The sequence below is a fragment of the Leptosomus discolor genome, chromosome 3, assembly GCF_034619465.1.
Source record: "Leptosomus discolor isolate bLepDis1 chromosome 3, bLepDis1.hap2, whole genome shotgun sequence".
Lineage (NCBI taxonomy): Eukaryota > Metazoa > Chordata > Aves > Leptosomiformes > Leptosomidae > Leptosomus > Leptosomus discolor.
The window spans coordinates 52,422,683-52,484,546 of record NC_141393.1 but is presented as its reverse complement, the minus strand read 5'-3'; the positions used below and the strand labels follow the sequence as shown (position 1 = coordinate 52,484,546).

At 44.2% G+C, this 61,864-nt stretch overlaps 4 protein-coding genes across 12 annotated transcripts in view; 1 reads left to right on the top strand and 3 right to left on the bottom strand.

The window, feature by feature from the left end:
- Nucleotides 1-4,580: 4,580 nt before the first annotated feature.
- NASP (nuclear autoantigenic sperm protein) lies at nt 4,581-16,553 on the bottom strand. Of its 2 annotated transcripts, none has more exons than XM_086462048.1 (15): nt 16,461-16,553; nt 15,248-15,298; nt 14,332-14,442; nt 13,840-13,920; nt 13,558-13,655; nt 11,970-12,866; nt 10,004-10,086; nt 8,994-9,070; nt 8,801-8,874; nt 7,486-7,674; nt 7,058-7,224; nt 6,541-6,594; nt 6,376-6,447; nt 5,261-5,392; nt 4,581-4,741 (listed from the first exon to the last, which is right to left on the bottom strand). In XM_086462048.1, the coding sequence occupies exons 1-15, from the start codon at nt 16,520-16,522 to the stop codon at nt 4,688-4,690; spliced, it is 2,202 nt and encodes a 733-aa protein (XP_086318174.1). In that variant the 5' UTR covers nt 16,523-16,553; the 3' UTR covers nt 4,581-4,687. The 2 variants fall into 2 exon arrangements, with proteins under 2 accessions (XP_086318174.1, XP_086318175.1); XM_086462049.1 differs by having other exon boundaries at nt 8,994-9,080; nt 10,005-10,086.
- Nucleotides 16,554-18,982: 2,429 nt separating this feature from the next.
- AKR1A1 (aldo-keto reductase family 1 member A1) lies at nt 18,983-44,752 on the bottom strand. 8 transcript variants are annotated; one of them, XM_086463084.1, is made up of 10 exons: nt 44,709-44,752; nt 41,380-42,472; nt 37,288-37,383; nt 31,662-31,781; nt 29,817-29,968; nt 27,016-27,211; nt 26,230-26,429; nt 25,131-25,203; nt 23,358-23,444; nt 18,983-19,674 (listed from the first exon to the last, which is right to left on the bottom strand). In XM_086463084.1, exons 3-10 carry the CDS (start codon nt 37,375-37,377, stop codon nt 19,609-19,611), a joined length of 984 nt encoding a protein of 327 aa, XP_086319210.1. In that variant the 5' UTR covers nt 37,378-37,383; nt 41,380-42,472; nt 44,709-44,752; the 3' UTR covers nt 18,983-19,608. The 8 variants fall into 8 exon arrangements, with proteins under 8 accessions (XP_086319210.1, XP_086319211.1, XP_086319208.1 ...); XM_086463085.1 differs by lacking the exon at nt 44,709-44,752 and adding an exon at nt 44,499-44,688; XM_086463082.1 differs by lacking the exon at nt 44,709-44,752 and having other exon boundaries at nt 41,380-41,469; nt 41,572-43,147.
- A 259-nt stretch (nt 44,753-45,011) lies between these two features.
- On the top strand, nt 45,012-52,546 carry PRDX1 (peroxiredoxin 1). The gene is made up of 6 exons (XM_086463078.1): nt 45,012-45,067; nt 48,088-48,204; nt 49,217-49,370; nt 49,657-49,779; nt 50,645-50,775; nt 52,438-52,546. The coding sequence occupies exons 2-6, from the start codon at nt 48,099-48,101 to the stop codon at nt 52,521-52,523; spliced, it is 600 nt and encodes a 199-aa protein (XP_086319204.1). The 5' UTR covers nt 45,012-45,067; nt 48,088-48,098; the 3' UTR covers nt 52,524-52,546.
- Nucleotides 52,547-61,064: 8,518 nt separating this feature from the next.
- The window catches only part of MMACHC (metabolism of cobalamin associated C), an 8,014-nt gene continuing 7,214 nt past the window's right edge, over nt 61,065-61,864 (bottom strand). Inside the window, exon 4 of the mRNA XM_086463076.1 lies at nt 61,065-61,864. This exon is cut by the window's right edge and continues 1,496 nt beyond it. The gene's annotated coding sequence lies outside the window, so the exon portion shown is untranslated.

Genomic DNA, 61,864 nt, shown 5'->3' with positions numbered 1-61,864 from the left:
GCAGTAAGGTTAAAAAAAGTCTTCCACATCAAAGCGATGCCCATAGCCACTTGTAATGGGCAAAGCAGTCTGCCAGCCTGTTCCTCTCTCATAAGAGGAACCTCTCTCGTGGGGGGCAGCAAAGCCCAGTGCATGTGTGCCAAGAGCTCTGTGTTTTGTGCCGAACTCTCCTTCAGCTTCTGTGCCCCAACCCTCTGAGGGGGTGTAAAGGGTTTAAACATCAATGAAACTTTTAAGTGTTACTCACTGCCTCTGGGAGAGCCAAATCGAGCAAATGCCCTTAACTGCAACAGCAGGGGTTTTTCCAAGCAAATCATTTTTCTGTGGCTGGTGTCGCTAGCAGTGAAGGGGGAGGGTGACCCTCAACACCCTGAGAAGAGCCTGTGGAAGCTCGGCAAGCAGAGATGGAGGCAAGGAGGGAAGGAAAGGGAAGCTTATTTTGGGGACGAGGGTAGGGCCATGGACCTCTGGCAATGCAAAAGGGGCAGAAGGAGCTGTTTCACCTCTGTGAGGATGTTGCTCATCAGCTTAAAGGCTGCGGTGCACAGATGTGAGCTGCTGGAAGGAGGAACAGGGGCACCCCCGGGCCCCTCGGGGCTGGCACTGCCGAGAGCGGGTGCTTTGTAACCACGAAAGGGGAGCACTGCGGGGGACGGGGCAGCCTTTCGCTGCCCATCGCTGCCGGCGAGGCCGCCCCCATCTTCTTTCCTGTGGATTGCTCAGGTGGCCAAGCGACAGTTTTTTTCTCCTTTCCCGCTGCCCGTGGCCAACAGTGGGAATCGCCAGGCTCGGGGGTGCGGCCGCCCTCCCTCGCCCGTCCCAGCGTAGCAACGGCGGCTTCAAACACCGCAGCCACCGAGCAGGTCTGTGCGTGCGTCCCAGGGTGCGGTCCCGGGAGGACCCTTCTCCCCCGGCAGGGTGGCACCCTGAAGCGCCCCCTGCCCCGCGGTGCTTCCCAGGGTGCCGCATGCCGGGCACCGGGGGCTTCCCCTGCCCCCGCTGCCGCATGGCTTTCGGCTCCCGGACGCTGCGGCGGGCGCATGAGGAGAAGCTGTGCCTCGGGGCGCCGGCAGCCGGCAGCTCGTGCCTCCCGGGGGGAGACCCACCGCCCGTGGAGGGGGCTCCGGGCACGGCGGGGAGGCCGCAGGACACCTCGGTAGTGTGGAGCTGCGTCTGGCACCGGACGTGTGGGGATGGGGTGGTTAGCGGGGACGGGTGCAGGGACGGGTGCTGGGCTGGGACACGCCGCAGGCGACGGAACGGGGCGTCACAGCCACCGCAGCCAGCTCCTGCCCAGCCTGAACCAGGGGGACCCTCCGTCCTGCCCCGCTGCACCACACGGGCAGCCCTCAGAGCCCGTTCTGCCGATGCCAGAAAAGTTTGTATTATTAAGCTTTTATGTTTTTTTCCCCGCTTTTCTTCCCATTTGCCTCTGTGAGGTCGGGACGTCCCAGCGTGGGGACCGCGCTGAGCCACATCACCTCCGTGCGCTTCCCGGGCTCCCCCCGGCGGTGCAGGGACCGGGGCGAGCACGGGGGGCTCCCCTGGGGGACGTGCTCACCCCCCGCGAGCGGGCCCTGCTCCGCACGGCCGAACCCGCTTCCAGGAGGCTGACAGGGGAGGTATGTATGGCAAACCCCACACTCCTGGGGTGGGCATCAGCACCCCGACGGCTGCCGACACCCCAAGCCCCATGGCCGGTGGAGCCAACCCCTCCTGCCCGATGCAACGCCCCCCCCCCGCCGTGTAGCAGGGAGACCCCAGCCTGCGGCTGGCCCCACCGCCGGGACGCGGGCAGCAGGCGCAGGAGTTGCTGCAGGCCCATAAGCACCATGTGGCCGAAATCCGGGCCAGGACCCAGCAACTGGAGCAGCAGAGAGAGGGTAGGTGCTAGCATGGGGAGGCACCTGTGGGCTACAGTAATCACCCTACCCCCCACCCCCCCACCCCACCCCCACCCCCCCCCCACCCCCTCCACCCCACCCCCCCCATCCCAATCCTGGAGAGCAGGGCTGTGCTGAGCCCCCATGGCCCCTCACCAACCCACAGAGCTGTGCCGGCGGCTGGCGGTGCTGGGGACTGGGGTGGCTGCAACCCCCCATCCTGAGCAGGAGGAACCGGAGCTGAGCCGGGCCCCGGAGGTGCTGCGGGATCATGTCGGATGGTTATCGCATGGCGGGTGAGACCTGGCTAGGGACGCAGGGCTCTGCACCCCTCCAGGGCAGCACCCCAGGGTGAGGGGTGCTCCACATCAAGGGGCCCTCAGCCCCTCACCCTGCCCACCCCCCCATCCCCAGGGCTGCTCTCTACCTCGACGCCCTCCTGCCAGCCAGCGGGCCACTCGCCGCCGAGGCCAGGTGAGGGTCTGTGGGTGATGGTGGAGCCGAGCTGAGCGTCCTGCTGCCCCCCCCAGCAATGGCTGACGCCAGGGCTGCGGCAGGGCACTGCGACGGTCCTACCTGCACGCCGGAGGGCACAACCCGGCCATCCTGGCCCAGCTCCTCCATGTCCAGGCAGAGGCCACGGCGCTGGAGAAAGGAACCACGGGGCTGCACGGGGGCAGGAGGATGGGTAAGCCCCAACCCCAGCCCCGGGCCCATCCCCCGGCAGGGCCCTGTCTCCACAGCCGGCAGCTGAGGCACCCACGGCTGTGCCGACAGAGCCCCCCAGCGCTGGGGCACGGGGCCCGGACGCGGCACTGCTGGCCGTGGAGCTGGAGAACCGGCGGCTGGAAGACCAGCTCTTGGCCCTGAAGGTCAGGAGGGAGAGGCGAGCTGATGCCGGTAGGTGACGGGTCCGAAGGGCGGGGACAGCCCCCATCTTCAGCCCCTCGGGGTTGCAGCATCAGAGCTACTGAGCTGCCACCGGCTGGTGCAAATATGGGCGGGGGGGGGGGGGGGCGGGGGGGGGGGGGGGGGGGGGGGGGTTGCTGCACGCAATTGCAGCGACAGCACTGAGGCAGGGGACAATGTTGCCTTAGACATTGAGAGGAAATGCGAGGGGGGGAGGTGGGAGGGTCACAAATGGCTCCCCCAGTGACCCCAAGCACCAGCCCGGAGGGATGCCAGGGGAACGGGTTGCTGGGGCGAGTGTAAACCCACAGTGACGAGTTCCTATCCCCAGGCTTGTGGGCGGTCCAGCGGCACGCTGAGGAGCTGGCCCAGCTCCGGGCAGAAGTGGGGATGCTGCGATGCCACGCAGAGTGGACAGGGCCACGGCTGTCGCCCCCCATCCTCCCGCCCCCCGTGGCCCCCCCAGTCCTGCCAGCCCTGGCTGCACCAGAGCTTTTTACAGTAAGAGCCTAGTCCTGGGGTGACTTCCAGGTCTCAAGGGAGGGGAGGGAAGATGGGGTTGGGCTGCTGACCCAGGCAAGATGATGGATGTGAAGGGATGAGCCTGGGCAGACCATCCTTGGCTGCAGCTGGCAACACGGGAGCCCCACAGAGCCAGGGCCACCAGGGCAGGAGGTCCCCCCACCAGGTGCCAAACCATGGGTGCAATTTTCTCTGCACACCCAATACCCTGTGAGGCAAGGGCTGCCAGTGCTGGGACCCCCCTCCTGTTAACACCACTCTTCTCCTTTCCCAGGAGTCCTCCAGGCCAGTGCTTGGGGCAGGCAGCCCCACAGCCCCCAGCCACCCCCATGTCTCTCCCCTCCTCCCCTTTGCAGCCCTGGAAGACCCTCCTCCTGCTCAGGAGCCCCCAGTGTAGCACAAATCTCCTTGAAGGTGAGCCACGTATGCTCCATGCCCCTGTAGCACTGCCCCAGCCTCAACTCACTAAGCTAGAGCCAGAATATTAACCAGAAGTGTGATGAAGGGATGGCAAAATTTACCTTATAGCTGCAGGTAGGGGGGCTTGGGACCACAGTGCTGGGGCAGGGGGAAGCATACAGGGTCCCTCTTGGGGCAGGAGACACCCCAAGCATTCTGGCATCAGCAAGAGGCCCAGAGAGGACAGGCAGCATCAGGCAGACCCCAAAGCCAGCAGCCACAGAGCCCTTCCTCAGGCTGCTCCTCACCCCAGGACCATGCCCACATGCAGATGAGTTGTTTCATCCTGTTCACCAGGGTGGTTTGGGGACTGGCAGAGGGCATGGAGGCGCACAGTCACTTTCCCTCCCCCCCCCCCCCCCCCCCCATCAGGCACATTCCCACCCCCAAGCCCTTTCTAGGGGAAGCCTGACAAGAGGCACACACAGCTCAGTGCTGGGAACCAGCAAAACCCCTGGTGAGACTCCCAGCCCTGTGCTGGAGGCCACATGCTACATGTTTAATAAATGGCTTCAGCCTGGTGCTCTTCACTTCTTGGACTTTGTTTCTTACACACACACACACACTTGGCTGAGAGCAGCCTCCCATCCCAACCTGGGCACAGCCAGGGACTCAGCACCCCCTGCTCCCACACCTTGTCCCCAAGCTCTCAGTGCATGAACAAAGGGAGATAAAGGGATAAAGTAGAGTTTGAGCAGTGCCAACACCACATCTCAGCAGTTGCAGTCATGAAGAGTTCAGGGGCCAGACAAGCTCTCATCAGCCTTCCCCAGGGGGTTTAGGAGGGTCAGGACAAGAACATTTGCTTACAACCTTTATTGAAGTCATACAAAAGTTGCGAAAAAGTGAAAAAATACACTATATACAAAACCATTTTCCTTGTAAGGAGAGGAGTGTCCAAGGTTAAAGAATTATCATACTGTGCTTTCAACTGCAGCCCCTGATTCTGCTTGTGGCCTTTTCTCTGTCTGAAAGAAAAGAAAAGGTTTTGGTTTTAATAATTAAAAAAAACAAACCACACTGCCTTACAGAACCAATTCATGCAGCAGTTCAATGTTTCTGTTGTTTAAAGACTTAACTGACTACTTGTGCTTTGCTGGTCTTCAGAGCCCAACACTACTCTAAAATACTGAAGTTAACAACTGTAGTGCAAGTGATAAATAATAAAATCCAGGAATATTAGAAATACTTTGCAGAAAGGCCCTGTGCTGTAGTTCAGCCTGACACAATCACCCAGAACACATTTCTGTCCCACACCACAGGTTCCAAGTCTCCACCGCTGGTGCCCTTCCAGCCCACATAGCATCAGACACCATGGTACAACATGCATCCTGCCAACTGGGGGGCATTCCCCATCTCATCTGGGAAGCCTTGTTAAGACCAGCAGGCAGTAAATCCAGTACATCTACCAGGCACAAAATCATGCCTGAACAGAGGGAGGGAAAATAAAAATAAGCACAGCACAAGCTCCTGACTCAGCTGCCCACCTCCTCTTCCATTTTTTCTGCAACCTCATTTCCACTGGGAGCAGCATCACCACCACCACCATTGACAGCCGGTTCTGGTTTAGATTTCTTAGCTTCATTGTCTCCCTGTTGCGTTTCCTCCTCTGGTTTCCTCTGAAGACAAAATTGTTTATAGTCTTCACTATGCACAAATCAGAAGTATTTTTTAGAAAGCTGGCATCTAGATGTCATTGCACATTATCTATTCAACCTCTACTTGCCAGGTTCAAGACAGGTACTTCAGTATTAAGGTTTAACCAAAACTCTTTGGTACAGGGGCCTCAACCACAAAGGATTTCCAGTAAGACATTATTTAGGTGCTAGTACCTGTAGCAGTGAATTATCCTTATAGTTTGGCAAGGAAACATGCAACTGCTGAGGCAGGTAACCATTAAGGGGGTAGATTTAGGGCATCTAGGACACTTACAGTCACCAGTGTAAAGCAGATCAAAATTGCTCCAGGCAAACCTGAACTGGAAGAGGCTACTATAACACAGGCCAGGCTGGGCCACAGCAGCATACAAAATAAAAACTAAGACCTTATAGGGGACAGTTTTACTTATATTGGCAAACAGTTCTAGAACAAACATATAACTTTAAGGAACCTAGTGGCTCAATATATCCTCTTTTTAAGAGGCAGTTTATCATTACTATCATTAGACTGGCTTTGCTAATTTTTTTTTTTTTTAAGTCCAATTCTCCATTTCCACTTGGAAAGAAGGGAACCCAACTCAGCCTGGTCGCTTGCCCTTTTCTTAAAATCTGTAGGCCACCCTGCTCTTCCTGCAGGTCCTCAGCAGAGGAGGGCACTTGTTCAGAGAACACCTGCAGAGGCCACACAACTCTGCTCTGAGGTTAACCAGTATGGGTCAGGCAGGGTAAGAACCATCAAGAGTAGTCTCCTGGAGGCTGGATGGTTCCCAGACTGATTGGCTCCCAGTGGAAAGGAGTTTCATGCACTATTTCTGGTTTTACTTTTAAAGTGGTTTTTTTTTCCATTACAGAACTAAGTTAAAAAAAGCTTTAAGAAATCAAATTATACAGAGCAAGCCAGCAGTACTTTAACAAACTGTTCAACTGGTCATTTCTGGACTCACCTTTTTCCTGACTAGGTGAGAGATGTCTGTAACACACTGAGATGCACCATCAGCTGCTTTTCTTACTGGAATCTATTACAAGACAGACATTGACACATGAGTAACAGCAAACAATAATCCTTGGAGTGGACAGGAACTATCAACATCTATCTTAAGTTAACTTACTGTGGAAACAGAACCACTGTCTTCACTTTGTGCAAAGCCAGATGTAGTTCCAACCTTAAACACAGAAGGAAAACAGTGGAGTTAAGTTCTGACCATCTATTCACACAAGGCCATCCACGCAAGTTTAAAAAGAGACAGAAAACCCAACTCTACATCTCGACACTGCAATCTGCTCCTGCACTTCCGGACAGGACAGATGGACAAAAAACTCAGTGATGCAACATTCAGTCCATTCTCACATTGGGCTGCAGTTCCCAGCCCTGACACATTAACCTGCTATAGAAGCCTATAAAATGCCAGTTTAGTTTGGAACCATTCATGTCAGTGCACTTACTACTATCCTCTCTTCAGGTGTCAGCGACTTCAGTTTCCTTCTCACAATCACAGCCCATAACATTTGTGAGCAGCCATGAGCCCCCAATGCGTACGATCAAGTCTGAGCTCCTCCCATTGCTGGTTCACTTCAAGTTTCACTAGAAGAATGTTTGGTTAAAAGGAAACAACAGGACACACTAACCAGAGTTGCTTTCAGTGCCAGCTCAGCTACTCTTGCACTCTTTTGAGACTCCTTTGAATCTTCTATCTTTTCTTTAATTTCAGGGAGCAGTCCCTTCAGCTCTTCTATCTCCTTCTCATCTTCAGGGGACGCACTGTCTGTCTTCTTTATTCGCTCAGTAAGCATTGCTAGAATGAAACAGTTGTCATGGCAAAAACCCTCAAGACAAAGTAGCTGCCCAGTTACCAACATCCAGAGGCAAGTACCTGCTGACTCACACTGCTTCCACAATTCTGGTATCGGTATAGCCCGTTACCACATACAGATCAGCAAACATTTGCACAGCTAGGTAGTGAGCACATCTAACTACTTTTAGGGCAGTTAATCAAAGTCTGCTTTGACTTGTGAAAGCTCTCATATTCACGAGGCAGTTCTAGAAATCCACTTACCCATTCTCTTGTCAATGACTTCTACAGATTTACCAAACTGCAAAACCGCCTCATCGAACTGGCTGTTGTAGTGGTACGCCAGCGCCAGCTGGTAGTGACTCTCAGCTAGCAAGCGGTCATGAGCCTCCAGGTACTTCTGCTGCAGGGCCAGGCAGGCCTGGAACTCTTCTATAGCCTGCGCGTAGTTTTCTGTGGGAGAAAGCCATAAGGTCTTCACAAACCACACTTGTTTATCCAAACAAGCAAGATCTAAATTCTTATTCAGTTACCCCGTATTTCATCACACTTCGTACAGTCTGAAAACAGAACCACCACTGAACACAGCAGCTGAGTTCAGTGACAGGCTGCTTTTGGATTATCAAGTGACAACACTGCCCCCCCCCCCCCCCCCCAAGACTGCTAAAGAGCCCAGCTCCTCTAGTTCTCTCAACAGTGCTTTGTCTCCTTACAGCCACATGGTCAACTAAGCAACCAAGTCAAAACCAGGCACACAAATCCTGCTGTTTTACCTGCCACCATGAATTGAGTGTAACTGCTCACAATTGGAACTTAATCTAGAGGTAAGGGCAATCGCCAGCTACCTTCCAGCCAAGTTCTCCACTGAATGTGTTCTACTGACATAAAACACAACCCTCATTTCGTATCCCTGGTCCAGAAACCCGATAGACAGTTTCCAGTGCTTGCCAGAGAGAAAGATTACATCCTACTTGGATTCAACAACATTAAACCACCTTTTTTTGTTTGGGGTTTTTTTGGGTTGTGTTTTTTTTTTTTTTTTAAAAAAAAGAAGGGCAAGTAAGACACATTAGAAAGCACAAACCTGGGGCTTGCTTCCCACTCCTTTTTCTGCTGCATAGCAGTCTTCCCTGACTGTACCCTAGTATTTTGTTAAGTCTAAGAGAGTCAACGATTTTTTCATTTGCCATCTTTCCATTCTGGAAGTAGCACAGTACTGACACCTCCTATTGCGCGCAGCGACTCGCTACTTCAATAAGGAAAGTCTCTTCCAAGTTTCTGAAGCTAACCAAACCTTGCCGGTAAGGCAGAGCACAAGGCTGGTTTTGAACTGGTAACACACTACTTCTCAAAGCTTTCTTTCACTCTTCTGGAAAAGCATGGACTATCTTGGTTTAAGGCATGAACTTGTTCATCCATTGATTCCAAAGCTTCTCACATGGCTGCACTATCCTAATCAGACAAATTCTATTTTGTTTCATCTTAACAGCCTTACCTCACCTCCATTCCTGTTAAAGTTTGAAGAGAGTGACAGAAAGTGGAACTGAACACTCTGTACACAAGAATTAATATTACTTACCAGATTCAATGCTAACTTCTCCTAGCTTTAGATGAGCTTGAGCTGCATGGAGCTGAGCTTCTTTTGTTTCTTGTCTAAATCAAGGGGAAAAAAAGTAGTTTTGAAATCCTGATCAGAATATGCCACATTCAGTAACTGCCAATTTACAGTGGGTTTCTCTAGCACATATCTAAGTTAGGACTTAAGTCTTTACCTCTTGTAGATCACTTTTGCTAACTCCAGCATGTCCCAGGCTAGCTCAAGATTTCCAATTTCATCCTCCTCACTTTCCTGTAAAGACCAGAAATGCGTTAAGTGACTTGGTTACATATCACATCAAACAACAACACTAAGTTTCTAAGCAGCATTGTCAAGGAACAAGTTTCTTCAAGAGGTAAACAGCATACCACTAGAAGGACAAAAAAAAGGAACATGGTTATTGAATCAACCAAGACTTTGCCTGCAGTGAAGATGTTTTAAGTGGAACATAAGCTTACACCGTTGGTTGATATGGCCTTAATTTTTTTTTTCCAGAAATATCAGCGCACAAAGCACCAATATTATCCTAATAAGATTTTGTTTAAGGTGCTATTTAGATTAACCAAAAGCTAAATAAAGGAGTTGATGTTCCACTTTTTTTAAAAAAAATGATATTTTGAACTTCATTAGAATAGTCCGAGGAACAGACAGATATTCTATTTGAGACTGTTGTTTAGCACACTTAGTACTACACTAACAAACTTCAGATTTTTCCAGATGTTTTGACTGCTACATCAACTAACACCTCAGATCTGAGCTGCACTATACCTCCCACCAAATTCCCATCCTAATCACAGCTTACTGGACTGGGTACCCTCAATGCACATAGTGAGACAATAACAAAACAAGCAGAGACTGTTACAGGTAACTAACTTTAACGACAAGCTAAAGCAACTCTCCCTGCCTGCCCCTGCATTTACCAGGCTGCATTACTCATCAGTAGCCTGCAAACATTTGTTTTAGCACAGCTCAACAAGCCCAAGCTCACAGACACGAGCTGAGCAAGATCCTACAACGTGGACTATGCATAACCCTGCCCCTTCCTTAGGCACTATCGGTTTTCAGAAGTTGCTTCCTCCACAGGACTAAATGAAATACAACGGAGCTTTTGTAAAGACATTAACATGACATTTAGACAAATATCACACTCTTCCACGAGCACCTGCACGAGCTCAGCAATCTCACCTTGTCTTCCACTGTCAATTCATTCTCTTTATCATCTTCAGCTTTATCATTTTCTTTATCTTCCTCTTCAGATTCTTCTGTTTCTACAAGAAAAGCAGATGAATGTGAACACTTGTTGTTACTACACCTGCTTCACATGGAGTCAGGCAGAATATATTCTATCCAGCCCTTATCCTTCAAGGGACAGGTTAGACATGTGATGCAAGAGCAGCACAGGTGCAGTAAATTCTCAGCAGCAGCCATCTTGCTGAAAGTGTTAGGCACTGTAGACTAAAGCAGTTCCAGGCTACCTTAGGCCTTGTTTTAAGTTTAACTTCATACTATCTAGTACAGAAACACAGGCAGAAATCTGTTCTCACAAACGCACTGTGAACTCCCACCGAAGCCATGCGATCCTGAGCCGCCCTGGAGGTACTGGTCAGCTGTTGGACTTCACGCTACCGCTAACAAGCATTTTCAGCAAGATAGCTGCCAAGCTGTGTACAAGTAAGACTCTTTCTGAATTCATGTTCCTCGTGTCAGACATTTAAATGCCCGTGTAATTAACGAACCTGCTGTTGTGTAGCACTGATGTGACTTCTGATACTGTGTAGGAGCACTGCATGATCTGTACTACCAGGAGAAAACGTTGTGGGAAAATGTGCAGGGAAGGAGCACAGCTAATAACTTTACAGCATTGGTTGACTTGCATGCTAAAGCTGCACAATTAATTCCCGTATCTTGACCACTGACTAACTCCAGAATAACAGGAGCTTGATGGGGTGGGGACTAGAGAACCCCTGAGCTTGTCAGTCTAACTCCCAAAAAGCGCACACCTACCACTGAGTGACAAACCTGTAAGTGTGAGGACAGCTCAACCAAAGGTAAAACAGAAGACATGTTAGGAAGTTAAAATTTAAGAAGTGGGAGGAGCCTGAAACAACACAGTACCAGACCAGGATGTTCAAGAATGTCCTCACACTAACAGAGTTGGAAGAAAAAACCAGAACAAAACAGCAGTATGTGTACATAAGCAACCTTTCACAGGATGAGGAGTGGATAACTACTCTTTGCTTATGTTCATACTCTGTCCAGACAGACACCTTGTTAGGCAGCTGCTCCACCACTGCATGTTCACTGTGCTTAGCAGTACAAACCCTTTCAGTGTCCAGAACCATTTAGTCTGAATATTGGCCACTCCTAAAACAAGGCTTTTCTTGTGAAGCTGTGTTACTGACAAGCAAAGTTCCAATTATCAGTTCATCAATTAACTTGTGCAATAGAAAGCACTGGCCTACTAAGACCATGCAAGTAATACTTCAAAATGTACAAGTTTTGCTAGGTTACTTTCATATAATCCTGAAGACAGCTATATGAAGCAGGGAAGCAGAATGGCAGAAAAAGCTAGATAGCTGGAAGACTGTACTAGATAGTAGCAATAAGCCTTCAGGTTCCAGGACAAATTATGTTTACATTTGCCAACCAAATTCTCACTTGTAGTTACCACCAGAAAGACTCAAATGGAGAGTTCCTTTCCCCCACCAAAAGCAAATGTACTTTTTTATATGTACTCAGCTGTTCTTATTTTTCTGCTCCATTGTTTTAAAACAAAATATCGTTATAACTAGAGGCAACTTGTGCTTCAAGTTATTCGAAGGTTAGTATAACAAACCCAGATGCATGCAAGTGAACATCCATTCAGTATTCTCCACCAGCCTAGCCGTTACTTACACATTTCACAGGGCTGTAAGTTTGCTTTCAAGTAAGATTTGCTTTGCAGTTAGTTAAGCGTTAGTCTAAAGAAACCAAGACTACTCACTATTCCTTGAAACTTTACTTGGATGTAAAATCCTTCAAGAGCCCCTTTACTGTGCCTTTTCCTTATTCTAAGGCAAACAGAAAATTCTGAATGGAACACTTTTTACCCATTGTTAGCCAAATCCATCAAGTCATCCACCCACAAGTACTTTTTTCCTCTCACTGTTACCTTCTCCCTCTTCCATCAGGTCATGTTTCTCTTCTTTTTCTACCTTAGCACCTTCACCCTCTTCCATCAGGTCATCTTTCTTTTCCTCTTTCTCTACCTTAGCAGATACTTCAGCCTTTTCTTCTATGTCATTAGATGGCTCTTTGCCCTCCTTGAGTGCAGGTTCCTTTGAGGAGTCTGTGTCTTTAGATTCACCTGGTTTCTCTTCTGTAGCTGTCTCTACTGGCTCTTGCTTCTCCTCCACCTTCTTCTGTTGAGCTGCCTCTGCTTCCCGTTCTACAGCTTCTTTCTGCTCCACAGCAACCGCTACCTGCCCCTCTGCTGTCACTTCTGCTACTGCCTTCTCTTCCACAGCTGCCTCTGCCTGTCCTTCTGCAGCCTCTCCCTTTTCCACAGCTGGCTCTTTTTCTGTTGCTTCTGCTGTCTGTTCTTCCACCTCTCCCTTCTCTTCCACAGCCACTTCTGCAGCTTCAACCTCTTCCACAGCTGCCTTTTCTTCCTCGTCCAACACTTCAGTTGTTCTCTCCTTCTCCTCAGTTGCCTCCACCACCTTGTCTTCAGGCACCATCGTCTGCTCTTTTTCCACTACCTTCTCTTCCACAGGTGCCTCCCCTTTTATAGCCTCCTCTTCCTCAGCTACCTGCTGCTTCTGCTCTTCTGAAGTTACTTCTTTTTCCACAGAAGCCTCCATCTTCTCTTCAGCCTCTTGAAGCTTTATGTCCTTGTCAGCAATTGCTGCTTCTGTCGTTTTTTCTTTTGTGATCTCTTTCATTTCAACATCCTCCTCTTTGATCTCCTTCTCAGAAAGTACTGGAGACTCTTCTGTAGACTTTTTGGCCTCTTCTTTTTCCCCCATGGCGTTATATACCTGTTCTCTCAATTCCTCCCTTGCTTCTTCTACATGATTGAGGAAGCATAAACATTTCTCCAAGTTTAGTGATAAAGACATTAATGGGTACTGACAATACCACCCTCAGACCCTCCAGTGTGTTGGTTTGTCATCAAATTAGACGACATCCCCAAGAGCTCCATTTTCAAAGTAGAAGGAATTAGGACACAACCAACATAATAACTTGAACTAAGCACACCCCTTCCCCTTCCCCAGGCTGCATTATTGCAAGCGGCCGCTCAAGCAGTGTGCAGTTTTGCGTGCTAGCATTTTTAGTCACAGCTAAGCAAGAGGTGCCAGTGTTTTAATAGTCTGGATTGACAGGAATTCCTGTATTATCTCCAGCTGCAGGCAGCACAAAGTAGTTACTGTCCTCGGACTTTTACAGAGACTCTGACCTGTCCTGCTACACACAGTGTACTGCTGCAAGGCTACAAAGCAGTTCAAGTTGACTGTGAAGCTCAAGAAGGCAAGTTTGAATGCAGTGTTTCGGGGCACAAACACCTGGTGATGCCTTACACATGCTTTTAGTGAGTGGTTCCTTGCAGAAGTTTTACAAGTTTTGTTCAATCTTTAAGCAATATTAGAAGAAGAACAAAAAACTTCAGTCAGGCTGCTAAGAGTTTCAAGAGAATGATTCAGGCTAAGATACCAATGGACTGAACTTGTATCCACGACATGGCAGACAGCTTTACATACCATCAACAGTTGGTAACGCAGAATCATCTTCAGCTTTTTCTCCTTCCTCTTCAACCTGCACCCCTTCTAAGGCATTTCCCAACACACCATTCTCCATCCTAAAGGGAGCAAAAGGTTGTTATCCCTTAGCTCTTGTTTTAACTGCACAAGCTGCAATGCCGCGTCCCATCCCACCCAGTGCAACCCTGGATACATGAAGTTCTAGTGTAACCCTGTCTGTACAAGGGTGAAATCCTGCTACAACACACAAACTCTTAGTCAAATGAGAAGAGGTTAGCATACCTTGCCAACTCCAGGAGAGATTTTCCATAGTAAAAAAAAGCTTCTGCACACTCATCCGCTGTCTCACCATACTTTTTACCCCTACAAAAGTAATGAAGATTTGTTTGCCTGTGCCTGCTTTAGATTTTGATACATGAAATCGAAAGCTAAAAATTCCTGGACAGGAAGATCAGTTTCTTAGCTCATCTCCAATTGTTTCAAATAAATAATGAATGCTCCTCTCAAACATCCAGCAAAGCAAATTAATCCAAAACCCAAAGAGGTATCACCCTCAGAGACTGATCAAGACAAGTAAACAAGTTGCTAATGAGCCAGACTCCCCCATTATTTTTCATATTAACAGACATTAGAAGCATACACCGCAAAATAAAATATCAAATCCCCTTTCCTCCTTTGGAAACTGCACTGGCAATCGCTATCGCAAAAGGTGTCTGAACTGCACACCAACTACAACACTGTCCAACATTCGAGTTAATACATTCTACTACTCACAGTAAACTTGCAGCTTCCTGGAACGCATTAACGGCGGCCGGAATATTTCCCATTACCAAGTGTTTCTGTCCCAAACCCAACAGTTTCTTTGATTCTCCATCCACATCCATACTGGAAATAGGGATATAAAAGTAAAATACAAGATTCTGTTAGTTTCCATAGTAATTTTGCATCCAGCTTTCAAAACCTAGTCAGCTTTATAGAAGAGCGAGTTGCATACATTACACTGGCTGGAACTACCAGGGTAGGGGGGTGGTGTTTGGTTTTGTTTAAATCTGGACCAACTTTTAGTTCTGATGACCAAGGGCAGACAGGTTAATTTTAACCAACTGCTGCAAGAAGCGTGTATCAGAACCTGGTATGACAAAGGATGCTAAAGGACACACTGCAAGAGTTGCACACCAATGCATCACTGAGTACCATACAGTGCTTCACCAGGCTCTGATGCTAGCTAAGCCAAGAAAAAGACTAAATCCAAGTTATGGCTTCTCATAGCACAGCATGATGCATCTGAGAAGAACAACAGAGGCCAAGTCTTACTTTGAATTCAGTGCATCTCACACAGCTCCCTTTCCAGAAGGTTCATCCTAGTCCTGTACCTCAGACTGGGACAAGAGGAGCACTACAACGCACTAGTCACATACTCTTACCTCCCCAATGCTTCCCCAACACTAACTCACAGACCAAGAACTCCCTAACAGCAGCTGGTATTCATGTATTTATTAGTCCTTGAAAGAGTTTTGTTGCACTAGACTTGGGCAGACTACTGGTGAGCACAAGTTCCCAGCATCTACAGCATCTGCACCAGTTAAGCTTCAAGTCTAACAACAGAGTTGAAGGGCAACCTTTTTGTTTTGCTCAACAACCCCTGGATTTTGCATTCTTTAGTAATCTAAAGCTCTGACTTCCATCTTACCTGTCTATCTTGTCTGTGGATGTGGAAGGAGCTGCCAATTCCTCTTCCATCCTGCAAGCAAAACATTGCATGAGTGTTTGTAATGGGACACCCATTCCGTAACGGGAACTGGGCCCTCAGAGGTGTGAAACCAGAGCCAGGAGTGGTGCTTGCTTTCAGGTGTTTGGCCACCTAGAGCTGGTTCACCCTGCGGGCTGTCTTTTGGAGAAACCTACAGGTTTCAGTTTTATTTACTGTTTGAACGAAAGACTGTTAGGAAAACAGATGTTTCTCCGTTCAGGTTACACCGGACTAAGCCCGGCCAACAGGTCTCCTGTCCCTAAACACCATGGCCACCCACCCCGCCAGCCTGCAGCCGCTGACCCGCTCACAGCTGTCCCCACGCAAACGTGCGGCGCGGAACAAGCTGCAAAGCGCCAAACAGGGCGTTTTGCACCGCGTTTCCCGTCAGAAAACCGGGCATATGCCCAGGGCGCCCGTTCGCGCAGCTCGGGGGGCTGGGGGCCGGCCAGGGCCGCCCGCCGGGCAGCCCCTCCTCGGCAGCGCTCCGGAGCAAGCGGCGGGACACACAGCCCCCCCCCCCCCCCCGCCAGAGGGAGGCCGGGGGCGGCGTTGCGGAGCTCCGCGGGCGGAACAAAGGCTGAGTGAGACGGGCAGCGACCCCGGCCCCCCCGCCCCTCGCAGACAATGGGCGCCTTTCCCGCCTTCCCCCCCGGCCCCGCCCCCCGCCCTTGGCGCCAAACCCCGACGGCGGCTCCTCACGGGCTGAAGGCCCGGCGTCACGTGACACCGCTGGACCACCCCCCCACACCCCCCCCGTCGCCCTCCCTCCCCCAACCCGCCCCACGGGCAGGTTCCGTGGCGTCGGCTGCCCCCAACAAAGATGGCAGCAGCCGCGTAGGGGTCACGTGGCGGCTCCGCGCGAGCCGAGCGGGCCCAGCTGGCGCTGAAGAGCGCGGCGGCACGTACCACCGCCGGTGGGGGGGCAACCGGGGGGGGGGGGGGGGGGGGAAGAAGGGGGGCAGGCGCGCCAGCCCGACCAGCGCCCTCAGCCCTCCCCCCCCAAAGGAAATCCTGCCTGCCGCCCCCTGCACACCCCCACCCGCCTCAGGCCACCCCGCGGCGCGAAAGCGCACCCCCCTCTCCTGCTGCCCCCCCACCCCCCTCTCCGACACGCACACACCGGGACCGGGACCAGCCCGAACGGCCCTACCTAGTAGGGGAGGCCGGCGCAGGCTCAACGCAGGGGGGAGCGGCGACGGCCGAAGATTGCATAGAAGCTAGCGGAGCAGGGGCGGTGGCGGCAGAGTGCAGACCCCTGCCCCTCCGGCTGCCTATATACCCCCGAGGACACGCCCCGGCCCGCCTCGCGGCGCGCGCACGCCGCGGGGGGACTACCGCTCCCGGCATGCTGCGCGCCGGCCCGCTGCGGGACACTGAGGGACGCCGCCGCGCGGGGCTTGCTGGGAAATGTAGGTCCGGGAGGGGAAAAGGCGCCACGAGGCCGCGCAGCCCGCTGGGAAGTGTAGTGCTGGGTGAGGCGGGGCGGGACCGCGCATGCAGCGCAGGGAAATTGAGTTCGGCTGAGGAGCCGCTGCCGCGCCGCATGCTGGGAAGGGTAGTCCGCCCCGACCCTGCCAGGCTGGGTGGGCCCCGGGGCCTCGCCACCTCCCTCCCAGCCCCGGGGGTAGGTGGACATGTTGTGGGGGTGGGCGCCGCGGGGAAAAAACCCTGCGGTCCGGGTTTGCGCCTCGGCGCATGTCTGGGAAGGCAAGAAGGACGAGCCAGGCCGTTGCTGCCCGGTCTGCTCCGCTTCGCAGGCAGGGCGCCTCCTCAGCACCGCTGCGCAGGCAGGCAGACACCCTGCGGTCTGACCCAGAGCGGGGGGCAGGCCTTCGTTAACATCCGACGATACCACCAGCCCGTTCTTTGAAGGGCTCATCTTTCTCTGCTTTACATTTCAGGAGGCACTGCCGCTCTTGCCCTGGCACCATCTTGCCACGTTCAACCTCAGCCTACTCGAGGTGAGCAGTCCATTGCCTCCGGCTCAGCTCACACAGATGCTTTGCTTCCCCCCTCGCCAACACGTAACCTACCAGACAAGGCAGACATGGCTGCTGCTCCTGTGACAGCAGAGACCTCCAGAAAACTTGCACAGCAGCAGCAAAGCCATTGGTGGAGACCTGGAGGCTCATTTTCCCCTATGTTATTTCAAGATAAAAGTTCACCAGCTTCAACTGTGCAATGTTTCTCCATGCAGTAACAGAGCTAGGAATTGTGGGTTTAATAGAGACACAGAATTAACCTGCTTTTCTTGGAAATTCTCTCTACTCAACTCACTCTAGAAAAAGTTAATTGGGGCCCTGACATTGGGGTGGGGGGGTGGGGTGTCTCAAAAGTCATATGCTGAGTACAGTAGTGCAAGAAGTGCAAACATGCAAGTGGAAATATATGCAACAAAAGCCACTTTTCTTGGCAGGGTCACTGCTGTTAACATTCTACATAGCGCCTTCAAATTAAAACTGCTTCCCTACTGATTTGCAGTAAGAACCATATTCAAAGTCACCTGTGTTTGATTAGAATACAAAAAAACCCCAGTGACTTCATTTCCCTTAGAAGAAAATGTCCAGTCTAGTAAAGAATCCTAACTGAGCTGTAATGACTTTCTCCACTGAGGTAAATTCAGCAGGAATTAGGAAACACTTTACTGAGAAACAGAAGTTCTTTAAATTTTACATATGGATTACAAAAAGTGATAAACAGCTTTGTTCCAGTTCGGGTGCATGCTGTGAGGCCCAAGGCAGGAAATACTTGAGGAGGCATTGCACTTGAGATGAATATATAGTTTCACTATAGGCCTACTGTAAATGAGGTTATCACAACTAAAAGAATCTAATTCTTAAGGTTTTGAACTATTTGAATACAGACAGTTATTTTTCTAATTCTATGCTTGTTATTGCTACGGGAAAACGAAAAAATAAGTGTATTTCACTTTCAGTCAGTTAAGCTTTCTTCATCCAGCAGCAAAAAAAGGAGTCGTGCCTATGACTGTCTCTCAATGGCATCAACAGATCTGAAAGAGTTCCTTTGTTTTAAATCCGAGAGGCCTTTAGAAACTCTGCCTTGCTACTCTGTCTGCACCAAGGCAAATGAGCATTAATCCTATTTTACAGGTAGAAAAAACCAAAACACAGTGTTAACATTGCTAAGGCCACAGAAGGTATCACCACCAGAGCACTGGTAGTAGTAATACCTCATGCCCTTTGGATTCAGATGGCTAGACAATTCGTTAAGAGACTGAAAAAAACCAAAACCGTTGCTAGAGTTCCAGTCCTGCTCAACAATCTATCAGCACTCAGTAAATTCATCCCTACCGGGAAGTAACACAGAGACAAGGCAAGTGGGAAAACAGAGGCACAAGACAGACAAATGACTCGCCAGGTGTTACCAGCAGGTCAGCGGTAGAACAGGAGACAGGACCAGCTCTCCCAAGCTTCAACCAGGCAGCAGTGAAAAATGCAACGTTAAAATGGAAGGGGCCCTCTGACAGGTCTTTGCTCTTACTGTACAGTCAGGAATTAATTTTGTGACCTAGAACTCAAACTGGACATCTCTGGTAAAGAGACTTGGGGCAATTTTATGGGAAAGGCAGGATGTTTTTCTTGTAGAAAAGATTTCTTGAGGCTTTTGTGATAGGACGATCAGAGCTATTCTCAGAGCTGAAATTTATCCATGTGACAAGCAAGAGGACTGCCCTGAAGGCCTGCTCCAGGGTATGCATTTATTCTCAAATCTTTCTCAAAATTAAAAGAAAGAGAAGTCCCATCCGTACTCTAAACTGGATACAAAGCACTGGGCCTGGCTGTTACTTGGGTTTTAATGAATAGTTTATGGACATAGTGCAACTGTAGCACATTTCACTTTGTTCCCTATATAAAAAAATATTAATAAAGCTACCAAAGTTGGTGGCTGAGCAGTTGTTTACTTTTAAAATACTTTCACGCCTTCACCCTTTTTTTGTTTTACCCCTCATGGTAATAACTAAAGCTTTCAAAACTGTTTCACAGGCAGCAAACCCAGAGTTTTGCTGTAGCCTTATAATGACATGTTTGGAACTTGATTTAGACTCCTCCACTCTTGATCTAATCTCCAAAAGATTTGATCCTTCCAGGAACAAGCTTGCAGTCATTGTAATAAATCCACAAACTTTGACATGGAAGCTATAGTATCTCCAGGAAGGAGGTCAATTAGAAGCATTACATTGTAAGTAAACCTTATCAGGAAGGAAAGTTTTATCTGGACAGTTTTTTTAGACAAATTGTGGCAACAATTATTTTGTGGAAGGGCATATTTTCTGGTAGTTAATAGGGGTCATTGAAAGGGTAATGGGGGTGTCCGGCATCTCTTGCTACTGGCTTTCCATTCACCTGTAAAGTAAACAGACAGACTCAAGTCAGAGACATAAAGATTCATTCTTACTCCCAGTTTCAAATCCTGCATGATTTACATTTCTAAGTCTTCATATCCCAAACATCTGGGAGCACCTTTTTCAGCTTAAACAAGAGCTACTCCCTCTATTCCAGAGTCCTCTTAGCACATCTTGAAAGAAAAACTTAAAAATTAATTAAAAAAAAGAAGATCCATTTCTGTAGCCTACAGCGAGAGTCTTTCAAGCTGCTGAGGCTTGAAGAATTAGATTAATAGTTAAAAGCCTTTTGCCTTGCAGCTGCTACTGAGTAACTGTTGTAACATGCACACTTCAAAACACTTTATTGGAGTCGGAGCTTTTGCCCATGTTTCCATGACAGAGAGTTGCTGGGCTGCCGATTTTACATGGATGAGACAAAACACATTGAATAGCTTGTTCAGGTTCATATTCTGAAGCATTAATAGTGTCACTCCTTCATAGCACTTTTTGTTTAAGAACTTCTCCATGGAAGACCAGCTTCTCCAGCTGTAAAATGGGAACACTGAAACCAATATTCACAGATAATGACACAGAGGCTCAGGCTGGCCCAAAAGCAGACGTGGCCATGCAGAAGTCTCAACTCCTGCACCCCACCTCTAAGCATTCAGATGCACAAGTTGCATTTCTAGTTGCACTAAGTCCGTTGCCAACACCCCCAACTTTGGAGGAGCTGAAGTAAAACCTTGCTCCTCATCTGTAACGTTTGGGGAAACTTTGGTGCAGCACTGGCAAAGAGATACACACCTCCCTGGGTGACAGACTAGAATCATTCAGCTAAAACTTATGTTAAGTGACTAAAGACTGAATAAAAGTTTTGTTAGAGAAATCATTGATTTTTATATGTATAAATGTGATGTTAGAGATCACTCGAAATATTATGGGGTAGAGGGAATCACAGGGACTTTCAAAACAAGTATCCACTAGCACGCCCTTCTATTAGCTTTCAGTATGAAACCTGCATTTCAAAGCAACAACTGGAATCCCTAGTAACGAATTCCTTACAATGACTACTGAAGAGTGAAATTAGTCACTTGGGGGCACTACAGAGCAGAAAACGAAGATGTTAAGGTTTAACATTTGACTGATGCTCAGTTTGAAATAAAATAAAGCTCAAATGAAGCTGTAAACTGAAGGCAATCTTTATAACTGTGGACAAGAGTATCACAGTTATCTTCAGGTTTCCTCATTCTCTTGAGAGCAAACAACTTCCTCGTGTTCCTAGAATTCATATTCCTCATTTTTTCACCCCCCAGTTTCTTCCCCCTGCATATTTTGCTACACAGAACAGCTCTTCAGGTAAGCATTCTTGTTCGCAGCATGCCAAGACAGCAGCTTCCAGAAGCAACGTTTCACATAGCTGATTCCAGTCTACCCCAGGAATCTGAGAGAAGGAGGGGCAGCAAAAAAAGCAGTGAACACACTGCAAGTCAATGGTAGCTAACTATCAAAAATGGATCATCATGTGTACATCACCATCATTCCTCCTCTCCTGGCTTGCTAGTCAGTCAAGTTTCACTTAAGTATATTCCTTGGCCAATTACGTGCTTCCAAAAGTCTGGCTTTCAGGCTGGTGCAAGGTAATTTCCAACCTCTACCCAGATAACGAACTGTTAAAGTATAAAGCAACTTAAATTGTCTATATGCAACGTAACAGCCTTTCCTCAGTTTAAACAAAACACAACATGGAGAAGAGTGGCACAACTGTAAGAACTTGCAGTCATATATCAATGAAGTAAAGCAAGGAAAAACTTGCCAGTCTTGTCAGTTATGATAGGAGCTCCGATATCGCTGCCATATCACACTTTGAAATCCAGACACTCTAAGTTAGATTCATAGAGGAGATAGGCATGAAAGGTTAGACAGGAATTTTAATTCATAGTTGATGAAAATTCTTTCCAATAAGCCCAGAAGGGATGGGCAGGAGACAAAAGGTTCCCCTAGAAATCTTACAGCTACAGAGTCGTGTTTTAATTCTCCTCATCTTGCTTCTTCCTGTCTTGTTATCCACCAATATGGCAATATCTTTGAAGCCCAGCTGCATCGCATTCATCCTTTTTTCTAGTTGGATGGGCTAGCACTTTGAACTGTATTTCATCTCTCCTTTGTGAATCACTGTGATCTCATCAGGTCTCCCAGGTAATGAAAACACATGAATTACCCTCAGCTCATCCAAGCCAGGCTACATTCGCATGTATTTTCCAGTTTTATTAACAAAACAACTTTGTTTGCAGCATGAGTAGCAGAACACTTGAAAGAAACATACTGTCAGCAGCAGGTCTGCTTGTCACTACCACGTTCACACAGATCAGCAGCTAAGCTTGCAGTTTGGTGTACAGACTCCTGATCCATGAACACAAAGATAATTTTGGCTGCAGGGATGTGGGGGTTTATATTTACGCACACATACTGAAGCACAGCCTTGAAGTTCTCCTAAGACCCAGCACAAGAAACAGCACAAGCTGTAACAAGTATCTACCCTTGATACGAGACAGTCATTCACCACACATTCTCAACTTTTCTTTTCTAACTCAGACTAGTCACTGATATGCTCTCAAGTACTCAAAACCAATCATAAATCCTGGAGAAAAGTTTTCCCCAAAGAATTCCTATAGCTAGTAGCCACTAACTATTAAGAATAATTTACAGGCAGACAAACTGCTGGAGAGGCAAGGCTATGCTTGACAGCTTCCAAATTTGCAGAGTCCTAATGTATCTATGCACTGTGTACTGCATGATAGAGAAGGGATAAATCACTTCAGACTCATTATAGCACAGTTGGCATACGTAGGTTGGTGATGCACCAGGGAATGGCAACAGCTCTTTGTTGTATAGTCAGAAGCAGGACAATAAGAAATGAGGAACACTATAGAGACAGGAGACAACAAGGCATTGACTTTGTTTGTTGGGGTTTTTTTCTGCAGTGAGGGGAAAGGAACAAGATTAGGTCCTTTAATACAAGAAAAGAAAGACCAAGAGGACTTCCGTACTTACAAGACATCGGTTTCTCTAAAAACAGACTGCCATCTGATAGCACACGAGGTAAGGTTTCATGGGACAGAGTAAACTACTGATGCTAAAAGATGCTGCGGCTAATGGATTTGGGAAGAAAAATACAACAGCCTAAGCCAAACTCCTTACATTGGTGGAAGGTCATTACAACAGATGCTGAAAGGTGGGACATCCAGTGGAGGGGAGTAGACAGATTCCCTCATGTGACTTCCAGGATGGATGTGGAGAACTAACAGCACTAACAGAGGTTTATGGTATAGAGCAGGCGGGGGCAGTTGGAGCAAGGAGTACTTCTGGAAGAATGGCCTGGGCCTTAGTCTGCTTGTACATGGGAAGAACAAATCAGCAGGAGTTTGGGGAGATCTGAAGTAAGATGGGACTTTGGCTTAAAGGCCCATGGACAGATCAGTAATTACAACTCAGAGCCATCAGTGGCCAAAACAGTGAAGTTTTCAAAAAGTTACCTCTTTTGTAACCAGCTTTTGAAAAATTCTTTCACCTTAGATACCCTAAAAAGATGTAGTGTTCTTATCAGGAAGCAGTTCTGATGGAGACAGTAAAAGAAAACTACAAAAACCCCAGGTTGTGGCCACATGCACATATTGAAAACTAATAAAAACATGAGAAATTTACCATAATTATTGGCACAATGTAACGCCAGTTTTTATTCAGGCTTCCAATGTGGCTCATCTCCTCTTCTGTGAGGCTGAAATCAAACACCTGAGAACAAAAGCAAGAGGCTTTATTCAATAAACAAAGGTTTTTCATATTTGATTGATGCTGAGTTTTGCCTCTTGGTTTTGTTTCCTTTGTAAGTCACAACCATCCCCTTATGCTGCAAATTTCTCCAGAGATCCACAAGCAATAGAGCTGACTTAAAGGCAAAAAGGTTCCACTTCTCAATAATCCAGGACACAGTGGAACAGCAGCAGTGACCTGAGGCATTGCTGACTATTTCAGTCTTCAGTTTCAGCTGACAATGCAACAACACAGTTGTAGTTGAGGCAAACACACATATGCACACACACAAGACTAGACTAATTTATTAAGCTGTAGTTACATATTTCTTTCGTACTTCCAAAAGGAAAAAGGTATGTGCTATACCGGAGTTGCAAGATCCTAGTGTTAAAACCCAAGTAAATGAAACATAACGCAACTTGCGGTATTTCGAACACCTTCAGAAGCTGCAACTTTGATAAGTCCAAGCCTCAAACAGAGGGAATTTCCATGCAACTCTGATCAACAGAATTTATGTATCTGTAAAAATCTTGGCTCCACACAGTACTGGATTGTCTTCTTTTTATAAATATGAAGTGGCAATTAAATTCGTTTTATAACAAACATGAAAACTAAGGCTTAAAGCCTGAGGTGTTCATACACTTGCCAGCTCTAAGCTTATACTGGTACTGCATAGCACTCTTCCACAAAGATAAAAAGCAGCAAGACTGTTCCTCCAAGTGCTGCCTATTCAATCAAATACTCTGTTCCCATGTAGATCTAAACATCGAGTAACTGCAGAGCTTACTGGAGTTTCTTGACACTTGTAGCAGCATACTGCATGGCAGAACTCAGTTTCATGGGAGTTAACAGTTACAGAAACAAGTCCTAACTTAAAGTCATGTAACCAGCCCATCTGTATGACTAAGGGCTGAAAATAAAAGGTCACAGGGTGTGATTCAGAGACTTCCCTCCAAATTATTTGAAGTCAGAGATTTCAAATAATTTCTAAAGTAAACTATTTCTATTTCAGAGCAGAAGTGAATCACACTGATTCTATTCCTTCAGCAACACTACAATGACAGTTTGCTGCAGAAATAGTCACCAGCCCTCACTTGCAGGGTAGAGCAACTGTTACTCACAAATAAGAACTCCTTGTTCAATAAATTTGTATCTCAGATAAAGTTCAGTAAAGATTGTCTATTTAACTCCTACAAAGTACGCTCTTTACCTTTTGACAACAAGACCATGCACGTGCACTTATGTGCACACTGTCGGGGTTTAAGTGCACCCAGCTGGCAACAAAGCACCACACAGCCACCTGCTCATTCCTACTCCCCCGCACCGTCGGTGGGATGGGGAGGAGAAAATATAACCACCTTGTTCAATAAATCTGTATCTCAGATAAATGTCAGCAAAGATTTTTCATTTAACCTCTACGAAGTATATTCTTTACCTTTTGATAACAAGACTGTGCATGCGCACATACACGCACACTCACATACTTAGTTGCTTAAAACATATCAAGTTTATTTTCCAAAAATCTTTACCCTCCCTTCTAAGCGCGTGCATACACTGATGAGCAAGTATGAATCAAGTGCCTCAGCTTATTGTTCTGCAAGTAGTAGGACAGCATATTACTCACATGAAAGGGCATTGCTGAAACTCCTTTCCTCCATTTAAACTTACCTGGACATTCTGTTGAATGCGAGCAGGAGTGACGCTCTTGGGAATGGCAACCACTTTACGCTGCACTTGCCACCTGTCAAGAGGAGGAGGAGGAGAGAGATCTTCTGTGTGTGCAGCCCAAGAACCATGATATTTATTTTGGTTGAGTAAGAGCCTGTGTCATCAGAGATGCCACTTATGTTTCTACGTGAAATAAAAATACCAAGAAGAGGGCTGACATAGCACCGTATTGTATTAGGACCTAGCATGTCCAAGGTCAAGCAAAACAGTAGCCACTGGACTAATCAATGAGAGGAACATGTTAATGCCTTTGAACTAGCAAGTTGCAGGTGCTTTAAGCTAGAAACCCAAGAAACAGTCAGAAAAAACGTACTTAAGCATTTTACACAAGTTCTAACATGACAACCACTGAGAAACTAGAAGAAAAACCAGATCCCTCAATGGCCTGTCTGGTAGTTTGAACACAAAATCTTGAACACGTTCAGGTGGCAGGGTAACTTGCTGCGGCCCAAGACCGTACTAATGATATTGATAGATACAGAGCCAAACAAAAAGATGATAGAAATCCAATTTTACTTTACAAGGTGCTGTTCATATTCTGCATATCACTCAATCATCTTGTTTCCCAGTATCCAGCAGCTGGCTTTTGCTACATAAAACCAAAACAGCAAATGGTTATTCAGTTTCAAGAAGAAAGGTCCCTTCCTCAGCCCCTCTTCCTGAGAGCCCATTTGGACGCAGTAGCAAGAGCTCATGGGTTCAAGCAACTGACCATGTGCAAATCAAACGTGGTGCTCTGCTGCCTTAATTGTCCAACTGCTATTCCACAGCAGAAAAGGCAGTGAACTGTCCCAGGCATGGATCCAGGCCCTGAGTGGACCCCGTTGACCTAGTCCATCCACCTGCCCTAAAGCAGGACCAACTCTACCAACTCTGTAAAACAAGGACCGAATGGGGTTTGCTTTTGGCACTCCTGCTATTTTAACTCCCCACTGATGTCGAAGAACACGCACTTGAAGTAGATTCCTTCTAGCTTGTGTGTTTTATTTTATTTAAGGCCGGGACCCAAGTGCCACCTTCTCTCACAATTGTTCTGTACCTGAGGATGATCTGTGCAGGTGACTTGCTGTATTTTTCTGCCAGTTTTTTGATCCCAGGTTCTTCTAGAAGCACAGGCTCATCCGGGTGTTTCCACGTGCGATCTGCAGAACCCAGGGGACTGTAGGCAGTGACAATCAGTCCTCGCTTCTGGCAGTGAGCTATCAGCTCATTCTGAGCTAGGTAAGGATGGCATTCTACCTATGAAAATGACAAAAATGAGTGCCTAGAGAACAGATATCAACACAAAACTCTAAACAAACAGGAAGTCAAAAGCATAGCAGAACCTAACACATCACAGAAGGTCACTCCAGATTCTGGAAAACCTTATGAGGATAAGGTTTAAGTTACCAGGAGAATGAAAAAGTGTCTGGTAGGCTAAGTTTACAGGAAAAGGAGAACAAATCGCCTAAGTTTAGAGTGCTGGCTTTTCCCTATGTACCAAACAGATGATCCAACAAGCAAGGAAGCTCTCTATAGAAGGGATTCACAATATTTCCTTCTTATAGACTAAATCGTTCCTCACAGGGAAGATGAGCTCTTCCATAGATCTGTTCAACGAAGCAGCCATAAATGGCCACAGAATATGGATACAGGCCTCCTCTCCAACAAATTAATCTACCTGGAAAGACCACCTCTGTGTGCCTACACCTGCAGAGCTACCTATATTCTTCCCTGTACATACAAAGCTGCACCGTTTGTGCTAGACACATAGCATTGGTTTACAAATTCTTCACTCTTATGGACAAATAGGAAAGGTATTTGCCCTCTCCTTTATACATCTTACCTGGAGCACAGCCGGTTTGACAGTAGCCACACTTAGTACATCATCAATCTGACGACTGTTGAAGTTTGACAGCCCAATGGCTTTCACAAGACCTTTTTCTACCAGCTTCTCCATAGCCTTCCAGGTATCCTTGTAATCCGTGTAATCATAACGCATTGTGTTATCCGGATTCTTTGGGAATAGATTGTCCCCCCGTCTGCAGAAAAGGTAAAGTGTAAGTACATATACCACGTTACTCATACTACGTTAGTTCTTCACTAAAAGAAACTTTCCCCAAAGTATTCTTAAAAGCTTATTCACAGTTTGGAGCGCAGAGTACAAACTGAATGAATTCCATTATGCTGACTTAACCTATAAGAAATTTCACATACAGTCTTTCCTATGTAAATTTGTTATATGGTACTTTGAACTACCTACCTATATGGTAGTGACCACACAGAACTGATAAGCCACTGTATACACAGCAGCAGCTCTTTGCACACATTGATCCTAGCAAAACAGCTGACTTACAGAGCAGCAACTCAGAGGGCAGCTTTGGTTTTTCAATTCGTTTTTGAGAAGACTGATATTCTTCATAGTCAGTTTGGAGCTGCTACCAAGGGGATCTTGGTCTAAGAGCTGTCTAGGAGAGAGTGTATTCAAAGTACACTGGCCTTTCCACTCCCTCTGGATTCTGTAGCAGTGTCAGTACTCAATACAAGCGCAGATTCTCACGGAAGTCTTAACATGTACCTGTTGCTTATAGGTTGGGTGTGTTTCCAGTTACTCATACCAACCCATTTAAAAGACAAAATAAAAATTTAAAAAAACCCACCACACAAAGAACCTGGTTATGCCAGGTGACACCACCACCCTGCCAAAGGGCTACGACTGCTCTCCGAGCAGTCCATGCTTGGAGGAGTACAAACTGGAAGAGCGCTGCTTCATAACCACTTCAGGACACTGCTAGCTCAGATCTCAGAGGCTGACTTACACTGCTCTAGCTAAGAGGCATACGGTGTGAGAAATGGCAGCAGCTGGGGACAAGGGGAGATGGTTGTTTTTTATGTCACTGATAAATCTAGAACAAAAAATAACTCTGAAAGCCTTATGAGCTCCCAACTCAGAAAAGGAGCCTTATATGTCAAGAATAGTATATTAAGCAAGAGGTTAATTTTCAAGACCTAGGGTCACTGTGATTTTCATCTGGAAGTCCATTTTAATTTCTGTGTAAATAACATTTATTGGCTCACCTTCTTAATACAATAGGCATTAGAGATAACCACGCATTAAAACAGTTCCAGTAGAGCTCATGGAAAATTGTAGAGTGAACAGTTTCCAATGAGAAAACATAAAAGTGCTTTATTAGAACGTCAGTTTTGTCAACAGTTTTCACAACATCAAGCACATTTAAGTATTAGTAATATCTAAACATTTATCACTATTTGCATTACATGTTATTATTAAAGCAATGTTCACTTTTTTTTTTTTTCTTCAATCAACTGGAAAACAAACATGTTTCACAATAGGGGGGATTTTTAACAGTTCTTTCTCCAAACCAGCTCCAATTGAAAACACTTCCTCATTCTGTTATGCTAAGGAATAGATTTGTACTTTGAGCATCTTTCCTCTTATCATCAGTGTTGTATGCTTTGTAAAATTCAATTCGTATGGCTAGAAGGGGAAAAAAGTTCTCAAATTTGCAGAACAGACAAAAGCCCCTTAGACTGACAGGGCTTCCCCTGTTGAGTGAAGTCTCCATGCAAACATCTGGTCAGGAGATTGATTCCCCCCCCTGCCTTTTTACTGATTGTAGGGGGGGGGGCTTCTGACGGGGTTGTAGGATAAGTGCATTGAGCATTTAACCGGAGAACTTTCTCATCTTGTATTTCCTCAAATCGTGTCATAAGAAGTGATTTTCATTTCCTCCTTATACAGCTACCACCATATTACATGCGCTTGGCCACTCCAGTCCACCTAGTAACTATTAGTGAAAAGCGCTCCCGTCTTTACAAAGCACTTAATTCTCACTTTACAAAGTAAAACTGAGGCAGAAAGCAGTGACAGAACTTCCTCAAGGTCACCATGTATGTCAACGGCAGAACGAGGAATAGCTGCCATGCTTCCCCAATGCCTAGACAAAGACACTGGACTATTTTAAACTTCTAATACATATTAAACGTGACAAAGATTTTACCTCACAGCAAACCAGATTTTCAGCTAGTGTAAGATGGCAAGCCTCAGTATAGAAACCTGTCCCATAAAGCTTCATTACTTTCTCCCAGTTACTTTCAGCTACCTAACTTTGGCACCCATGCCAAACTGTCAGAAGTTTAGTGATCCTAATTTCATTACCTAGTTGTTCTCACTATTGAAAAATGTAAGTCATTGCTTAAAGATTTTAAATGAAGACTTAATACTCATTTTTCCAGCCTCATCATTGCTAAGTAACGAGAACAACTAGACTTTTTTTATTTACAATACTTCTAACAAAAAAAGTTTTTGTCTCCTCTATTGTATGTTTACAGACATGCTGCAAATCTAACAGTAAACAAATTCCCACTCAACTGAAATTCAAAGAAAAACGAAATTTGAACAATTGTTTCTGTGACTGAATGGACCAGCTATGAGTGAGTGTACAGGTTATGGGTAGAAAAGAGTGTCTATATGACAGTCCATAGGACTACACTATTAGCCACACTGAAAAACATCCTGCAGGCAGTATACACAGGAAGAAATCACAGCTGAGAAAAAAGGTCCTCAGTATACAACATGTAAAACTGGGGTTTCTGCATTCTGTGCCCTTTCCATGTAGAACTTACTCAAAGGCATGAGGCCAGTGCATGAGGTACAGGTCCAGGTAATCCAGTTTCAAATCTCTAAGTGTTTTCCTTAGTGCTGGCTCTACATCTTCTGGGTGGTGCTTGGTATTCCAGAGCTTTGATGTTACAAACAGGTCCTCCCTTTTAATAACCTTTAAAAAAGGGAGGAAAGCATAATTTACTGCGACAAGTTCAGAAAGAGAATTGCAGCAATTCCCCAACTAGCTTTAAAACAAAGAGAACAGTTTAAGTTGGGGGTTTTTTTAGAAAAAAGGTAGCACATGGAATCTACAAATTAAACCTTTCAAAATATACTGGATGGAGAAGAGCAAGAGAAATACACACATTGGCAGTCCAAAAGTACACCAAATACTTAGCAATTTATTATAAGTTCTGAAAAACAAAACAATCCTCTCCACACACACACTTTTCCAAACTTTCCAGTTCAAGGGTAAAAGCCACTACTACATGTGATGTGGACAAAGGAAAATTATTCAGTTTATTCATAGCTAAACCTTGTAATTTCTATTTAACAATTCACATATTCTAGGCACAACCAGCTAACTTACTATACGCATCACATGCTATAAACCAAGAATGCTTCTCACGGAAGAAGCGTGGGAAAATAAACAGAAGTTTCCACAAACCTCTGCACTTGAGTTTCTAGGTTCTGAAGGGAATTCACTAAGAACTGAGCGCCCTGTATTGGAAGGGTAAGACCCAGAAATTAAACAAATAAATAATTGGTTAACTAGGAAGTATAAAATGCAAAAGGAAGATCGTATTTGGCAATCTGAAGCACAGAACACCATCAGAGGGCACCTCTGTCTTATGGGTGACCAAATTTCACTAGAATTTCACTAATTCCAGCTTTGTAGAAGCTGGAATGATTATTTCCTTAGTTTCTCTCCAACTACTCAGTTATTTCTATGTTTCACATATGGCTGTTCAAAGAGAAAGATGTTTTAAAAATCCCAGTTTTAAGTTAGCTAGCTAGCTAATACAAACTGAATAAGAGAGTCCTATGCTTCCCTACATTAGTCACCGTACCTAGTAGGAAAGAATCCCTGGGGCAAGCTGGAAACGGCTTTTCTCAAACTAATCGCATAACAAAGAGATTGCCCCAAAGCCAGGGCAAGAGCAGCAGGAAAGCAGGAACATAAGAACTTTCTTTCCAGGGGCTCTGAGGCTGTACACACAATCCTTCTGGCCCCTTAGGTCAACAAGAGCAAGGGGATGAATTTTAAGATTCCACCTTAGGTCATCCATAATAATGCCTGTCACATGACACTATATTTAGGCCATGGACCCTCGAGTGCAGGCCCTAGACTCACAGTGACCAAACCTTCAAATGCAATCACTGTTTAAATAATAATTACTCACTTACATTTGATCTATAAACAAAAAACCCACAGTCACCGAAATTGCTGTGGTTACCCACCATCGCATCCTATCCTAAACCGGCAAACGAGAGTAACTTTTCATATAAATCACATCAAATATTTTACATTATAAGTACTGATACTGGGAACCTCCAATTTTTGAACACCCAGTACTTTGCAGGGGAAAGGGGTGGACAGGGAAATTAAAAAAAAAAGAAAGAAAAAAAAAAAAAGAAAAGCATTTTCTGTAGCTTCCATGCAAATATTCCCGACAATCTTTTCTCCTCTTGACAGCCAGGATGGGTATAAAAGCCCTCTTTCATGTGTACTCCTGATTAATCACAAGCAGCTGGGATAGACCAGGAGGAAAAGCCACAAATGTTAACTTTGCAGTCTACTTTCAGGTCACAGTTGTAAATTTTGATACAACACACAGTCAGCATGGTGATTCTCGGGTTTTTACCTTGTTGAGCCCAAGACATTCCTGGAAAGCCTCACCGATCTCCGCTTCATTGCTGTAAGCTGCTGCACAATCGATGTGGTGATAACCCACACTCAGGGCATATTTCACTGCTTCTTTCACCTGTAATCAGAAATAATTACCCAATACAATCAGTGAAAAGGGACAATAGGGCCCTAATCTGTTTATAGAGATTGTGACTTTCTTGTCAAAAGATTAAAAAATGTGTCCACGAAGGCTAGAGACTCATTTTTTTTCAACTTAATCAAAGTACTGGCATTTTCAATTTTAAAGCTGACAAAATTATTAACAACAATTAAAGACATGTACAGTCCTGCTTTCAGATGCTACAGAAAGAGAATGGGGAATCACACATGGAAAATATCTGTCTTCTACTGGTGGATTTTATTTATTTTTCTTGTCAAAAACTTCAGTAAAGGCAGACACAGGATATTCTGACTGCATTCTTTGGCATTTTGAGAGGAAAAACTGGAATGTAGACCAGTTTCCCTTAGCCAGAATGACAAAGCACTTCTATTACAGCAGTGAAGTAAGCTCTTTCTTCCTCTAGCAGGCTGGTATTTACAGCCTTTGTTTCACTTCGATAAAGACATTCCTCAGAAGGTCACCACAAAATCAAGGTCGTAGTAATTCTGAAATCACTTGAGACATATTCAAGGCTTTTAAGGCTCAATATCCACTCCAAAAAGGTGAGAGCTGTGGAGCCGAAGCAGAGAGGAAAGGAAAAACAGAAGTGTTCTTTGTCTGTACTAATCCCCCATTTCCTCTATCAGGCTATTTTTTTTTTTACCCAAACAGGTAAAAAATTTCACATAAAATGAAAGTACGCATCACTAGCAGAACACTAGGGATAAGGCACTCCAAACACCTCTCTGCAAAGCGCCAAACAAGAGGCCACATTTCTGTATTGGACTGTTTTAATAAATTTCTAACACTGAAAAACTGGGACTGGTCATTTAAACTTGCATTTGGACTTGCGCAGCATTTGTATTTGTGTAAATTACTCTCAGCCTACTAAGACGTTCCAATGTGAACTGAGAGCTCCTCTTTCATGCAAAAGGCAAATAACCAACAGAAAATGCCAAAAAGAACCTCATTTTGGTGGGGGGGACCCTAATAACAGACAGATGTAAACCTAAGAGTACTTTGTTTTAACAGAAAGTTTTGTATTTTTGAGATTATGTTCAGACAGGCACATGCATTTCCTGGGGGGCTGAGGGGAAAAGGAAAAAAATAATAATAAAAAAAGACAACAGAAGTTGGAGATTCATATGCCTCCCGATATTTGGTGCTGTGAAGTAATAATAGCCAAAGGATCTTTCAAACTTTCCCTATATTTTTTAGTTTAGCTTGTTAATACTGCTATGGAACGAGCAATTACTGACTTCACTTTACATTGGGCAAATTGAGTCACACTGCTTAAGCAAGACTCACCAACCTAGCATCATGTAACTACAGAAAGTAGGTCCAAAAGACTCTTGAGACATCATCTAGTCTATCCTCATGCCCCACCATAGGACCAACTAAGTCTAAACCACTCCTACACACGTTTGTCAAAACCCTTCTTAGAAGTGACAGGCAATCTATTCCAATGCTTAGATACCTTCATGTTCAAAGCGTTTTAGATGTCTAACCAAGATGACCCCGATGTCACATCTACTCTGCACAGACATGAAATCCATAGCTTCCCCTTTGCAAGGGCTTTTTGTGCATTTGGAAAGCGTCAGTGTGCCTCCTCTCAAACCTCTCTTGACCACGTAACTGTAGGCTCTTCCGTCTTTCATCACAACTCACTTTTCCCACACCTTGTATCAACATTGCTGCTGTCTCATCAGCTGGTTCACGTTTTTCTTGAAGCGGTTTGCCCCGAAACAGACATGGTATTGCAGCTGAAGCCTTACTCTCCTTCATTATACAGCAAAGCCTAGGAACTACGCTCCCATCTATACATCCTAGCAAGGGACTTGGCCTTCCCACCCACTTTTGAAAATGGAGGAACACGACACTGCTAACAATCAACGTCAGGTTCAGAAACAGAATCTGTAAGTCCCAATTCATCATAATATCTGTTACCAGATTTCCAGTTCTTCAATTTGCCCATCACAAGGTGAAAACCATCTTTGTACTTCCAAGCAACACAGAGGTCAAGTGACTAAGGAGCCTTCTGCACGGCCTCAAGCCATCATGAAGAGGCTTTCACTCTAACAGTTTCAGTCAATAATACTTGGAAATACCTACGCTGGGTGCATTGCTCCTGTGTGCTGTCCCTTCATTGTCCTCTTACCTTTTCCAGACTGTTCCGTTTACCCACTCTCCTCCTCTGGCCTTTTCAACTATAACTGTCAAAGGCAGAATTGTTCACACTGTGCTTTTAGAGGCCCCGTGTAACCAAAAGCTCAAGAGCTACTTGGAATAGAGACTCGCTTTAATGTAGCTTATTTGTAGAGACACCTTTGCCCATCTTCAACGTAGCAGGATGAAATTAGCCTAACTAAGAAGCTTGAAGCAATTAACGTTTTCAGAATTTGCAATATTCAACCTTTTCCTTTTGCCAGGACTGCACCTCACATCTAGGCTCTTTTCTTTTAAGTGAACAAGATTTGGATATTTTTTTCTAGATTCTGCTCTACTAGTACAGCCTGGAAAGAAAAGGCTCCAACAGCTTCCCCTGCTTCCTGCAAAATTGTCACATTTTAGCAGTTCAAGTATATCTGCTGACAGGAAACAGAAGAAAACCAGGCCATCAGTCCACATGATATTCAGATGCAATACGACCAGAACACAAGTGTTGCTACATCACAGTTTGTATGTACTGTACTAAATCTGCTGAAAAGGAACTCGGACCACTGCATAAGTAATGGCAACTTAAGTTTATGTTCCCTAAAATAAAGGGGTTTGCCTCTCATCCTTCAAATGTTGAATTCAAGTCCCTCTCTTAATATATACCAGCAGTAGTGAATTTTTGTGCACATAACCAGGATTCTCTATATTGCCTGACAAACTTCTCCAGGAACTAAACAGTCTGCTCCATAGCTGCAATCCTGTCACAAGACACCCAGTCCCGACTGGTTTTCTTAAGTATGCATTTCCTCTTCAGCTCTCCTGAAGTTTTGCACAGAAACATAACTTCCCTAAGCCCCCTGTCTCTCTTCCCCACAGAACCAGCCTCTGCCACAGCAGGTTAGACCGTTCATCAGATGGGTATCTATCCTCCAGGTTGAAAGCATGGCCAACTTGATAAAAGAGAACAAAGCATTAAAGGATTACAGATAATCAAGCTCCAATATTAAAAAAACATGGTACTGATATCCTTGATGCTCCTGTCTGAATGGAATTCTCTTTGAACTCATTCATGCTGCCAGTTCAGAAGCTTCTGTACTATGCTCCCTTCTGTTCAATAGTCCTCCATCATGTTCCTATAGTAACATGTAAAACAAATCTCTCTTCTAGCATTTGATCATGTAAGACAGAAAACATCCTATAGCATAGGATCTAAATCCTATAAAATCCTAGTCTTCCAACATGCATTTAGATTCAGTAATTCTGCCCCCCCCCCACATTCTTACCATCTAAGAAACTAGAGCTGCAATGACAGCTTTGTACTGGACTGCTAAGATCTATCTACAAGGTCAAGGCTTGTTTAGGATCAGAAATAGTAACAGCAATAATAAATTACTCAAGAGACTAAGGTCAAGGCTGAAAAGCAGCTTGGCAAGGAAAATAATTACAATCTGCAAAATATTTACCTGAAATACTTTGAAAGCCATCCCCTTCCACTCTTACTTCTAATGCAGACCTTGCACAAAAGAGCTTTCGAGAAATAGCCTCTACTTGGGAAACAGCTAGGTTAAGCATAATCAATTATAATTCTTCTGCTTCTCTAGGTTTATGGCCCTTAGTCTTTAATTCATAATTACAATTATTCTCCCTGAACTGCATTATGTCCTTTGAAGGGTAAATCATCTGGACACTCTGCCAAATTGCTGCTATGCTTCTGAATTTTCAGAAGTGATAAACAGGAATTTATTTATTCCAGAGGACAGCAGTAACTTCTGTAACTCACCATTTTCACTGCACTTTCTAGATTTTTGCCTTCAATACATTCTAGGAATAAGTCTTTGAAAACAGGACATATTCCAAAGAAGTGACTCTCAATGGGACCCCAGAGAAGATGACTGGATCCCACATGGGGTTTAGCTGCTGGGAGCACTGCTTACTATGGCAAAATCCATCTGAATTAGGTTTAAATTACGCACAAGCAGGATCTTTCCTAGTTCTTTTATAAGATTACACTTTCCTCAGAACAGTTAGTGCACAAAATAAACAATGCATTCATATTTTTTTTTGTTGAGTTTCAGGCATTTGTTTTAGACAAGGCACATCTAACTGCTTTGGGTGCACACAAATTCATCCATTAAGTTTCTGCATGGTAATAAATTTAATTGAGCTGTCAGTTGATGTTTTAAGTGATGGAGAGGAACATTCACCCTTGTCCTCATTTAAGAGGTTGACTGAGCTCTCACACCAACTCAGCTTCCACATTAGCACAGCTTCTATTCCCAACAGACCCACTGTCCTGACAGTTGTTTGGACAGGAAGAGCAACAATACCACGGCTCTGAATAGATTTAATTTTCCCATCTTTTCCTCTAGCTGGCACAAGAGAATAGCACAACATCTCGAGAAGGGTTTTAACTTTCCCTCTCAGTCACGAGCACGATGTCATACTCCAAAAACCATCATGAAGCTAACACAAGGGTAACAGCAAGATAATACACTTACTGCACAGACATGCAATGTTACACATAATCCAAAAGACATTATAAACAATACCAGCTAAGAATTCCACCAAGCAATGGTGGAAAGAAATGCCTTTCACAGCAAGGTTGAGCAAACTCTTCCCCCCCGAGAATTTATCTTTCGACTAAATGAAACAGAAAGGAAAACAGACAAGGGGGAGAGGTATTACAATAGGAGGCACAGCCAATAGCATGCAAACATTCCCACAGACAGTTTGAAATAACACACAGAGAATTGTTTCCAAGTGTGGCGTTTGCCAATTCATTGCATTTAGAAGCAGAGTGAATGTCTAATGACACATTAGTCTTCTTAGTCTGAAAGCAGGATGACCCAAGCAAGTTCTTTGTTTTTCTGCTAAACATAGGCTGACTGCTGGAACAGGACTTAGGACAAGAACAACTACAGTTCTTGCCTCCCAAAATAACGCTCTCAGCTGAGTAATCAGCCCAAGCCAGAGGGATGTCTGGTCAAACTGGGAGCCTGAGGATTTACCAGTGGAAGAGTCAGGCACCTTATTACAGCTACAGCATTTTCCCTGTCTCACTCCACTCACTCATCGGTCTCTTTCTGGATTCACCTCCCAGAGCACCACGGCCCCAGGCCTGCATTAACAAGTCTTAAGGGATCATCTGCTGCTGCTTTTGTGCCTTAAGGCCTTAGTCATGCAAACACATACATACATTCCACGGACTTCAGTGGAGCGAAGACTAAAACCATTCAAGAGAAGGATCCAGGCCTCAAATCTGGGATCTTCAAAAAAGGTGCACAAAACACAAATACTAATTGAGATTGTATTGTTCTCTGCTTACTTGGCCACGTTCACTTTTCCAGGTTCCCAGTCCTATGAGAGGCATCTTCTGCCCAGTGTGGAGTGTAACAAAGTTGCACACTGCAGACATTTTTGCCTAAAGAACAAGAACAAACTTAGTTTTGCAGTGATTCAGTAAGCTGCAACAATTTACATTTTCCTGTGCACAAATAAACACACACAATTATAGAGGTCCTCATGATGCTAGAATAAAGATGAAGTAGGTTCCTTATAGTTTTTACTCATAAAAAGGAGAATAGCTACTCTTGAGAGACTAGAAAAGTAGCCCTTTTTCTCCTCTCCTTTCTTATTCTCTTTTCCCCTTTACAATACACAGGTTTAAGATTTCTCAGAGTTGAGAAGTACAAAAAGCAGTGTCGTGCAACAACACACAATTAATAGAGAAGCTCAGGTGAAAGAAAACATGCTTTTTTTAAAAAAAAAAAATCAGCAGTAAACACTGATGAGGCAGAAGGGAGCACGAGGTGTTTGTCTGCCCTTAGTGTACAGTAATTCCATAGGACTTCTGCACTAAGTCTTTTTCTTCTACCAGCTCACTACCAGCTGGCTCAGGAACCAAGCTCTCATTACCACTGCAGCTGGGGATAAACACATTTTGTCAGAAACAGCTGGTGCAGGTTAAAGTTTGAAGACCTCATACAGACAGGATTTTGATTAGGAGTGAATGGTAAAGACACCTATGAAGGCATGGCCCAGAAAAACAAACAACAAAATAATGCTCCAAAGAACATCACTACTGGAGGATCAGTCCCGTCTTTTTATGCCAGATATGTGCTTTGTCACCCTTGAAACGAAATTTTCACCAACTCAGAGCTAAACTACAGCTCATTATCAAGGCTGTCTGGCACTGTGAAGAAAACCAGAAACATTCTGCAACAAGCGTAATCGTTTATGAATTGTTATATACCTGCAACAGGTAAATGCTACCAAATGAGAAGACTTTTCTTTTTTTTTTCTCCAAACACTAAAAAACCTTTCTCTGATATGAAGCCAGGGCTAGCAGAGAAGACAAAATGGAGGCACTTTCGAAGATAGACACTAGGAAATAACACCTCAGTACACAGGTCACATAAAACCGGCGCACATATGAATTTTTACTTTTTTTTTAATCATTCTGACATAGAACTAGAAATAGCTGTGTGCAAAGCGAGCCAAAGTGCATATTTGTGTGTTCTGAATCCCCAAATAACTTTGTCTTCCTGCTCTTTTCTGTCTCCCTCCTCATACAGAAAGGGACACTATCTTTTAAAGAGCTGAAAGATCCCTTGTTCCCATACTGCCAAAACCTGCATGTGGACTCTGATGAGCCTGGGCTTCTCTCTCACGCTTAGCGCTCGATATCCAACCATTTTCCTTGTGAAATTCAACAGAACAAAGGTCCAGTAGGATCTTCCATTACCTGTTGCTGGCTTTATAGCTGCTGCAAACAGCAATCTGCTCACAGTGGCAAAACTTTTTATCAAAAAGGAAGGTTTTACATTGTCCCCCAATATCCTCACTATCTATGTTTCTGGTCAAACTGCTAAAAAGAAACCGCATTCAGGATGGGCTCCAAAGCTGGCTAGTCAATTTCAGCAAAAGCTGAGGAAGTTACCTCCCAAGTTCAGCTGTGTCCAAACTCATTATTTGTTTAAAAAAAAATCCCGAACAAAACCAAAAGTGGAAGCATGCAATGTTGGTTGAATGGCTGACTATGTGGGAGGAATGGATGCTTCCAAAGCAGAGCATTCACACAGCATACTATCCCAAAATAGCTCTGCCTTCTCCGTGCTGTTATCATTTTCCTCAAATAAGTCCCACCTGATGGATATGTTCACACAAAAAGTTTGTATTTTCAACTTCTCGCTTAGCTTCTCAAGCCATATTTTTGTAATTTACAGCAGACACCAAACAGCAGGCTTGTTCTACAGAGTGACATAACAGAGTAGTTGGTGTGATCCTGACCTGAAGGCTATCGTACACCAAGGACTTGGTGATCCACATAGCAGTTAACCTGAGTAGGTCCAGGCTTGTCTTGTGCTGCACTTCATGTACAGCATGGCCTTCAGGACACACAGCCCATGGCTGCAGGATAAGTTCAGCAGCTAGTTGTAACAGGGTACCTGCGATTACAACACCTACATGTCCTTGCCTTTATCTAAAATAGTAGGAAGTTCTCATGTGTACATCCTTTCTGTCTGACAGTTGAAATTACGAAGGGGGTTGTTTTCTTGTAAAAGAACCTCTAACAGCTCAAGTTTCAGGGGTAACCCTTTCTATGGGCAGAGTCTGCAGAGCATCCTGCACATGGATTGGAGGAGCTCTGTTCAAAGCTGCACAAAACTCAGGGTTCCCAGCACCTGAAGGGATGTAAGATTATCAACGCTATCCTTTTTCTTTATAAGGTTAGCTCTAACAAATAGCATTTGAGATGATACTTTAGAGAGTCTGAGTGTCTTTCTTACTGGGATTGTAACAGACCAGCACCTCCTGGTGCAAAACAGCAGTCAAACACAAACTAACGGCTCTGAATTTGCACTGAGATGTATTAAGTCCAGCTGATAGTACTGAAGGCAATCATCGGTGCATCAAACTGTGGGTGTACATGTTTTTTTGGGGTAGGGAGTCAGAGAATGATGACAACAGTGTTCTATTCTGAATTTGCATAGCAATTTTGTAGTCAGCTACATGGAGTATGTGCTTTTTATCTGAATTTAGTTACCTAAAGGTATCTTACACCATGCAATACAACTAAAGACTTTTTGATTCACATTGGCCTATAACATAAATACGACACAACCATACGCTTTACACAACCAAGTTGCACAATGATCTTAAATGCAACACTTCAGCCCAGAAGACAAGGTACATGTTTAATTAATAACTAGCATCAGCACATTTTCTAAGAACCATCTTGCTTCATGTAACGCTGTTGTATATTAACACTGCAGAGAGTGCCTCTGGAAGAATGGAAACAAGCCAGAATTAGACATACTGGAAGAAAACACACTAATTAATACTTTCCACTCGGCTTCTTCCCCTAACAGGAGCATGTAAGAGAAGTATGGTGTCTGCTAGCCATTGTTATTTGGTTCATTAAAAGCTGGAAGGCTTTTTTTAGAAGGGCAAAGACAAAAATAAACATAAAGCAGTATTTCTGGACAAGTAAGATGTGGTTTTGGCCCAACATCACCCACCTATTGCCATTGTTCACATAAAAGCGCTGCAGCTCAGGGTGGCTCACGGGCCGTATAAGCAGCCTGGCGAGGAGGACGCACTAACAGCCAGAACAGCGCCAACCACACCTCTGCATCCACCCACAGCTACAACCCATTTTCAGCCCAGAGCAAGGGGTCTTCCACCAGCAAAGCACGCACAAACATGCATTAAATTAATACACAAGCGGGTACACATTGAGAACACGGAAGTCCCTGCTACTGATTCGCTTTTGCCCCACCCGCGGGGACCAACCCTCAACGCTCTGGCTCCCGCAGAGGCGCCAAAAGACCCCTTATCAGGGCGGCCGAGAGAGGGTCCGCCCCGTGGCGAGACGCGATAAGGACGCCCAGCCACCCACCCTGCCGTTCCCGCCACACTCACCGCCACCGCGAACCGCCTGCCTGCAGTGCCCGCGCTTCCGCTTCCGCCGGGAGCAGCCCCCGGGCGGCGCGGCCAGGCGCGGCAGTACCTTCCGAGCGAGTAAAACACCAGTGAAAACTCTAGCTGGGAGCGCTTCTGCAGGGGCGGGAGGAGGCGGGCTAGTTATGGCCCGTCGCCGCGGCGGGGCTTGCGCAGGCTCCCCTCCTGGCAGGGTGCTCGAAGCTCGGGGGTGCCGGGCGGGCCCCCGCCACCGTAACGCCCGGCGGGGCCGCAGCGCCGTCGGCGCCGGACCGCTCCTGGGTAATCCTTCGGGTCTGCCCCGTTTCGCTTGCTTTCCTCTCGGTCCGGTTCCCCGTCAGGAAGTTCAGGCAGCCCGGGCTCTCCCAGCCCCGGCCGAGTGCTCGAGTGAGGGGCCTGGAGGGCAGCACCCCAGGGCGGGAAACGCAGCACGCAAACCGAAGCGGTACGGAGTACATGAAGTGTACGCGCTTACGTGACAGTCTCTTCGTCTGCTGTCTGTCTTGGCTTCTTGAAGCTGTTCCTACTGGTAGGGTGACGGAATTTCCCAGTTTTATTTGCAGCCCTAAATAATAGGAACCCAGGGAAAGTCCAAAGCCTCGTTTTGCTTCAGCTTTTGTGCATGAAGAGGAACTGAAGTGCATAAAGAGAAAAAAGCGCCACTTACCCCGAGCACTAAAGCTCCTTTTGTTGCAGGTGCACAAGAATGCATTTCCTTGTTTGTGCGAGATTGAAAGTAAGATTAAAACGGAGTGGTTTTAGCAGAGTGCTTATTTCTGGGTAGCTACAGTCTTGCTATTGTCAAAGATAGAACCTTCAACAGGAGCAGACTTTGGCCTGTAACTGAGAGAAGGCTGTACAGCTAATCTTCAACGTAACTAAAAAAATGTATAACCAGCTTTGAGTTTTGCTGCAGGCTACAATTTTATATGTAATTTATCAACATTCAGAATTGGAAAATAGTAAGATTAGGTCAGAAATAAGGCAAAATATATATGTGTGTATACATATATCCAACAGGGCTTTGAAGAGGCTGTTACTCATCTCCAGAACGATAATTCTGCTGCAGATTCTTTCTTTGCTGTTCTGACTTGAACTGCTCGGGAGGCTTCAAGGCACAAAGGTTGATTAATCTCTTGGGCATTCACATGACCCAGCTTTTCTGTTGTGCAGCCTGTTTTGCCAAAATACAGGAAAGTGGAAAGAGAATGCAAGGACGAGAAAATTAAAAGTAACTGGAAGAGAAAATTGAGAAGAGGAAAGAAGAAAGGGGGAAGAAACACTGCCGGGTTTGATTTATTTTATGGAGGCCCTATTGATTACAAATCTATTTGAAAATCCACAATCTTAAAGCAATAGAAGATGGTCAAATTATATTAATATCACGTATGAAAACTTTAACAAACATCAGCCTCTGATAACTTAATAGGGAGTAAAAGAGAAAAGGTAATGAAGACTAAAACAGTTTGCCATCAAAAGACAGATTATCCAAACATACAGTAGTAAAGTTAATTAAAAAATACATACCTATATGTAGAGAAGGAAGAGGTGATGCAAGACATTTTGACCTAGAAATACAGTCCTCACTTGAGCAAAAGAAGGAAAGCAAATATGTACACTGTATATTTAATGGTATGTAATTGTTTTCATTAAAACTATTGTGCACCAGCTGCTCGTGCATAAATGCCCCATGGCTTGGGAACGTGCCGGTTGTTGGCTTTTTGCATATATCATATTAAAATGTCTCCACATGGCCAGGATTTTACTCTTGCTGTGCCCTGACAGTCCCACGTGTATACAGTAAGTTCAGCGCGCTTTCTGCACGTGCAGAGATGAGCCCTACAGAACAGGCGTGGTGATGTCCTGATGTGCTGGCTTCAGAGGGCACGCATGGATCATCCCTGCTGTGGAACTGATGCGTATATGCTTAAGGGGCATGCCCAGCATTGCCCAAGCCCAGTTCACGCCACTGTTCCAACTTAGTTCATCTTCCTCTGGAAGCCCTGGATACACTTAGATAAATCCTCAAATTCTCTTTCGACAAAATGCATGGAAACCCAAATGTGTGGCAGTGTTCTGAAGTAGGAGCCATTTCTTTGCCTTTGTTTTTACACATATCGGGGGTTTTGTTTTTAATGCCAGGGACCCATTCTCAACCAAGATATATGGGAAATATGGTGATCAAAATGGTACGTGTAACACCTGGTGTGGTCACCAGTTTGGAAATCTTTGACAAGTTTCAGTGTTCTGGCACTGAAGATCCTCTTTGTTAATACATAAACTACTTGCTGTGGCCATAGCTGTATGGGTGGATGCAAAGAGGCCTACAGTGGGGCTCCTGATGCTCCATGCTAATCAGGTACAAGCTGATCCCGTCTGGCGGCTATTTTAGCAGAACACTATACTCCAGAAACTGATGTTTGGAAAGACTAGCTCAGAAACTAATCAAAAACAATGAGGCCATGGGCATATGAATGGAAATGCGATGCTTAAGGCATAAACCTGAAACAAACTGCATTGCGGCGGCTATGCAAAATGCGTATATTATACATTTGAAAGTGTGAGAAATGAGCATAACAAGGAGGCTGAAACCATGAGAAAGTCATTACTGCTTTGTCCGTTGGTAAACATGATGAAGTGGCAGTAAGACTGCATTGTTCTAGAGGTTTTAATTAGGACCGCCTGGCCTTTCAGGGGTTGATCTGTTCACAGGTTCATGGCCTGAGTTGATGGGTAGGTATATACGTGTCTCAATTCACAGACCTCAATTACTGTCACAACACTGCAGTTAAGAAAGTAACAAACTTCTTTCTGTAAAAGATGAAGCATGCTGTAACAACACAAACAGCAATTGATAAATTATTTGCATTAGGGTCAGATTTTGGTTGGTTTTTTTTCTGAGTATCCCATATATACATGTTATTTTGCTTTTATTGTTTAAGGAGTAATTTCATCTGGTACTGAAAACAGTCCCTTGGGTGAATCACCACATGGGTACATATGGTCACCCAGCAACACTACACAGTGATGTGGATTATAAACATTTAAAGTTTGTTAATCCACTGTGGTTTTCTCCTGTTACAGTGTATAATCAAGTTTTAACAGGTTTAAGAAACACAACTGTAAACTGCAAAACAGACGAGTAAAAATCCGTTGGTAAACACATTTATCACTTTGACTAAAGCAAGCAGTTTTGTCATTGATATGGCCTTTAGTATTCGTTGTTTAATAAAACATTTATATTTATATTCAGGGTTTGGATCTGAAAAGGTACCACAACTGCTTTGGATTCAGTCTTGGACCTGAACACAATGCTTATGAGGATTCACTCAGGCTCAATATCCCTCAGAATAGCTTTGCCCTGGGAATGAGTCAAAACTCCCTGAATTGAATCTTTATCTTCCCAGAGTTTCCATCCTACCCCCGAAGCTCAGAGGTTAGACTTCACTTAGTTTTTAGCTTTTCTGCTGACTTGCATGACCTGCATCAGCCTTCCCACTGATAAGCACAATCAGCGAAAGCCTTGGCAATTAGCATCGGGTTGAGAAGGCAGTTGGTAATGCGGAGCGGGAGGATAAAGGTTTGACCCCGTACCTGTGTGACACTGAATGCACGCCGCTTTGTTAATGGGTCTCATTTTATAACGAAGTCAATGGCCAGCTCCCACTCACCTCGACGACATGCCAATCATCTCTCATTTTCCCTCAAAATCCTATGTAGCCTCCGCCTTTTTGACGATTTATAATAATTATAGCTCGATTATATTAAGGCACTAAAAAGTAACAACTTCTCCCCACAAACCACCTGAACCATCTTGCCGTTCACTGTTTACAGCCACCGCACCGGACGTTCCCACGGCACCCCCCAGGACACTATCCCCAGAATTATCATCTCCGTTTCTTTTCGCTGCTTTCAGCAGCCTAGGGCAGTGTCCCCGTCGAGATAAGGTGCCGAGAGTCCGCTATCGAGCAACCCACCACGGACGGCCGCAAACCTGCCGAGTCATGCTACCCTTGCAGCGGCGCGGGGGCGGCGGTGGCGGCCCCCCCTTTCCGTGGCGCCACTCCCGTCTCCTCGCGAGATCGGGGCGGCTATAAAGGGGGCGGTGCGGCGGGGGCTGCCGCAGTTCGGCGCTTCCTGGTGGTGCGGGTTGGGATCTTTGCGTGAGTGCGGGGAAGGGGTGGCGGGGGGGCTGCGCACTTCCCGCGGGGCGGTGTCTCGGCTGCCGTTCATTTGGGGGTTCACACGGTGCGGTTTTTCCTTCTTTTGGGATTTTTTTTTTTTTTTTTCGTGTGTGTGTGTCTTCGTTCCCGCCCCCCCCCCTCCCCTCCGCGGGGATGGGGTCTTGAGCCAAGCGCGCAGGGCAAGCTCTCGCTCGCCGCATCCCGCCCCCTAAAGGCCGCCTGGCGGGGGCTGCTGCTTTCCTCCCTCCTTTAGTTCTCCCCTTTGTTCTAAGGGGGGAGAGGCGGCAGGTAACCCTCCGCTCCGCGTCGGCCTCTGCTGTCGTCGTCGTCCCCCCGCCGCGCTGCCCGGGGAGGGGCCGCGGGCTGATCCCGGGGGGCCGGGCCGCAGTGCGTCTACCGGAACCGGAGCGGCCTCGCAGCGCGGCCCCCCGGCCTGCTGGGCCGGAGGCTTGGCTCGCTCCGCGGCGGGCGCGTCGGCGTCCCGCCTCTGGGTCTCCAGAAGAACAAAAGCTCTGGGTTTAACGTGGTGGGGGCGTGCGTCGGGGCAGGTGTCTTTTGTCGCGGAGCAGCGCGGTGGCCTCCGGCGTGGGCGAGTGCTTTGGTCTCGCCTCAGAGCCCCTTCGGCAAGAGGCGCGCCGTGGTCTGCGTGTAGCCGGCTGCGGTGCGCTCGAACCGAGGAGATCGCTCTTTTCTGACCGCAGCGCGGTAGCTTGACCGCATTTTTGTGGTAACCTGAAGGTAGGGAAGTGGAAGGCTGACGGGGTGTTTCGAAGCGGCCATTCGCTTTCGTTCAAGGTATCTTAAAGGTGCGAATCGGTAGCTCAGAGTGTAGGCCTGCCTTATTGTAACTGTAGCTTGAAGATAATTGAGGCCGTGTGCGGCTATGGACCAACAGAAAGATACTCTGACCTGATTGAAGCATACTGGATTTACAGTGTCCATTCACCTTTCCTCTAGAATGAAAGGAAATAGCATTGGATCTGTGGTCTGTTCCTCTGTGGGTTAGGAAATGCTGTGGCTAAAAATCCAAGCAGAACATGTGAGAACACATGTTAACTCTGCATGGAAAAGCAGAAATGTTGGCAGGTCTCCGAGGAAAGCAGATGGCTCTCTTGTGGTACGAGGCAACTGAAATCTCCTGCCAATATTAAAGAGGTTCATGTTACCTAAAAATGGGGCAATAACTTCTAGTTTAGAAACAGGGAGTATCAAAGAGTAATCTGACTGCTTTTATTTGACATTGAGTGTGTGGTAAAATACTCGAGGGGGTTGCTGATGGAACAAGTATAGGAAGACCGGCACAGTACTGAACAAAAGTACGACCTTGAGGTTGAGTACTGGAAAAGAATATAATTCAGTGACAAAATGTGGGAGTCATGTGCCTCAGACAACAGTTCTTGCTTATAAGATAAAACTCAGTCGTTGGAGGCATCTCACATACTGTATAATGACTGTCCCTCTTACAGCACTGCAGTTTCAGAATTGCACCTGCTTTCATGGCTATGTGTGGTGCTTGGCAGAGGGATTGTTGATGTCTTCCTGCTAGACTGCTTCAGTAGAATCCTGTGAATACTCTGTAGTTCTGGTCACTTTCATTTGTAAGACTTACTCCCAGTCTGCTGCAGTTGAAAACTAAACCTTTGAACAAACATGGAGATAAAGAGCTTTGTTGCAAAAGGCAGTTAGAAACGTGGAACATGTTGGCACTTCTCAAAATGAAAATGGAGAGGTAGATGATTACTGTCTATATGTTGTCAGTTGTTGCAAGAGAAACTTTAGAAGGTAAAACCATTACTAAAAAGACTATAAACTTGGATTGAAAGCTGAATGCTTATGACTTACAGGCTAGTTCTTTGGGAAGGAAGTGGCTGTCAAGGGGGAAGGAGCCAAGAAATGAGGTGCTCTCAACCTTTTTTAGAATAGACTCAGCGCCTTGCGGGCAGGGCTTGGAAGAGTACTCTAGTCTTGGATTTCTTCAGCAACATGAGACTCGTGCTAACCTTTCAGAGGGTTCTTATCTCCAAGGCAGCTAGCCCTTGTAGCAGTGTATGGAGTGACTGAAGTGAAATCACTTTTAAGAAGACTTTGTGAGTTGAAGAAACAAGGCTCATAATGCTACCTGTTTGAAAGATTATGCTCTGGTAGTAACTGGAATTCTAAAGGATATACTGCATTCCCAGACAGAGGAAAAATACTGAACAGAGTGTATTACAAATTACTAGCTTTCAGGGCAGGCAGAAGAGTTCTCTTGTCCTTATGGACCCTTTTACTCATTTTCAGTAGGCTTGCGGGGGTGGGGTGAGAACAACCTGGCTGTACGGATTTAAGACTTGGTGAAATGGTTGATTGTTATCATAGAATGTCATTCCCATGTATACCATGAGTTTTTCCAGTTGCAGATAAACCAGGGTTTAGTTGAAAGGCTAAAGTATAGTTATGCAGAGCACTGTTCTTGGGGTACTAACAAAAGTTCGTTCTTTCTGGAATCAACAGGAAGATGAAGTTTGAGGTCTTAAATTCCCTTGTAAAGTTGAACAAGGGTCTCCTCATAAAAAGCTCTAAAAACCATACTAACTTACCCACCAAGTAGAATGGGAAGACTTACTGAGTACTGCTAGAACTCTAGGCTAGCCCTTTCCCAGACTCTTGAGTTATTACTGGTCAAAGATGACCATTACTGTATCATTAGGAGGCTAATGAGCCACATAGGTCTTGAAGTGCTAGTAATCTATGTAGTGGCTTGGTCTGCACATCTAGGCTGTGATTATGGAACTGCATCTTACTGTGCTGTTTTAGGAAAAAATGTTAGTGTTTTGACTGGAATACCCAGGTGACAAAACTGAAACTAATTTCACTCTTAAGCCCTGTGTTGCAAGACCAAGTGCTGATAAGCTGTCTTTGGTGTTCAATCTAATTTGATTATATGCTTTGAATAAATGCTTAACTTCAGGTGCAAATGTACTATTATCTAAACTGTATTTTTATCAACTCCTGTCTAGATTAAATCAAGATGTCTTCAGGAAACGCTTTCATTGGAAAACCAGCCCCTGACTTTACTGCCACGGCTGTAATGCCAGATGGACAATTCAAAGACATCAAACTGTCTGACTATATAGGTAAGCTTAGGTGCTTCTCTAATTACACAGCTATAACTGGTGATATGCAGGAGTGGAAGGCATCTAAGGATACATCTTGATTTGGTTTTGAAGTTGTTGTGACCATTTGGCAGTAGATTGAAGTACACAGCTTGTGCAGTGGTTCTCAGTGATGGCTGGAGTATGCTTGGGAAGTTGTAAGCAGCATGGCTGAATGTTCCAGCTATGATAATTGCTAACTAGCATAGAACTCTTCTAAACTGTATTCTTGGATCAGACTTACTTGTCCTGTCTGTCATACTAGGAGACTGATGTAACATCTCCATACTATGTGGAACAGCAAAATTGTCTCTTGTCGGCTTTCTGTCAATGGAAAGTAGATTCTTTTCTCTAACCAGTGGAGTTCCTTTCTCTATAGTACTAGCAAAATGTTTGCTGTACCAAAAAAACCTTGCTAAAATAAAAGGGAAAGGCTGAAGTATTCAAGTACTAGTGTGGATGGCTTTAGAAAGACATTGCTAATAAAGCTGTGGCCCTCAGGCTGCATGAGGGTGGTGAGTAGGTATAGACTAGTCGCCCTCTCAATTAAAAGTATCTCCTTGGCTTGTAGCCTTTCAGACCTGTGGCATTTCTGCACTCTGTTGGTAGTGATCCATAGGGTCATCCTGTGTAAGTACTTGGTGTACTCTGGGCAGGCCTGTAGGTGTAGACCCAGGAGATGGGCATTCCCTGTCACATTTGACAGTCTGGTTTTGGAGACTCCAGTTGGGTAGGATTCTGTGTTACCAGCTCTAGAGTGGCCTTGGGCATTATGAACAATATTTGGCTGAAGTGTAAATTTTCTAGGTGCTTTATGGGCTTGCTGCCTGTATTAGCAAGTCTTAAAATAGAGGCATCTGTAGTTTGCCATTTAATCTTTAAAGGTAGCATTGTGTCAAGCCCTTTCTCCTCTATCAGTATTTGAGTGGTTGATATTGAATATGACAACTTTTGTAAAGGTAGGAGAGATTAACTGGTTATACTGCTTTTCCAGGAAAATATGTTGTGTTCTTCTTCTACCCCCTGGACTTCACTTTTGTCTGTCCAACTGAAATTATTGCATACAGTGACAGAGCTGATGAATTCAAGAAAATTAATTGTGAAGTAATTGGAGCTTCTGTTGACTCTCACTTTTGTCACCTTGCCTGGTAAGGATCAGCCATTTAACCTAATAGAATGATCTGCCTGGTCTCAGTTCTTGCAGGAACTGAATCCTGAGTGTAGTCAAACTTGCTTACTGAAGTATCAAGTAAAGGCACCTGGGAAGTATTGGTAGTGCCAGGTGCTTCTGAACAGAACTGAGCATACCTTTGAGTTCTTCTGTTGCCTCATGGCAGACCGAGTATGATATTGCAGAAAGTATCAGCTTCTGTTGTACCTTATTCTTTATTCTGAACTGTCCATATTTTTAACATTTAAACTTCCTTCTTTTAGGATCAACACTCCTAAGAAACAAGGTGGTTTGGGTACTATGAAAATCCCATTGATTTCTGACACAAAACGTGCCATTGCCAAAGAATATGGAGTGCTTAAAGAGGATGAAGGTATTGCATACAGGTAATATGCAAGAAGGTAAACTTGCTGTTAAAAGTCTTGTGTTGCAATATGTGGAGCATGTCAGATGAACGCAGACCGTGCATGTACCTGAACACCTGCAGCAAGCTGAAGCTGTTGGCTGCTCTAGCTGTAAATTGCTCCAAGCTGTCAAACACTCCTACAAGGGGAGATGCTGCTTGGTTCTCTGTAGTGTTTAGACTTTTCATGGTTTTGGTAAGCTAGATAAATGGCTGCTGCCTCCCTTAGGTTACCTATGTGCACCGTGCAGGAGTCTCATGCAGGTGAGCTTCTGCAAACATCAGTAATGTAAGACCTATGTAGTCATGAGAGTGATTACAAGTGTTTAATCTAGTGATAGAGGTACAGAATGATTAAAACTCAAGCCTTACCTTATAGCCAGCTGTTCAGCTAAAGTTGCCAAGGGAGCTGAACTTCTGCTAACTCTTAACGTGGCTTTGAAGGACTAACTGGTGAGCCATTGCTCAACTGGGTTTTTTGAGAATGGTGTGTGTAGGTTTTTCTTTGAATGTAAGACTGCTTCTTCAGTTCACTCGTTCCTTGGGTTTCTTTTAAATTTAGTTTTTTCCACAAGTATCTTCCTTAAATAGGACTGTTGCTTTCCTCTGTTAGTGTTTTGACTTGGCTCCTGGCCCTTCTAGTTCCTGTTGAATGTTAGGCTTTCAACTGCTAATGTTTCGGTGCTATCCGTACACTAAAAGTATTAGTTTTTAGGAAGCAGTCTGTAATACTAGATGATGGAACTTACTGCCATGATAGAATACTGAACTTGAGTTTTTGAAACTTGCTTCAGTCTAATCAGTCTTTAAAAAGCAGTGTTCAACTTAAAGGTTGTTTGTTTTTTTAGGGGTCTGTTCATAATTGATGAGAAGGGGATCTTGAGGCAGATAACAATCAATGATCTTCCTGTTGGCCGTTCTGTTGATGAAACCCTCAGACTTGTCCAGGCTTTCCAGTTTACAGATAAACATGGAGAAGGTAAGAGTTCTTACTCTTTCTAATCTTAAGTGTTTTTTCTAGAGAACAGTATTAACTAGGCAGGTTAAGTTGAGGTTTACTGAAAGTAAAGTACGTGTATGGATCTGCACACAGCAAGTAATTGTGCCTCTGGAAATGCAACTGGTTCTGTAAAGTGACTTGTTGCAGGACACTAGTGCTGTTTATCTTATTCCACTTAATTGTCCATTGAGCACTTGCTAGTGTTGAAATACCACTTCATACAATTTGGTGCTGGATGTCTTGTCGAGCACATAGCAGTTGTCTCTCTTTCAATTAGACACAGAAAATACTTGAGACAGAAATGAAGGACATGTAATAACTTAGCATGCAAGGGTGGGCATAGTTTAGATTCTGCTCTCGGATTTGGTAGATTGAGACCATCAGTACTAATGCAATGTTTTACGCAGTCTGTTAAGACAAGGCATTTAAATTGCCAGAAAATCTGCTGACCTTTTGTGTAGCAAGGCCAAATGGAGTGAGGGGAAAAGGGATGAGAATAAGGTGCTTGAGGCTGGTAGCTTTTCTGCAGGAATTAAAAAAAAAAAAAGGCAGACAAAAGGTTTGAACCAGGTTATGGAAACTCAGAATTGCTATGTGTAGGTGTTAGTAGTCTTCAGCTGTCATTAACTAATGACATGTGTGCTGCTGGTCATACTTAACTTGCTTCAGAACTGGTAAATCAAGGGCAGATTTAATTAAAACAAGCTGCTATTGTGGCTGTGCTATAGCCTGAAGAGAGTCAAGAGTTTCTGAACTTCTATGCCATCCTCTGTCAGCTGAGGCAACATCCCTAATGTTTTATGACGGAGCAGTCACATGTCATGGAAATGAAGCCTTCTAGGGTTTACTATGCCCTGGAATAGTCAAAAGCTGGCAAAAGCTTTTCCTCAAGAACTAGTACTGCAGTCTTGCCTAAAGCAGGATAGACTGGAATAAAGTGTGTAGCAACACTCAGAAGCTGAGAATACTATAGCTAAAATTGCCAGTCTTGTGTGGAGCAAGTATCAAGCCTTGCATGGCTGTATACAAGAAAGACTGTGTCCAAAAAAATGCTACTCAGGAGTCACTGCAATTCTGAAGTTGTGCAGCCTCTGCATCTTGGTGGCCTTTTGATAGGCATATAGGGGAACTGGAGACAGTTTAATTCTTCTTCCACATCCCAGTTAAACTGGAGAATGGGACTAGGGTTGATCAAAGGGAAGGAGAATATAGACTTGACTGGATCCAAGGGGAGAAGTGTGCTGTAATAGTTGTAAAGCATTTCTGCCACAGGCTGCTGGAGTTGGTGTTACCTTACTGTCAAGCTTCTATGGAAGCTTTTAAGCAGGGTAGGGAGGGGTGCATATGTAAAGGGCCCACTGTTCAATGGGCAAACACCTGGTTCCTTGGGTGCTACTACCTAGTGAACAATGGAAATGGGTAAAGTAGTGTTTATATATAAACACACTATATGTAACATAAAATTACTTTTATTTATATGCTCTATATTCTATATAGAATAAAATATGCCACACTGAATAATGCACCTTCTGTATGTTGCAAAGATGTACTGATGTTTTGAGTTGCTAGTTTGCTTTAATGTTGTGTAAACCATGTTCAGCAGGAGCAGCTGGTAAGACTTAAACATTCTTACTGTTTCAGTGTGCCCAGCTGGCTGGAAGCCTGGCAGTGACACAATCAAGCCTGATGTTCAGAAGAGTAAAGAGTATTTCTCCAAGCAGAAATAAACTTTCAGTCTGAGTGGAAACTAGTATGCCTTACGTAAAGAGCAAGCATCAGTTACTGAACTTTGACTAAGTCATTGCATCTGAGTCAAGGGATCATGCTGTAGGTATAAACAGTAACTTTTTTACTTGAAGGAAAGTTTGTCCTGTTGACAGTACCTTCATAGAAAACCTTAATGATCAATATCTGTACATCAAGCCCTATTGACTTTAGTGACAATGCAGTGTATGTGGTTAGCCACGTGTTGCATATAGAGCAGTGGTTTCCTTTTGTAACTCTATTAAACTTGTGGAAAGAGCATACTGTCTACTGTTCTTATGTATAGTCATCAGGAAGCCTGCGAGCAATGCAGGCTGCACCTCTGAAAGCTCTGTCCACAGACAGCTGAATTCCTAAAGGCCTCTTACAGCTCCATTAGAATGGAGATACTAACACTTAGTATTCTTTATACTCTTCATGACTGCTACTCTGTGGATGAACGTGGTTTGATATGTCAGACTTAATCAATACTACAGTGCCCAGACCATGAAGTATATATGTGACTGACGGAGGCTGGGCCTGTTTTCATGCACTATGTCAGCTTACTTCTGCATCCAGTTTGGTCAAAACCATGACTGTTTATGCTAAATTTCTGGGAATCCAACATTCAGTTTGAAAGACTGAACTCTCAAAGGCCAAGACCTTGCATCTAACTTCAGCTCCTCAAGTAGTAAACAAGTTCTGTCTTGCTTAAAGTGAGCAATAACAAAGTTGAGGCCCAGGGCTACTTACATGAGTCAGAAGTGAAAGTTGCATGCCTTGAGTAATAAACCTACACAGTTAGAAAGAACAGACTTACTGCTGAAGCCTTACTACCAAATATTGCAATAAATACTGAAGTAGCTAATCCCCTGGGTCTTGCTAAAATGACACAAATCTTCCTAAAGATATGTGAAAGTATGGATCATTTTTGCTTAGTATTTAAAATCCAAATTATTACTCTCCTCAAGGTAACAAATGAGGCCAACATCCTAGGATGGCATTGAGAAGTAACTAGCATATATATATTACAGGATATGGCTCAAGGCAAGTGAATGAATCCTAATTGGTATAGCTGAGCACAAAGTTATCTTTGTCTATCAAACTTCCTTTCCTAGCAAATGAAAAAGGAGTAAAGTCAGGGCTAATCTAATGTAGAACTTGCCTTAGTTGTATCTAGCTATATTAGCCTTGGAATGATGCAAAATTGATTAGAGCAGTTCTTTGGAGGGTACAGTTTTAGTGTGGTCTAGTCCTGTGGAATGGGGATCTTCACCCTGATCATATGACTGGAGTGACTTCTGACAATTTTACCCGTTTTGACAGGGTCACTAAATCACATAATGTTCCACAAAGTCCTACTAACTCCTGATAGTGTGGTAGATAAGCCTGTTCCATGCCCAGAGGAGGGCCTGTATGTAAGTGACCAAGTTCAGCCCCTCGCCATGATAGAAACGATCTTTCTCAAATCCTTCAAGTGTTCACTGTTCAGATGTAACAAATGAATCTAAAAGGAACAGGCTCACTGGCTGCTCTCTGACTACCCCTTCCAAGCGGGTACACAGGCCTGCCCTCATGGTCCAATATCTGCCCTCCCTCCCGAAAGGAGCCCTCGAGCCCGCCCCGGGCCCCTGGAGGAGGAAGATGGCCTGGCGGCGGAGCCCCCGGCTGCGCACGGCAGTTCCGCCGGCTGGGCGGCAGCCCTGGCCCCTCCGCCCGCGGGCAGGCCTCGGCCTCGCCCCCGCCCCGCCGGGGCTGCCGCCCGCGCTTTTCCAACGGCCGCCGCTGCTCCCGCCCCCGTCGGCGCGCGTCGAGGCCGGGGATTAGCTGCGAGGAGGGGCGCGCGGGCGGTGCCCCGCCCCCCGGCGGGAACCGGCGGCCTCTGGCGGCTGCCGGGGGGGCGGCTCGGAGGTGCCTTTGGGAGGTCTGGGCGTAGGGACGTCCCCTAAAAATACCGGTTGGCTCCGTTTATTTAACCCGCCCCTGTGATGTAGCGTGTGTGTTTGATGCGTTATTTCCTTTGCGTACCGGCCGTGCGGAGACTCGCGTTCGGGCGGGAAGGGTTCATTGGCTGCTGGCGTTCAGGCACGGCTCTGTTCCCTTCTGCTGGGGCACCTGATGCCGCCCAATAACGTGGTTTTAATACCCCCGACTTCTAACGGTCCCAGCAGTTGTAGTTGTGTTCATCTGTTCGTTTTCCTGTCTGAAAAGTGGTTGATCCTGAGAGCTACTTCAGCAGCTATTAACTTGGGAAAAAATTCTGTGACCAAGAAAAACATTTCAGCTGTGATTGGTCTGGGTTGTCCCCTTGGAGCTGGTACGCTGAGACACTGCTGACAGTAGGTGGGCACTGGTGAATGATGACAATGTGGAGATCCAAAACAGCTAAGAAACAAAATACCTGTGGGCTAGGAACTGTGTTATACGTTTGCACCAAATGGTTGACTGTGGGAATTAATGCAATTAGACAATTTTTTATTATTCTTCGGCATTTGCGGGAATGTTTGCCATGCTTTCATTTTAATGTTTCCAAGCATATAACACACAAAACCTTCAAATCAAGAAGAGTCTGGGTTTGTTTCTTTGCTTAAACTCAGTATTGATTCCGATGCAGCTTGGAATTTCCATTAAGTGTTCTGGGGCTTTCACCTCACTCCTAGTATTCTGACATCTTAGATTGGTGTAACTTTTATGACATTCAAATAACTATAATCCTCATTTATTGAGAAACATTTTTTTCCTGTACCAAGGTGCATGTTGCATTTTTATTACAGTTATCAACTGGCTTTGCTTTCACAATCAACAGGTGCTGTGTTTCCCAGTGAAGTAAAAACACATCAGCAGTTCTTAGTTTTGGTGACAAGACTGATAGCTATTGTGGTATTGTCTACTGCTTAGTGGGATTTTCCCTGAAGATGTATACAGCAGCTGCTATTTAGAAAGGACAGAATCTTGAATGTGGTGGAGTGGGTTTTTTGTTTCGGTTTCTTTTTTTTTTTTATGTGCGAGTGATTGCACTTTTTTTTTTTTCCTAGTTGTGTGCTTATTATAAAAATAACCTCGTATTAACTAATTTATTTAGAATACCTTACTTGGAATAGTCAGACGAAGGGAAACTGAAATACATCTTACTGGGTCTCTTTCCTATTTCTCTTTGTAGCTGATTGCTGTGATTACTGGGGTTTATATAACCAGCTTGCTGCTTTGCAAAAGAACATTTTACAAGAATATGAAGTTTCAGTTTTAAGATAATCCCTGAAAAATTATTTGGATCAGTTTGAAACCCTGTATGTATCTTTTACAGATTTTTACAGAAATTTGTGATACTGCATTCCTCTCAAAAGCAAAGTGCCAATGGAAACAAATGTACTAGCAGTCATTTACTACTTTCATGATAATGAAATTGTCTCTATTTTAATATATTTTTTTTTTTTGAGGGCTGAACCACGCAGCACCGAGTGGTCAAACTGGTAAGCAGCTATAGTAGATGTAATTATATAAATATATATGGGATTTTATCTGTTTGGTGAGATCTGTAGAACTGTTAAAACTGTGTGTATTTAAATATTATTTCAAAGTTGTATGCAACAGTAGCTAACAATAGGAGACTCTTGTGGGTCTTTGAACTTTAACAGCTGTGGTGAAGTAGCCCTGACATCACCTCTTAGGTGATGTGATCTTGCCCTCAAAATGCAAAGGTCCTGTTCACTGCAGTGTTATGGACAATGGCTTCAGGTCCTGGTTTGTCTGATCTTATTGAAAACTGAGTAAAAGTGGAAGGAAATGAATCTTCTACGCATTGTGTTCTTCATATATTATCTAAAATGAAGAATCTTTACTCCCTTATTTTTGTGATATCTGTAATTAAGAATAGCGTTTGTATAAGGGCAACAGGATTTTTTCGGTCTGTATAATACAAAACAGTGCATCAGGCTTAAATTCTGTACATTATTGTTATCATAGAATACATAGAACATGACTTCTGATATTCAACATAGAACCTAACCTTTACTAGATTTTGTACATCTTTTATGAGTATGTTATTTCAAAATTAGCAATTGCATATTTATTTTTAGATGTTTATAAGAAAAAAATTGCTTAGTAATGTTTAAAGAATTAGCACTTTGTTACAAAATGAGTTTCTCATTGGTTTTGAAAATACTCTAAAAAGTGACTAAATTAAAAAAGTACTATTTTCTTAAGTGCTCCAGCCTTTTTATCAGGCCTTTGATGAATAGGTTGTTGGATTGTCCAACAAATCAATACAGTCCAAAGAACAAAAGCAAGTAGTTTACATCTCCCAGGTATTGCAAAATGATGCACTTTGGTTAGAAAAGCATGTTTACAAAAGCCCCATGACTGTGCTTTTCAGTAATGTTGTACATTGAAGTAACAATCATATGAAGATTATGTTAAAATAATGGGGTTCATCATATTAATAGATTGAAAAATATTATATATATCCTCTGAAATTTTCAGTGGGTCTGATGTTCAGTATTAAATGACAGTCTTATGTAAGTCTTCTGAAGTATCTTGATAGACAGATAAAGCATAAAGCACTTAAAACAGAAACGTCGTGGTTGTACTTTGCAAAGGGTGAAGTGAGGTAAGTGCAGGGGAGTGGTGTGAAGCCACAGGGTAGTTAGTTCTGTCCTCCACATACTAGTAGGAATGCAGCACACTTGAACATTGATTCAAAAAGTGTGTTAAAGCTGTCACTGTCTTTTTTTTGGTACAAACTAATGGTACATACAAAAAGAATGCTGAACTAGGAAATCAAAGAAATAGCAGGTATCTTTTTAATCATGACTATATGAGCCTCTATTTTTAATACTAGAAGGGAGAACACAGATGAATTTGCCTTTATTGTACAGTCAGAACTGATCTTACTTTGGCTGTCCACACATCTGTGTTCATATCAAGCCACCAGTCAGTGTCTTCAGCTGTAACACTGGTAGAATTTAAGCACTTCACAGAATATAGGAGTGTGATATTACAGAATGGCTTTACAGGCCAGAGCCTGCGCAAAGCAAACGACTCTGCAGAATCAACTAATCTGTGTTGCACAGATACGTGGCTGCAGGAGAACAAGTTGCCACCATGCTGTGAATTGTTTGTGGTGTTCCTGAACAGGAGACGTGCCTGTGGTAAGCTCTTCTCACCACACCTAGTGATGATAGGTTTGCCCTTTAATGTGAAACTTGGCTCTTTCACTTGAAACTTAGAATCATTGTACATATTATGGGACACATGTCTGAATTTGGAATGTTTCTGTGCAAGATACCATTTTGTTGTCCCAAATCTGGGTTCTTCACCCAGTGTGCAAAGATCAAATCAACACACAGAGTTACTTGTCTTTATTTCTACTCTGCAGAGCAGGGCGCCGGGCGTCTAATACCAGCCAGCACACTGATTACATCATGTGTTCCTTTTTTTATAGTAGCAAAATGCTTAAACTTCCCTATCCACCTCTCACCCAACTTCATCATACATATGCATTTTACTCTATGTCTAAAATATTTGGGGGAGGTTTCCTAATTAGCATGCTCATTATTCACAAGTGGGTGTATATTTTAGTATTATAATTACCTAAGGTTACTAGAGGAGACACTCTTATCTTGACTTTATTCCATAAAGTCACGCATCTAAGTCGGCAACCATAAGACTGCAAAGCAGAAATGTACAGCTTGCTTATCTCGAGCCTCCCTGGGCTGCCTCTGCTTGAGATCAGGTACATTCCAAGGTTTTGGCTACTCTTTCATCAATTACATAAGCCTGCATAATTGCTCAGCTTGGAATCTTTTAACACTGTTCTCTTGATGTTAATTTGCCCACAGATATATGAAAAAAAATGCAGTTATTAAAAATAAAATTGCTCACTGAATTATGTACAAACAAAAATAACACAAAATGAGAATATTATATTGAGAATGAGAATAATGAGAATACATATATATGAGATGTAATATTAATGAGTGATAGTTACATAACTTTTCAGGAAGTAGCCATTTCAAATACTTTTATACATGTATAATCTTTTATACATGTATAATCACATTTGCAAATTGTGGTATATTATTGGAGAGATTTTAAACATTCCACTAAAATATCTTATTGCTTATTCTGTGATAAAGTATTTATTTTTTTTTTAAGTTTCTCATCATATTTCCCATTATTGTGTTTCATTTATTGGAAAAAACCCCCCACAAACCACTCCATTTCTTCACCTAAAGTACTGTTTTCTAAGGAATGTGAACATCTATGTGTTTTTTCAGTTGCAGAGAGAAAAGAAAAACCTATTTGTGTTCCTTGGTTCTTTCTGTTTCCTCTTTGAAAACCTAGAAGGGAAGTGCTCTGTTTGCTTTCTGAAGCAAACGTGATGGATGATCCATCACAGGATATATATGACAGGAAGCCAGCCTAACAGCAAAAAAGTCTCACAAATACACTTGTCCATTTTGGTAGATGAATTTGTGAAAGTTAAGGTTGCAGAGGTACAGCTGGCACTCCGCTGCATTAAACTGCACTTCCCCTTAAGCTAGAACTTTGGAACTGTTGCTGCTGAAATCAGTATTCAAAGCTAAGTTTTTAAATGGAGTTTTTGCATGGGGCTGAACAAAGACTGCTGATTCTGATTTTTTTTTTAGTCAAATTCAAGTTACTGTGTATTTTCAGTAATTAACCCATGTTAAATAATAGGTACACCACCAATAGTTTTGGTCACAAATTAATAAAGACCATGTATGCTATACTGAATGAGTAAAAAACTATGCTTCTGACCCAGAGGAGGGCAATCTAGCCCTAAAAGAAAAACAAAACAAAACAAAACAAAACCTTAAAAAGAAACCCCCAAACCAAAACCAAACCGGAAGAGTGCACTGCTCTCTCATAAGATTGGCTGGTTTTGTCTGACACACCAGCACTGATTTATACAGCAAACCACCTTTAGTCTTCCATAGTTTAGAGTAAGACAGGACTGTTAAAAGCCACCCTTTTTATAGAAGGAAATAAGGCAATATCAGGAATTAAGTTTGCCAAACTGTACTTCATACCCCAGAGAAACAGTGCTGCTTCTTGCACCACTGAGATGTAACTGATTTAACTAGTACAAAAAAAAGAAAAGAAACACCACAACAGGGTTTTCTCCAGTGTTTTTCCCTTACTGAGCAATAATCCTGACAGCTGCTTGTCACCAGATTAGATTGTCCTTTGGTATTTTCTGTCACATCTTTAATCAATAAAAATCTCAGTTATTTTAAGGTTAATGGAGTTAAAAAAGGAAATTTTAACTGAAGAAGATGAGTAATAAATGTTACGTGCATGAACACATTAAAAAGATGTTAATTCTCCACAGAATATTTTATTAGCTTGAAATATACTGAATATCGTGTTGCTAAAACTGAATTAAAATTCAAGCAGCTTTTAATTTTTTATATTTTTACTGTTCAGCTCTCAAATATTCACCCTACTGGTTATATTGAGGACAAAAGATACTTCGATAAATGTTTAAAAATTAGGATTTAGAGGAGAAACTTAAACTTGTCTAAAAACATAAAATGTGATACTTGAGCTGGTAAATCTATCCAAGTATTTGCAATTACTTGTTTGACATTTGCAAGTGCTGAAAATAAGAATGCGTTCATAATGCCTCAGGATCCAGATCTGTTCCTCACCATGTCTAGTCTTGTCCCAAGAGATGAGATAAGTCAAACAGGTTCTTAAATTCCAATTTTGTAAGACAAAGACCATTATGCTCCAACTAGCAAGGAAAGAAAATGACTGGCTGCAGCTGTGGATCTCGGGGACATAGCTAAGAGAAAGCCAGTAAGAGCCAATCGAATTCACTCCAAAATGACTGTAGTAGGAATGGATATGTCATTGAATATTTGTACTCTGTTCTGCCTGATGTAACTCCATTGCCAGAAGCACAAAGAACACGGATTTGCCCTTACTATGACTCAGTATTCACTAATAGGTTTTAACAAATATGAATTCCAGTACTTACAGGTATTAACTTTTAAGTTACTGAGGAAAAAAATGCCTCAAATATCAGTTACATATCGCTGGACACCTTGAACTTTCTGTTACGGCAAGAACAGAGGAAAAAATGAACGTGCATTGTTATGTGCTTGCTGTTAAACAATCTTGCTGAAATGAGCTGGGAAAGATAAACATGTATTAGACTTATTCATCATGTGATCTGTGTTGGTTTTTTTATATCCCAGATGAGTCTGCCATAGTAGTTTACTAACTTCTACTAAGATAACTAGCTTTTTCTTTTGTTTTCAGATACTGGATTTTGTGTGTCTTAGGTATTATTTTCAGTATGCTAAAAACACAGTGACTGATTCTCACTTTAACATATTTAGCTCTCCACAAGTTAATCGTTGCATTGTTTAAAAAAAAATACTCAGTACTGAGGGTTACTTACAACTTTGTGTATTTTATTAACCAAAATACCATCTGAAGAGAAATTAATTACAAAAATGGAAATTAAAATGGCTATGGTAATCTGTTTAATAAATAAACTAAGACAAAATATTAAATATTTGTAAGAAATCAGCTCCAAAATAGCAAAATATTTTACTTTAAATTGTAAAAAAGATAACTCTGATTCAATTCTGTATTTATTCTTCTAAGAGAATCAGTATTTTTTATGTTATTAATATGAACCATATAATCAAGTCCCTGTTAAATTACAGTTCAGTTGGAAAGTTCTGGAAGGTCAACCAACATTTCAACCAGAAGTAATTCTATAACAAAAGAAGAGAATTTAAAAAAAAAATAATTATTTTGCTTAACTTAAAAATCACAATACCACCATCACACAGTAAGTCAGGTGTCTGCCTTAGTCAGATGTGGTGAACAAAGCATGGAAAGCAACAAAGACTTTTTTGTAACAGCAAATACACTGAACAAACCCAGTGATCACATGCTCATTGCTCTGTTTACAGGAAAACAAACTTGTTATGCTGAATTTTGATTATGCTTAGTTTGTAAATAAACTATGATAACCTGTATCAAGCAGTGACTTAGTGGGAGGGCAGCGTCAGTGTCTCAGTCTGAAAAAGGTTACGAAGGATCACAACACAAAACAAAAAGAAAGGGCTCAGGTCTGCAAAGTGTGTATTTTTGCATCATCATGTTGATACCACAGAAAGGGGAAAAGTACTTAGCAACTTGCAGTAATGCACTGCAGTCAAGTAACAAAACTAGCATCAAATATTATTTTAATTTATTATATTATTTTAATGAGGCCTGAGCCTCAAAGTGCTCAAAGATAAATTAATTCCTGATTCCCAGTGCCACTGTAGCCTCAACAGGA

Coding starts and splice junctions, on each gene's coding strand:
- NASP (XM_086462049.1), bottom strand. CDS start 16,522: ATGCAATCTTCGGCCGTCGCCGCTCCCCCCTGCGTTGAGCCTGCGCCG. Junction 7,225..7,485: donor AGTCATTGACAAGAGAATGG/GTAAGTGGATTT, acceptor GTTTCATTCTAG/CAATGCTTACTGAGCGAATA. Junction 4,742..5,260: donor CAGAAAAAATGGAAGAGGAG/GTGGGCAGCTGA, acceptor CTTTTCTTTCAG/ACAGAGAAAAGGCCACAAGC.
- AKR1A1 (XM_086463084.1), bottom strand. CDS start 37,377: ATGTCTGCAGTGTGCAACTTTGTTACACTCCACACTGGGCAGAAGATG. Junction 31,782..37,287: donor GGAAAAGTGAACGTGGCCAA/GTAAGCAGAGAA, acceptor TTCTGATTACAG/GTGAAAGAAGCAGTGAAATA. Junction 25,204..26,229: donor CCTGCACAGATCATCCTCAG/GTACAGAACAAT, acceptor TCCTCTTGACAG/GTGGCAAGTGCAGCGTAAAG.
- PRDX1 (XM_086463078.1), top strand. CDS start 48,099: ATGTCTTCAGGAAACGCTTTCATTGGAAAACCAGCCCCTGACTTTACT. Junction 49,371..49,656: donor CACTTTTGTCACCTTGCCTG/GTAAGGATCAGC, acceptor TCCTTCTTTTAG/GATCAACACTCCTAAGAAAC. Junction 49,780..50,644: donor GATGAAGGTATTGCATACAG/GTAATATGCAAG, acceptor TTGTTTTTTTAG/GGGTCTGTTCATAATTGATG.